Below are 67,690 nucleotides of genomic sequence, written 5' to 3' on the forward strand. Positions count from 1 at the left end.
ACAGAGAGAGAGGGACAGAGAGAGGGGGGACACAGAGAGTGAGGGACACAGAGAGAGGCAGGGAGAGTGAGGGACACAGAGAGAGAGAGAGAGGGACAGGGAGAGAGGGACATAGAGAGAGTGAGGAAAACCGAGAGAGAGGGAGAGGGACACAGAGAGAGTGAGTGACAGAGAGAGAGAGGTTGACACAGAGAGAGGGACAGAGAGACAGAGGGACAGAGAGACAGATGGATTGAAAGAGAGCGAGAGTGAGAGAGAGAGACAGAGAGACAGAGGGAGAGGGACAGCGAGAGAGGGACGGAGAGAGACAGAGAGGGACACAGAGAGAGGGACACAGAGCGAGAGAGGGACAGAGAGAGAATGACAGAGAGACAGAGAGAGAGCGAGGGACAGAGACAGAGAGAAGGACACACAGAGAGAGAAAGACAGAGAGAGAGGGGCAGACAGACTGAGGGACAGAGAGAGAGCGAGGGAGGGACAGGGGGAGCGAGAGCGAGGGAGGGACAAAGAGAGTGAGGGACAGAGAGAGAGAGACCGAGAGAGAGAGAGGGACAGAGAGACTGCGGGACAGAGAGAGAGTGCGCGAGGGAGAGACGGAGAGAGAGGGATAAAGAGAGAGGGACAAAGAGGGAGAGAGAGATTGAGAGAGAGACACACACACACACAGGCAGACAGAGAGAGGGACAGAAAGTCAGGGAGAGAGAGGGACACAGAGAGAGACAGAGAGACTGAGGGACAGAGAGAGAGAGGACAGAAAGACCGAGACAGGGACAGAGAGAGAGAGAGGGACACAGAGAGGGAGAGAGTGACAGAGAGAGAGAACGGGACAGCGATAGAGAGAGGGACAGAGAGAGAGAGAGAGGGACAGTGAGAGAGAGGGACAGGGACAGAGACAGATTGAGAGAGAGACACACACACAGAGTGACACAGACAGAGAGGGACACAGAGAGAGTGACGGACAGAGAGAGAGGGACACAGAGAGAGTGACAGGGAGAGTGAGGTAGGGACAGAGAGAGAGAGGTAGAGAGAGAGGGACAATGAGAGAGAGAGAGGGACACAGAGAGAGGGGGACACAGAGAGAGTGACGGACAGAGAGAGAGTGAGGGACAGAGAGAGAGATATGGACACCGAGAGAGTGAGGGACACAGAGAGAGTGAGGGACACAGAGAGAGGGGGACACAGAGAGAGGCACACAGAGAGAGAGGTACACAGTGAAAGTGAGGGACACAGAGAGAGAGAAAGGAACACAGAGAGAGAGGGACACCAGAGGGGCAGAGAGAGATTGAGGCACAGAGAGGGAGAGGGACGCAGAGAGAGTGAGGGACACAGAGAGAGGGACAGATAGAGAGGGACAGAGAGAGAGGGGGACACAGAGAGAGAGAGGGACTCAGAGAGAGTGAGGGACACACAGAGAGGGACAGGGAGAGTGAGGGACACAGAGAGAGTGACGGACAGAGAAAGAGTGAGGGACAGAGAGAGAGATATGGACACAGAGAGAGTGAGGGACACAGAGAGAGAGGGACAGAGTCAGAGGCACACAGAGAGAGAACGACACAGAGAGAGTGAGGAACACAGAGAGAGAGAGAGAGAGGGACACCGAGACAGAGGGACACAGAGGGACAGAGTAGGGGACACAGAGAGAGTGAGGGACAGAGAGCGAGAGGGACACAGAGTGAGTGAGGGACAGAGAGAGAGAGGGACAGAGAGACAGAGGGGCAGAGAGAGAGTGAGGGACACAGCGAGAGAGAGTTAGCGACACAGAGAGGGAGAGGGACCCAGAGAGAGTGAGGGACACAGAGAGAGAGGGACACAGGGAGAGAGGGACAGAGAGAGAGGGACAGAGAGAGGGGGGGACACAGAGAGAGAGAGAGGGACACAGAGAGAGTGAGGGACACCGAGAGAGAGAGGGACATAGAGGGAATGTGGGACACAGAGAGAGGGACAGGGAGAGTGAGGGACACAGTGAGAAAGAGGGACAGAGAGAGAGAGAGAGGGACAGAGAGAGAGTGAGGGACACACAGAGAGACGAACACAGAGAGAGATACAGAGAGAGAGTGACGGACACAGCAAGGGAGGGACAGAGAGAGAGAGTGACAGACAGAGAGCGAGAGGGAGGGACACAGAGGGAGAGAGGCACAGTGAGAGAGAGGGACAGGGACAGAGAGAGATTGAGAGAGAGACACATACACACAGAGTGACACAGACAGAGAGGGACACAGAGAGAGTGACGGACAGAGAGAGAGGGACACAGAGAGAGTGACAGAGAGAGTGAGCTAGGGACAGAGACAGAGAGTCGGAATGAGAGAGAGAGAGAGAGAGAGAGAGAGGGACACAGCGAGAGAGAGAATGCGACACAGAGAGGGAGAGGGACGCAGAGAGAGTGAGGGACACAGAGAGAGAGGGACAGCGAGAGAGGGACAGACTGAGAGGGGGACACAGAGAGAGAGAGAGGGACACAGATAGAGTGAGGGACACAGAGAGAGAGAGGGACACAGAGAGAGTGAGGGACACAGAGAGAGGGACAGGGAGAGTGAGGGACACAGTGAGAAAGAGGGACAGAGAGAGAGAGGGACAGAGAGAGAGTGAGGGACACACAGAGAGACAAACACAGAGTGAGGGACAGAGAGAGAGAGTGACGGACACAGAGAGAGGAAGGAAGGGACACAGACAGATAGGGACACAGAGAGAGTGAGGGACACGGCAAGGGAGGGACAGATAGAGTGCGACGGACAGAGAGCGAGAGTGAGGGACAAAGAGAGTTAGGGACACACAGGAGAGAGGAAGGGACACAGAGAGATAGGGACATAGAGAGAGAGGGACAGAGAGAGAGGGACAGAAAGAGAGTGGGGGACACACAGAGAGAGGAACACAGAGAGCGGGATGCAGAGAGAGTGACGGACACAGAGAGAGTGATGGAGGGACACAGAGAGATAGGGACACAGAGAGAGAGGGGGCACAGCAAGAGAGGGATAGAGAGAGAGTGACGGACAGAGAGAGAGGGAGGGACACAGAGAGATAGCGACACAGAGAGACTGAGGGACACAGAGAGAGAGAGGGATAGAGAGTGTGACGAACACCAAGAGTGAGAGGGAGGGACACAAAGAGATAGGGACAGAGAGAGAGAGGGACACAGAGAGAGGGACACAGAGAGAGTGAGTGACAGAGAGAGAGAGGGACACATAGAGAGTGACGGACAGAGAGAGAGTGAGGGACAGAGAGAGAGATATGGACACAGAGAGAGTGAGGGACACAGAGAGAGTGAGTGCCACAGAGAGAGGGGGACAGAGAGAGAGAGGCACACAGACAGAGAGGGACACAGAGAGAGTGAGGGACACACAGAGAGAGAAAGGGACGCAGAGAGAGAGGGACACAAAGAGGGGCAGAGAGAGAGTGGGGCACAGAGAGGGAGAGGAACGTAGAGAGAGTGAGGGACACAGAGAGAGGGACAGATAGAGAGGGAAAGAGAGAGAGAGGGACTCAGAGAGAGTGAGGGACAGAGAGAGAGGGACTGGGAGAGTGAGGGACACAGTGAGAGAGAGGGACAGAAAGAGAGAGGGACAGAGAGAGAGAGTGAGGGACAGAGAGATAGAGGGACAGAGACAGAGGCACACAGAGAGAGAGGGACACAGAGAGAGTGAGGAACACAGGGAGAGAGAGAGGGACACCGAGACAGAGGGATACAGAGAGGGACACAGAGAGGGACACAGAGAGAGTGAGGGACAGAGAGAGAGAGGGATACAGAAAGAGTGAGGGACAGAGAGAGAGAGGGACACAGAGAGAGAGGGGCAGAAAGAGAGTGAGGGACACAGCGAGAGACAGATAGCGACACAAAGAGGGAGAGGGTCGCAGAGAGAGTGAGGGACACAGAGAGAGGGGGACAGAGAGAGAGGGACAGAGAGAGAGGGGACAGAGAGAGAGAGGGGGACACAGAGAGAGTGAGGGACACAGCAAGAGAGGGACAGGGAGAGTGAGGGACACAGTGATATAGAGGGACAGAGAGAGAGGGAATGAGAGAGAGTGAGGGACACACAGAGAGACGAACACAGAGAGAGGGACAGAGAGAGAGTGACGGACACAGAGAGAGGAAAGAAGGGACACAGACAGATAGGGACACAGAGAGAGTGAGGGACACAGCAAGGGAGGGACAGAGAGAGAGTGACGGACAGAGAGCGAGAGGGGGGACACAGAGAGATATGAACACAGGGAGAGTGAGGGACAGAGAGGGAGGGACACGGAGAGAGCGGGACAGAGAGAGAGTGAGGGACACTCAGAGAGAGAAACACAGAGAGCGGGACACAGAGAGAGTGACGGACGCAGAGAGAGTGAAGGAGGGAGACAGCGAGATAGGGACACAGAGAGAGTGAGGGACACAGAAAGAGAGGGACAGAGAGAGAGTGATGGACAGAGAGAGACTGAGGGACACAGAGAGATAGGGACACAGAGAGACTGAGGGACACAGAGAGAGAGGGATAGAGAGAGTATGACGAACACACAGAGAGACAGGGACACAAAGAGATAGGGACACAGAGAGAGAGGGACAGAGAGAGAAGGACACAGAGAGAGAGTGAGTGATTCTGAGAGAGAGGGACACATAGAGAGTGAGGGACACAGAGAGAGTGAGGGACACAGAAAGAGTGAGGTACACAGAGAGAGGACACAGAGAGAGTGACAGACACAGAGGGAGAGAGGGAGGGACAGAAAGAGGGGGACACAGAGAGAGTGACGAAAACAGAGAGAGAGAGGGAGGGACACAGAGAGATAGGGACACATGGAGAGAGCGGGACCGAGATAGAGAGACACACATAGAGAGTGAATGACACAGAGAGTGAGAGGGACACATCGAGAGTGAGGGACACAGAAAGAGGGACACAGAGAGAGAGTGACAGACACAGAGAGAGTGAGGGAGGGACAGAGAGAGATAGGGACACAGAGAGAGTGAGGGACACAGAGAGAGAGGCACAGAGAGAGAGGGAAAGAGAGACAGAGAGAAGGATAGAGACACAGAGAGACAGAGGGATAGAGAGCGAAAGAGAGAGGGACAGAGAGAAAGAGAGAGTGAGGGACAGTGAGAGAGAGAGACAGACAGAGAAACAGACAGACAGACAGAGAGAGAGACAGCGAGAGAGTCAGACAGACAGAGACAGAGAGAAAGAGATAGAGAGAGAGCACGTGAGATACAGGGACAGAGAGAGAGAGACAGAAAGAGTGTTTGCGAACGTGAGAGTGTGCGTGTGTGAACGCGAGAGAGAGCGTGTGAAGGGAAGAGAGAGAGGGCGATTTTGCGAAGGCTTGTGTGTGTGCAAGAAAGAGTGCGTGTGGTGTAAGACAAAGAGAGTGTGAGAGTGAGAGAGCAGAAGTGTCTGTGTGTATGTGAAAGGGTGATTGCAAGCGAGTGTGTGTGTGCATGTGCGAGAGTGTGTGTGTACAAGGGAACGAAAGTGAGTGCGTACGTGAGAGAGAGGGCATGTTTGAGAGAAAGAGTGCCTGCGTGTGGAAGAGTGTGTTCGAGAGAATGTGTTTGTGTGTGCAAGAGGAAGCGTGTGCACATGTGAGAAAGAATGTGAGAGCATGAGAGTGTGTGTGTCCGAGAGAGAAAGAGAGCACATGCATGTGAGAGAGTGTGTGTGCATGCGAGTGTCTGCATGTGAGAGTAAGGTTTTGTGATCACACTTTCTGTGCGAGTTTTTGCCTGACAGACGGGAGAGAGAGAGATTGTGTGTATGTGAGAGAGACAGTGTGTGGGAGAGTGGGGGAAAGACAGCATGAGTCTGCACGAGAGAAATACCGATTGTGAGTGTGAGAAAAAGTGTCAGTGTGTGAAAGGAGAGTGTGTTAGAGTGTGTGTGAGAGACTTTGCGAGTGTGTTTGTGAGAGAGAGCGTTTTGGAGAGAGAGAGTGAGCGTGAGAGAGTGAGAATATATGAGATGGGGAATGGGAGTGTGTGGGGGTGCGTGTGTCAAAAAGTGTGTATGAGAGTGTGTGTGTAAGAGTGTGTGTAACTGAGAGAATATGTAGAAGCGAGTGTGTTAGAGAGAGTGTAGAGAGAGAGAATGAGTGAGTGAAAGTGTGTATGTGTCTTGTCTGTGTCTGTGTGTGCGTGCCTGTGTGTGTGTCTATGTGTGTGTCTGTGTGTGTGTTTGTTTGTGCGTCTGTGTCTCTGTGTGTGTCTTTGTGTATGTCTGTGTGCGTGTGTCTGTGTGTGTGTGTCTTTGTCTGTGTCTGTGAGTCTCTGTGTGTGTGTCTGTGTGTGTGTCTTTGTTCGTGTCTGTGTGTGTGTGTGTGTGTCCGTCTGTGTGTGTGGAGGGGTCTGAAGGCAGGGGAGCAGAGAAGGTGAAATGTGGGTGTTGAGGGGCATGCACGTGATCCATGATTTAAATTCCCAAACTCTGCCAATATTTTTGAGAAAGTGAAAGAAAATAAAAAATTGAAAATCAAGTTAGAAATGACTGGATGGAGAGCAGGGCAGGGAGAGACAGACAGACAGAGAGAGAGAGAGAGAGGCAGAGCGAGAGAGATAAACACACACTGGGACAGAAAAAGAAAGACAGAGACACAGAGAAGAGAGAGACACAGGGACAGAGAGAGAAAGAGACACAGAGAGAGAGAGACAGAGAGTGGGACACACAGGGACAGAGAGAAAGCGTGAGAGACAGAGAGAGAGAGCGACTGGAACAGAGAGAAAGAGACAGAGAGAAAGAGAATCACAGACAGCGACACACACAGAGACGGACAGACAGGGACAGAGACAGAGATTAATTCTGGCAATCACACATACAGCAGGAAAATTCCAAGAAATCTCAGCAAATATCCCCCTCTCCATTCCCAGCCCTGTGTGTGTGTCTCAAAAAGCCTACCTACAGTCAGGCTCTGAGACGCTAGTGTGGGAGTAATCTTTAATATTTTCAAACTGCACTGACACAACTAACAAGGCTTCAAAAAAAGAGAGTTAAAGCAACTGGGAAAGACTACGCTTTGTTGCCCCAGAATTAACACCTCAGTGGGCAGCACGATCCCACAAGGCTCCTGTCCTGGGAATTAACATGTCAATCAGACAGAGCCCTCCCCAGGGAGCAGACTGACAGACGATGCAACGTGTCAGAGAGGGCAGGGGTGGGCTTCCCTAAACCCTCACCCAGAATAAATGTGCGCAAGGAATTGGTCAGATTCATTCTCAAACCCTGTTCTCTCTCTGTATGGAGAGTGAGCAGCCCTCCCCGTCTGGTTGAGACAGAGAGTGTGTGTGTGTGTTTAATAATGTTTCCAGCATCTAGTTAATTGCTTTCTAATGATTTGTTTTTATTTTGATGTTGCTGTGAGGTTATGAAATGCATTGGGGATGGGGGAAAGGGGTGGTAGGATGGTTTTTAAACTGGGATCTTGCTGTGTAATTTTGCATCACACTGCTCTCGCTCCCCCGGCCCCCTACCAACTCATCTCTTCTCTCTTTTATCCCGAGGAACGTTTGTTGGGAAAGCAGGAAAGTTAAGATCAGAAATGGCTGGGGGCAAGGAAAGCCTTGGACAAGAACAACCTTTAGAGGGGGAAACACAGGCCTGAGGCCTGTTGGCCAGGCTGCACCCGTGGGGCCCAGATGAGTGGGGTCTGTTTCATCCCCCGAGGTTTCATCTCCTCTGGGGGTGGGGGGGTGGGGTGGGGGTGGGTGCCTGGTTTGTCGGGACCTCTGGATAACTGGGACATGTCAGATCACGGCCGTGTCGGTTTTAAAACGGGTTTGAAGCCTGGGGTTAAAGTAATTGGGGCATTGGTGACACAAACAGGTGAAACCCCCAGGATCTGGGAGACGGACTCCCTCAGGGAGGGAATTGTAACCCAAAATATCTGACACTCCAGAAAGAATTGTCACACTATCAGAGGAAAGTGGGTCATAGAGAGGGCAGGATGATCGAATTGGACACGGAGAGAAAGAGAGTGAGAGAAAGAAATGGAAAATGGTGAGAGCAAGAGAAGCAGGAGAGAGAGGTGGAGGGGCAGTGTGACATTGTGAAAAGCTGCAATAATTGATACTGGGGTGACAGAAAATAATTTAACTGGAAGTAAAAAATATCAGATTTTTGAGCTTCTGCACCACTGTCACTTATGGGATCTTGCTGTGCGTCAATTGCCCTAATGCCATCGTTGCAGGCAGTGAGTGGTTTTAATCAGCTAATCCGTCATTTCAAAAACTTTTCAACATGAAAATTTAACTCATCACCCGACGTGTTTGTGTTTGGATGTTGCTGAGAAATTGTCTGTCTTACTGAGAGGGTAAAACCTGGGATCTTGCTGTGCTATCTCCCTGTGAAAGATTTTCCTCCTCAACCTTCCACTAATGCCGTTTCTTTCCTCCCAAAGGGATCTTCCGGGCCACTTGAGGATTTGAAAAGAGTGTGTTTGGGAGCAGGAAACCTTCAAACAAGTGCTTCCTCCAGAGGAGGAACGCAGTCCTGTGGCCTGTTTGACAGGCTGCAGCCTGTTGGGCCGAGGTGAGTTTTGTCTATGTTTCACCCCGAGGTTTAATCTCCTCTCTCTGGGGAGGGGGGCTGGCTTTTACCGGGACCTCTGGTTTACCGGGTCCGGTCGGATTGTGGCCTTGTCATTTTTGAACAGGTTTGAAGCCTGAGGAAGAGATTTCAGAGATAGAGGGAGAGAGAGGAGGAACAGAGACATCTCGGAGATGGAGAGAGTAAGTGGGGGAACAGAGAGAGGGAGGGAAGAGAGATCAGAGATGGAGACAGCGAGAGAGAGAGATCTCAGATGGAGAGAGCACAAGACGGGGAAGCATCTGGTTAAAAGCTCGATGGTGATCTTTATATTTCGATGATGGAGATGTCGGTGTTGGACTGGGACAACACCAGGTTATAGTGTAACAGGATTCTCCGAAAGCTAGTGATGTGTGATGTTTAACGTTATATATCGATATATATAGACACAGAGGGAGGGAGGGGAGGATGGGCTTGTGTGTTTTTGGGGGGTTTATGTGAGGGCCCTGTTGTATTTCGAGAAAGAATGCTGCATTAAAAGAGATCCTCTTTTTTAATCTGTCATTCAATCCATGGGAAAGTCGAGGGGGGAAAGTCGAGGGGGAAGTCGGGGGGAAGTCGAGGGGGTAAAGTCGAGGGAGGAAGTCGGGGGGGAAAGTCGAAGTGGGAAAGTCGAGGGAGGAATGTCGAATGGGAAAGTCGAAGTGGGAAAGTCGAGGGGGGAATGTCGGGGGGAAGGTCGAGTGGAGAAGTCGAGGGGAGAATGTCGAGGGGGAAGTCGAGGGGGAAGTCGAGGGTGGAAGCTCAATCTCTCCCACTCTCTCTCTACTGCCTCTCTCTCTTCCCCCTCTCTCCACGACTCTCTCTCTCTCTACAACCCCTCCATCGCCCACTCTTCCTACCCCTCTCTCTCCCCTCTTCCCTCACGCCAACCTCTCTCTCCCCCTCTGTCCCCAAACTCTCTCTCCCCTTTCTCTCCCCCTCTCTCTCCCCGTCTCTCACCCCCTCCCCCTCCCCCTCTCTCCCCCTCCCTCTCTCTCCGCTCCCTTGCCCCTCTCTCTCTCACCTCTCTCTCTCTCCCCCTCAGTCTCCCGGTCTCCCTTGCATCTTCTCCCTTGTCTCCTCTCCCTCCCCTCTTTCACCCTCCTCTCTGCCCTCTCTCACCCTTCATGCTGTCACCTCCCTCTCCCTCCCTCTCTCACTCCTTCCCTCTCTCACCCCCCTCCCTCTTTCCCTCCCTGCCTATCTCACCCTATCACTCACTATCCTCTCTCTCCCCAAACTCTCTCTCCCCTTTCTCTCCCACTTTCTCACTCCCTTTATCTATCCTTTCTCTCCCCCTCTCTCTAAACCCCTCTCTCCTCTCTCTCACCTCCCTCGCTCCTCCCACTCTCTCCCCTTTCTCTCCCCTTTCTCTCCACCCTCTCTCTCCCGTCTCTCTCCCCATACTCTCTCTCTCCATTTCTCTCCCCCTTTCTCACACCCTTCTCACCCCGTTTTCTCCTCCTCTCTCCTAATCTCTCTACCCCCCCCTCCCCCTCTCTCTCGCCTCTCTCTCACACACACCCTCTCTCTCCTCCCACTCTCTCACCCTCTCTCCCCTCTCTCTGCCCCCTCTCTCTGACCTCCTATCTAGTACTCCCCCTCTCTCCCCTCTCTCTACCCTCTCTCACCTCCTATCTAGTACTCCTTCTCTCGCCCCCTCTCTTTTGCCCCCTCTGTCCTCCGTCTCCCCTCTCTCTTGCCCCACTCTTTCTCCCCTTTCCCTGCCCCATCGCTCACCCCCACTCTCTACCCCTCTCTCTCTCCCCATCTCTCTCTTCACTAGGTCTCTCCCCTTACTTTGTCACCTCACACTTCCACCCTCTCTCTCACCCTCTCTCTCTCACTCCCTCCCTCACTCACTCCCTCTCACTCTTCCCCTTTCTCCCCCTACTCACTCCCCTCTCTCTCCCCCCCCCCCCCACTCTCTCCCCTCGCTCGCTCTCACCCCCTCCCCGGATCACTACCCGTCTCTCTCTTCCCGTCTCTCTCTCCCCGTCTTTCTCTCCCCGCCTCTCTTCCCGTCTTTCTCCCCCTCTCTCCCCCTCTCTCCCTGTCTCTCTCCGTCTCTCTCCCTGTCTCTCCCCTGTCTCACTACCCCCCTCTCTCCCACCCGCTCTCTCCCCCTCTCTCTCTCCAACCCACCTTCTCCCCAATCTTTCCCCCACTCTCTCAACCCCACTCACTCTCCCCCTCACTCTCCCCCTCACTCTTCACCCTCTCTCTTCCCCCTCTTTATCCCTCCAATCTTTGCCCCCTCTCTCTACACCCTCTCTCTCTACTGACTTTCTCTCTTCCCCTTCTCTCTCTATCTCCCCCTCGCTCCCCCTCCCCTCTCTCCCCCTCCCTTGCCCCCCCTCTCTCTCGCCTCTCTCTCGCCTCTCTCTCCCTCTCTCCCCTTGCCCCTTCTCCGTTGCCTCCTCTCCCTCCCCTCTTTCGCCCACCTTCTCTTCACCCTGTCTCTCTGCCCTCTCTCTCCCTTCACGCTGTCACCTCACTCTCCCTCCCTCTCTCAATCCCTCCCTCTCTCATCCCTGCCTCTCTCCCTCCCTTCCTCTCTCACATATCACCCACTATCCTCTCTCTCCCCCACTCACTCCCCTCTCTCTCCCCTTCTCTCACCCCACACTCCCCACTCCACTTCTACCCTCCACACCTCTCTCTCTCTCGTCCCTTATCTCTCCCCTCTCTCTCGTTCTCTTTCTTTCCCTCTCTCCCTCTATCTCTCCCCTCTCTCTCCCCTCACCTATCTTTCTCCCCCTCCCCGTCTCTCTTCACCCTCTCTATCTCTCTCTACCGCCTTCTCTCTTCCCCTTCTCTCCACCCCTCCTTTCACCCTTCTCTCCCTCTCTCCCCTCTCTCTCCCCTCCTCTCTCCCCACCTCTCTACCCCTTTCTCTACTGTCTCTCTCTCACCCCTTCTCTCTACACCTCTCTCTCTACCCCTCTCTACACCCCTCACTCTCTCTCTACCCTCTCTCTTCACTAACCCTCTCCCCCACTCTGTCACCTAACTCTCTCCCCTCTCTCACTCTCTCCCTCCATAACCCTCTCCCTCCCCACTCTCTCCTCTCACTCTCCCCCACTCTCCCCCTCTCTCACCCCCACTCTCTTTCCCTCCACCCTCTGCCCCCTCCCTCTGTCCCCCTCCCTTGTCCCCCTCCTCTGTCACCCTCTCCCTCTTCTCTCCCCTCCCTCTCCACCCTCTCTCTACACCTCTCTCTACCCCGCTCACCCCCTCCCTCTACCCCTCAATCTCTCTCCCCCTCTCTCTTCAGTAACTCTCTCCCCCACTCTGTCACCTTAATCTCTCCCCTCTCTCTCTCTCCCTCACTCCCTCCCTCTCTCTCCCTCTCACTCTCTCCTCTCTACCTCATTGTCTTTCCCCACTCTCTCCCCCACTCACTTCCTGCACTGTGACCCCCATCTCTCTCCCCTCTCTCTGTCTCCCCGTTTCTGCCACCCTCCCCCTCTCTCTCCGCCCTCTCTCACAACCTCCATCTCTCACCCTCACTCTACCACTGTCTCTCCCCACTCTCTCCCCCAATCTCACTCCCCCTTTCTCTCCCCTTTCTCTGTCCCCTCTCCCCCCCACCCCTACTCTTCACCTCCCTCACCCCCTCTCACCACCTCTCTCTCACAGCCTCTCTCCCCTCACTCTCCCCCTCTCTCCCCCTCTCTCACCCCCTCCCTCACACCCCCCTCTCTCACACCCCCTCTCTCACACCCCCTCTATCTCACACCGCCTGTCTCCCCCTCTCTCTCCCGCCTCTCTCCCCCTCACGCCAACCTCTCTCGTCCCTCTCTCTCCCCAAACTCCTTCTCCCCTTTCTCTCTCCCCGTCTCTCATCCCCTCTCTCACCCCCTCTCTCTCGCCTCTCTCATCCACTCTCTCTCCCCCTCCCTCTCCCCTCTCTCACACCCTCTCTCTCACACCCTCTTTCTTCCCCTCCCTCCCCCTCTTTCCTGCCTCTCACCAACCTCTCTCTCCCCCTCTGTCCCCAAACTCTCTCTACCCCTTTCTCTACACGCTCTCTCCGCGTCTCTCACCCCCGCTCTCTCGCTCTCTCTCTCACTCTCTCACGCCCCCTCTCGCTCGCTTCTCTCTCTCTCTCACCCCCTCTCTCTTCACTAACTCTCCCCCACTCTGTCACCTAAATCTCTCCCTCTCTCTCGCTCCCTCACTCCGTCCCTCTCTCTCCCTCTCACTCTCTCCTCTCTCTCCCCCACTCTTCCCCACTCTCACCCCATCTCTCTCCCGTCTCTCTCTCCTCCTCTCTCACCCCATCTCTCTCTCCCCCTCTCTCTCCGCCCTCTTTCTCCCGTCTCACTCCGCCCTTTCTCTCTCCACTCACCCTCTCACCCTCCCCCCTCTCTCTCCCACTCTTCCCCACTCTCTCCCCCAATTTCACTCCCCCTCTTTCTCTCCCCTTTCGATCCCCCTTTCTCTCCCTATCTCTCTCCCCGTCTCTAACCCGCTCTCTCTCCCTCTGTACGCCCCTCTCTCGCCCCTTCTCTCTCACCTCTCCCTCTCACCACCCTCTCTCTCCTCCCTCTCTCGATCCCCTCTCTCTCGCCCTCTCTCTCGTCCCCCCGTCCCCTTTCTTTCGCCCCCTCTCTCTCGCCCCTCTCTCGATTCCTCTGACCCCCGTCTCCCCCTCTCTCTCACCCGCCTCCCTCCCACTCCCTCTCACCCTCTCACTCTCCCCTTTCTCTCCCCCCACTCTCTCCCCACTCTCTCCCGAATCTCACTCCCGCTCTTTCTCTCCCCTTTCGTTCCCTCTTTCTCTCCCCATTTTCTCTCCCCCTTTGTCTGCCCCCTCTCCCCCACACCCCACTCTTCCCCCTCACCCCCTCTCTCTCTCACCCCTCTTTCTCAGCCCCTTCTCACAACCTCTCCCTCACTCCCTCTCTCAAAACCTCTCTCACACACCCTCTCTCTCCCGCACTTTCCCCTCTCTCCCACCTCTCTCTCACCCCCTCTCTACCCCTTTCTCCCCCTCTCTCACACCCTCTCCCACACACCCTCTGTCTTCCCCCTCTCTCCCCCTCTCTCACCCCCACGACCCTCTCTCTTCCCCTCTCTCCCCAAACTCTCTCTCCCCTTTCTCTCCCCCCTCTCCCCCCGTCTCTCTCCCCCCTCTCTCTCACCCTCTCTCTCCCATCTCTCTCCCCCCTCTCTCGTCCCCTCTGCCTCGCCTCTCTCTCACCCCGTCTCTCTCCCCCGGTCTCTCAATCCACTCTGTCTCGTCCCCTCTGTCTCGCCCCCTCTGTCCCGCCCCCCTCTCTTTCACCCCTCTCTCTCTCTCCCCTCTCTCTCGCCTCCTATGTCACCATCTCCCCTCTCTCTCACCCCCCTCTCTACCCCTCTCTCTCCTCATCTCTCTCTCTTCACTAGCTCCCTCCCCTTACTCTGTCACCTCACTCTCCCTCCCTCTTTCACATCCTCCCTCTCTCACTCCCTCCCACTCTCCCTCCCTCCCTCTCATTCTCCCCTCTATCAACCCCACTCACTCCCCTGTCTCTCCCCCACTCACTCCCCTCTCTCTACCCCTTTCTATCCCTCTCTCACCCGCTCTCTCGCCTCTCCTCTCTCCCCGTCTCTCTCCCCCTCTCACCCTCTCTCACCCCCTCTCACCCCCCCTTTCTCCCCCTCTCTCTCCCCGCTCTATCCCCACTCTCTCCACTCTCTCAACCCCTCTATCTCCCCCTCTCTCACCCTCTCTCTCCCCTTTCTCTCCCATTTCTCCCCACTCTACCACAACCCTACTCTCCCCTCCCCTCTCCCCCTCCCCTCCCCTCTCCCCCTCTCATCCCCTCTCTCACACCCTCTCCCACACAATCTCTTACACCCTCTCTCAGACTCTCTCTCACACCCTCTCTCCCCTCTCTCTCCCCCTCTGCCCCCTGCCCAAACTCGGTCTCCCCTCTCTCTCCCTCTCTCTCCCCTCTGTCTCCCACATCTTTCTCTCCCCATTCTCTCCCCTCTCTCTCTTCCCCCCTCTCTACTCCGCATTATCTCTCTCCCCTCTCTCTAACCCCGTTTCTCTACCCTCTCTCCCCCCTCTCTTCCCACCCCTCTCTCTCCCCTCCTAATCTCCGAACTCTCCATCTCCCTCTCTCCATCTCTCCTCCCTCCATCTCCCTTCTCTCCCCTCTCTCTCTCTTTCGACTCTATCTCTCATCCCCTCTCTATCTCCTCTCTCTCCCTCCACTCTCTTTCTCCCTCCCCTCACTCGATTCCCTCTCTCCTCCCCACTCTCCCTCCCTCTCCCCACCCACTCTCCACCCCCACTCTCTCCCACCACTCTCCCTCACCAATATCTCCCCCACTCTCCCCCTCACTCTCTCCCCCCACACTCTCCACAACTCTCCCCCTCACTCTCTCCCCCTCTCTCTCCTCTCTCTCCCTTCACTCCACCTCTCTCTCCCTCTCTCACCCCTCTACCCCTGTTTTTCTCTCCTCTCCCCATTTTCCCCCATCTCTCTCGCCCTCTCCCACCCCTCTCTCCCACAACTCTCTCCCCCACTCTCTCCACCTCAGTCTCTCCCCCTTCCCCTCTTGCCCTCTCTCCCTCTCTTTCCCCCCTCCCTTGCTCCCCTCTCGACCCTCTCTCGCCCCCTTCTCGCCCCCCTTCTCGCCCATCTTTCGACACACAGTCTCGTTCCTCTCTCCCGCTCCTCTCTCTCGCCCCCTATCACCCCCCACTCTCAACCCCTCTCTCTCCCCCTCTCTCACCCCTCTCTCCACCCCTTCTCTCTCCCCTCTCTCCACACCTCACTCTCCGCTTCTCTGTCCGTCTCTCTTCACCTCTCTCTCCACCCTCTCTCGACTCCCCTCTCTTCCCCTCTCTCTTTACCTCCCTCTCTCTCTCCCCCCTCTACCTCTCTTCCGACCCCTCTCTCCCCTCCCTCTCTCTCCCTTCTCCAACTCCCCTCTCCATAACCCCTCTCTCCATCTCCCCGCTCTCCATCTCTACCTCTCTCCCCCTCTCTCCCTCCTCTCTCCCCCACACTCTCTCTCCCCTTTCTCTCCCTTCTCCAACTCCTATTTCCAACTCCCCTGTCCATTTCCCCTCTCTCCATCTCCCCCCTCTCCCCCGCTCTCTCCCCTCTCTCGCCCCCTCTCTCACCCCTTCCTCGACCCCTCGCTCTCCCCCTCCCTCTGCGCCCCTCTCCCTCGACACCTCTCTCTCCCCCTCTCTCTCCGCCTCACTCAGTCCAGCTCAGTCTCTCCCCCTCTCTATACTGCCTCTCTCTCTTCCCCCTCTCTCTCCACGACTCTCTCTCTACAACCCCTCTATCTCCCACTCTCTCTCTCCCCCTCTATCTCCCCTCTCCTCGTCTCTCTCCCCTTCCCCTCCTTCTTCCTCTCTCCCACTCTCTCTACCCCCTCTCTCTCCACACCGCTGTCTCTATCCCCGCTCTCCTCCTCCCCCTCCCCCTGCCCTTACTCCCTCTCTCTCTCTACCCCCTCGCTATCTTCCCCCTTTCTCACTACCCTCTCTCTCCTTTTCTCTACCTCCTCTCTCTCCCCGCCTCTCCCTACCTCTGCTCTATCTCCCCTCTCTCTCTTCACTAAATGTCTCCCCCAATTCTGTCACCGAACTCTCCCCCTCTCTCTCTCCCTCTCTCACCCGGTCCCTCTTTCAATCCCTCACTCGCCCTCTCACTCTCCCCTCTCTCTCCGCCTTTCTCCCCACTCACTCAAGCTCTCTCTCTTTCCCCCTCACTCTCCCCCTCCCGTCTCCACCTCCCGTCTCCCGCTCTCTCTCTCTCCCCATCTCTCTAACGCTATCTGTCCCCCTCTGTCTACCCCACTCTCGCCCGCCCTCTTCCTCCACCTATCTCTGTCCCCCCTCTCTCTGTCCCCCTCTCTCTGTCCCCCTCTCTCTGTCCTCCTACGCTCTATCCCTCGCGCTCTCCGTCCCCCTCTCTGTACCCCCTTCTCTGTCTCCCTCTCTCTATCCCCCCTCTCTGTCCCCCTCTCTCTGACACCACTCTCTGACACCACTCTCTGTCCCCCTCTCTGTCCCCCTCTCTTTGTCTCCCCTCTCTCTGTCCCACTCTCTCTGCCCTCCTCTCTGTCCCCCTCTCTGTCCCCCTCTCTCTGTCCCCCCACTCTCTGTCCCCCTCTCTCTGTCCCCCTCTCTGTCTCCCTCTCTCTGACCCTCACTCTCTGTCATCCATCTCTGACCCCTCTCTCTGTCCCCGTCTCTTTGTACACCTCACTCTCTGAGATCCTCTCTCTTTCCACCCCTGTTCGCCTCTCTCTGTAACCCCTTTCTCTCTCTCCCACACTCTCTGCCCCCTCTCTCTGTTCCCTCTTGCCCTCTCTCCCTCTCTCTCTGTCCTCTCCCTCTATCCTCTCTCTCGATTTCTCTGACCACTATCACCCCTCTCTAACCCCCCTCAGCCCCCTCTATCTCTGCACCCCTCTCTCTGTACCCCCTCTCTGTCTGACTCCCTCTCTGAACCCCCTCTCTCTGTCCCCCACTGTCTGCCCCCCTCTCTCTCTGTACCCCCTCTCTGTCTGACTCCCTCTCTGAACCCCCTCTCTCTGTCCCCCACTGTCTGCCCCCCTCTCTCTCTGTACCCCTCTCTCTCTCTGAAACCCCTCTTTCTGTCCCCCACTTTCTGCCCCCTCTGTCCCCCTCTCCCTGTCCCCCACTCTGTCCCCAAAATCTGTACCCCCACTCTCTGTCCCCAAATCTTTGCCCCCAACCTCTGACCCCTTCTATCTCCCCCCCTCTCTGTCCCCACGCTTTGAACCCCCTCTCTGTCCCCCTCTCTCTGTCCCGCCCATCTGTCCCTCCTCTCTATACCCCTTCTCTCTGTCCCCCTCTCTCTGTCCTTCCCTTTGCGCCGCCCTTCCCTCTGTTCCCCCCTCTGTCCTGTCCCCTCTCTCTGTCCCCTATTCTGTCCCCACACTCTATACCCTCATTCTCTCTCTCCCACTCTCTGCCTCCCCCTCCGTCCCCCCTCTCTCTGCCCCCTCTCACTGCCCCCTCTCTCTCTGTGTCCCCCCTCTCTGAACCCCCTCTCGCTGTCCCCCACTCTCTGTCCCCACTCTGCTCCACGCCTCTCTCTGTCCCCCCTTTCTCTGTCCCCCACTCTCTGTCTCCCATTCTGTCTGCACACTCTATACCCCCATTCTCTGTCCCCCTCTCTCTGCCCCCCACTCTCTGACACCTTCTATCTCCTCCCTCTCTCTGCCCCCCTCCCTTCTCTCTGTCCTCCCCGTCTCTGTCCCCCTCTCTCTGTCCTCCCTCTATCTGTCCCGTTCCTCCCTCTGTTTCCCTTTATCTGTCCCCCTCTCTATGCCCCGTCTCTCTGTTCTCCTCTCTCTGTACCCCCTCTCTGTCCCCATCTCTCTGTCCTCCCTCTCTCTGTCCCCATCTCTCTGTCCCCCTCTCACTCTCTGCACCCTCTCTCTGTCCACATCTCTTTGCTCCCTCTCTCTGTCCCCACTGTCTCTGTCCCCCTCTCTCTGTCCTCCCTCTCTCTGTCCCCACTCTGTCCCCCTCTCTTTGTCTCTCCTCTCTCTGTCTCCGTCTCTCTGTGCCCCCCTCTGTCCCCCCTCTCTCTGTCCCCTTCTCCCTGTGCCCCCACTCTCTGTCCGGTCTCTCTGTCCCACTATTTGTACCCCCTTCTGTCCCCTTCTCTCTGTCCCCTTCTCTCTGTGCCCCCTCTCTCTGTCACCGCTCTTTGTCCACCCTCTCTCTGTCCCCCTCTCTCTGTCCTCCTCACTGCCCACTCTGTCAGTCCAGCCGTCTCTCTGTCACCCCTCCTCTGTCCCGCCTCTCTCTCTGTCCCGCTCTCTCTGTCCCCCACTCTCTGCCCCCCTCCCGCTGTCCACCATTCTCTCTGTCCCCCTCTCACTCTCTGCACCCTCTCTCTGTCCACATCTCTTTGCTCCCTCTCTCTGTCCCCACTGTCTCTGCCCCTCTCTCTCTGTCCCGCTCTCTCTATCCCACTCTCTCTGTGCCCCTCTCTATATTCCCTCCTTCTCTGTCCCCCCTCTCTGTCCCCCTCTCTGTCCCCCTCTCTCTGTCCCCTCTCTCTTTCCCCCCTCTCTGTCCCCGTCTCTCTGCCCCCCCTCTCTCTGTCCCCATCATTCTGTCCCACCTCTCTCTGCCCGCCTGACCACCTCTTTCTGTCCCGCCTCTCTCTGTACTCCCTCACTCTCTGTCCCCCTCTCTCTGTCCCTCTCTCTCTGTCGCCCCCTCTCTCTGCCCCCCTCTCTCTCTGTCCCCCTTCTATGTCCCCTTCTCTGTCCACTTTCTCGCTCCTCTCTCTCTCTCCCTCTCCACCTCTCTCTGTCCACCCTCTCTCTGTTCCCCCTCTCCTGTCCCCTCTCTGTCCCCCTCTCTATCTGTTCCCACACTCTCTCTGTCCCCTCTCTCTGACCTCTCTCTGTTTCCCCCTCTCTCTGTCGCCCATCTCTCTCCATCCCACTTTTTCCGTCCCCCCTCTCTGTATCCTCTCTCTCTCTGTCCCCCCTCCGTCCCACTCTCTGTGACCCCTCTCTCTGCCCCCCTCTCTCTGTGTGTTCCCCCTCTCTGAACCCCCTCTCTCTCTGTCCCCCACTCTCTGTCCCCACTCTGCTCCGCGCCTCTCTCTGTCCCCCTTTCTCTGTCGCCCTCTCTCTGTCCCCTATTCTGTCCCCACACTCTATACCCCCATTCTCTGCCCCCTACTTTCTGACCCCTTCTATCTCCTCCCTCTCTGTGTCCCACTTTCACTGCCCCCGCTCTCTGTACCCCCTCTTTGTACCCCTTTCTTTATCACACCCTCTCTCTGTCCACCCCCTTCTGTCCCCCTCGCTCTGTCCTCCCTCTCTGTTTCCCAATCTCTCTGTCCCCACTTTCTCTGTCCCCCTCTCTCTGCCCCCTCTCTGTCCTCCCTCTCTCTGTCCCGCCCGTCTCTCTGTTTCCCTTTCTCTGTGCTCCCTCTCTCTGTCCCCATCACTCTGCCCCCCTCTCTCTGTCCCTCTCTCTCTGTCCCCCACTCTGTCTCCACACTCTGTACCCACACACTCTTTCCCCCAACTCTCTGCCCCCCACTCTCTTACCCCTTCTATCTCCCCCTCTCTCTGTCCCCGCTCTTTGTACCCCCTCTCTGTCCCCCCTCTTTGTCACCCCCTCTCCCTGTCCTCCCTCTCTCTGTCCCGCCCTTGGTCCCTCCTCTCTGCACCCTCTCTCTCTGTCCCCCACTCTCTGTCCCCCCACTATGTACACCACACTCTGCCCCCACTCTCTGACCCCATTCTATCACCCCACTCTCTCTGTCCCCCTCTCTCTGTACCCCTCTCCCTGTCCCCCTCTCTGCCCCCCTCTCTTTGCCCAGCCATCTCTCTGTCATCCCCTCTCTGTCACCCCCTCTCTCCCGCTCTCTCTGTCTCCACACTCTCTGCCCCCTCCCGCTGTCCACTCTTCTCTCGTTCTCCCCTCTCTCTCTCTGCCCCCTCTCTGTCCCCATCTCTCTGTCCCCTCTCTATGTCCCTTCTGTTTCTGCCCCGTGTCTCTGTCCACCTCTCTATATCCCCTCTCTCTCTGTCCCCCTCTCTGTCCCCCTCTCTCTGTCCTCCTCTCTCTGCCCCTCTCTCTCTTTCCTCCCTCTCTCTGTCCCCCTCTCTCTGTCCCCCTCTCTCTGTCCCCATCTCTGTCCCCATCACTCTATAACCCTCTCTCCACCCCCTGACCACCTCATTCTGTCCCGCCTCTCGCTGTACTCCCTCTCTCTCTGTCCCCCTCTCTCTGTCCCCCTCTCTCTGTCGCCCCCTCTCTCTGTCCCCCTCTCTCTCCGTCCCCCCTCTCTCTCCCCTTCTCTGTCCACCCTCTCGGCCTCTCTCCCCCCCCCCTCTCTCTCTCTCTCTCTCTCTCTCTCTCTCTCCCCCCACTTCTCTCTGTCCCCACACTCTCTCTGACCCCTCCCTCTTTCCCCCTCTCTCTGTCGCCCTTCGATCTCCGTCCCCCTCTCTCTGTCGTCCCTTTCTCTGTCCCCCTCTCTCTCTGACCCCCTCTCTCTGCCCCACCCCACTCTCTTTCCCCTCTCTCTCTGTCCCCTCTCTCTCTCTGTTCCCTCTCTCTCTCTGAACACCCTCTCTCTGTCCCCAAACTCTGTCCCCAATCTGCTCCACGCCTCTCTCTGTCCCCCTTTCTCTGTCCACTCTCTATGTCCCCATTCTGTCCATATTCTGTCCCCACACTCTATACCCCCATTCTCTGCCCCCACTCTCTGCCCCGCACTGTCTGACCCCTACTATCTCCTCCCTCTCTCTGTCCCACATTCTCTGTCCCCGCTCTCTGTACCCCCTCTCTGTTCCCCTCTCTTTGTCACCCCCTCTCTCTGTCCTCCCCCTCTCTGTCCACCTCACTCTGTTCTCCCTCTTTCTGTCCTCCTTCTCTCTGTCCCCCTCTCACTGTCCCCCTCTCTCTGTCCTCCCTCTCTCTGTCTCCACACTCTACACCCCCACACTCTGTCCCCCACTCTCTGCCCGACTCTCTGACCCTTCTATCTCCTCCCTCTCTCTGTCCCACTTTCTCTGACCCCCTCTCTCTGCCACCTCTGTCTGTACACCCTCTCTCTGCCCCCCCCTCTCCCGTCCCCTCTCTGTCACCATTTCTCTCTGTCCCCACACTCTCTCTGACCCCTCCCTATTTCCCCCTCTCTCTGTCGCCCTTCGATCTCCGTCCCCCTCTCTCTCTGTCGTCCCTCTCTCTGTCCCCCTCTCTCTCTGACCCCCTCTCTCTGCCCCCCCGACTCTCTTTCCCCTCTCTCTCTGTCCCCTCTCTGTCTCTGTTCCCTCTCTCTCTCTGAACACCCTCTCTCTGTCCCCAAACTCTGTCCCCAATCTGCTCCACGCCTCTCTCTGTCCCCCCTTTCTCTGTCCACTCTCTATGTCCCCATTCTGTCCCCACACTCTATACCCCCATTCTCTGTCCCCCACTCTCTGCCCCCCCCACTGTCTGACACCTTCTATCTCCTCCCTCTCTCTGTCCCACATTCTCTGTCCCCGCTCTCTGTACCCCCTCTCTGTTCCCCTCTCTTTGTCACCCCTCTCTCTGTCCTCCCCCTCTCTGTCCACCTCACTCTGTTCTCCCTCTCTCTGACCTCCCTCTCTCTGTCCCCTTTTAACTGTCCCCCTCTCTCTGTCCTCCCTCTCTCTGTCCCCACACTATTCTCCCCCACTCTCTCCGTCCCCCACTCTCTGCCCCACTCTCTGACCCTTCTATCTCCTCCCTCTCTCTGTCCCACTTTCTCTGACCCCCTCTCTCTGCCACCTCTCTCTGTCGCCCTCTCTCTGTCCCCTTTTTCTGCCCCCTCTCTCTGTCCCCTCTCTCTGTCCTCCCTCTCTCTGACCCCATCTCTCTGGGTCCCTCTCTCTGTCCCCCTCTCTCTGTCCCCACTCTGTCCCCACACTCTGTACCCCCACTCTCTCCCCCAATTCTCTGCCACCCACTCTCTGACCCCTTCTATCTCCTCCCTCTCTCTGTCCCACTTTCTCTGACCCCCTCTCTCTGCCACCTCTCTCTGTCGCCCTCTCTCTGTCCCCTTTTTCTGCCCCCTCTCTCTGTCCCCTCTCTCTGTCCTCCCTCTCTCTGACCCCATCTCTCTTTCACCCTCTCTCTGTCCCCCTCTCTCTGTTCCCCCTCTCACTGTCCCCTCTCTGTGTCCCTCTCTCTATCTCCCCCTCTCTCTGTCTCCCTCTCTGTGACCCCTCTCTCTGTCCCCCTCTCTCTGTCCCCACTCTGTCCCCACACTCTGTACCCCCACTCTCTCTCCCCCAATTCTCTGCCACCCACTCTCTGACACCTTCTATTTACCCCTCTCAGTCCCTGTTATTTGCACCCCCTCTCTGTCCTACATCTTTGTCACCCCCTCTCTCTGTCCTCCCTCTCTCTGTCCCGCCCCTCTGACCCTCTTCTCTGTACCCACTCTCTCTGCCCCCCTCACTCTGTCCCTCCTTCTGCACCGCCCTTCCCTCTGTTCCCCCCTCTGACCACCCTCTGATCCCCTCTTTCTGTACCCCCACTATGTCCCCCACACTCTGTCCCGCCACTCTCTGACTCCTTCGATATCCCCACGTTCTCTCTCACCCTCTCTCTGTCCACCTTTCTCTGTCCCCCTCTCTGTCCCCACTCTTTCATACCCGTCTCTCTGTCCCCCTCTCTCTTTCCTCCCTCTACCTGTCCTCCTCTTTCTGTCCCCCTCTCTCTCTTTCCCCCCCACTCTGTCCCCCTCTCTCTGTCCGCCTCTCTCTGTCCCCCATCTCTGTCCCCATCTCTCTATATCCCTCTCTCCGCCCCCCTGACTTCTCTTTCTGTCCCGCCTCTCTCTGTCCCCCTCTTTCTCTGTCCCCCCTCTCTGTCCCCTTCTCTGTCCACCCTCTCTCCGCCCCCCTGACTACCTCTTTCTGTCCCGCCTCTCTCTGTCCCCCTCTATCTCTGTCCCCCCTCTCTGTCCCCTTCTCTGTCCCCTCTCCCTCTCTCTCTCTCTCCACCTCTCTCTGTCCACACTCTCTCTTTCCCCCTCTCCCGTCCCCTCTCTGTCACCCTCACTCTCTGTCCCACACTCTCTCTGATCCCTCCCTCTTCCCCCTCTCTCTGTCGCCCTTCTATCTCTGTCCCCCTCTCTCTCTGACCCCCTCCCTCTGTCCCCCCACTCTCTTTCCCCTCTCTCTCTGTCCCCTCTCTCTCTGTTCCCTCTCTCTCTCTCTGTACCCACCTCTCTCTGTCCCCCCTCCGACCCACTCTCTCTCTGTCGCCTCTCTCTGCCCCCTCTCTCTGTCCCCCACTCTGTCCCCACACTCTGTACCCCCACTTTCTGTCCCTCAAATCTCCGCAATCCACTCTCTGACCCCTTCCAGCTCCCTCTCTCTGTCCCTGTTCTTTGTACCCCCTCTCTATCCTACTTCTTTGTCACACTCTCTCTTTGCCTTCCCTCTCTCTGTCCCGCCCCTCTGTCCCTCCCTCTGCACCGCCATTCCCTCTGTTCCCCCCTCTGCCCCCCCTCTGATCCCCTCTCTCTGTATCCCACTATGTCCCCCACACTCTGTCCCCCCACTCTCTGACTCCTTCGATATCCCCACGTTCTCTCTCCCCTCTCTCTGTCCACCTCTCTCTGCCCCCTCTCTCTATCCTCCTATCTGTCTCCCGTCTCTCTGTCCCCCACTCTCTGTCTCCCCCTCTCTGTCTCCGTCTCTGTTCCCCCTCTCTCTGTCTCCCTTCTCTCTGTGCCCCCTCTCTCTGTCCCCTTTCTCTGTTCCTCCTCTCTCTGTCACCCCTCTCTCTGTCCCCTTCACTCTGTCCCTCCCTCTGCACCGCTCGTCCCTCTGTTCCCCCCTCTGTCCCACCTCTATGAACCCCTCTCTCGGTCCCCCCACTAGGTACCCCACACTCTGTCCCCCATCTCTGTCTCCCTCTCTCTCTGACCCCCCCTCTCTGTCCCCTTCTCTGTCCACCCTCTCGGTTCCCTCTCCCTCTCTCTCTCTCTCCCCACCTCTCTCTGTCCACCCTCTCTCTGTCCCCCCTCTCCCCTCCCCTCTCTGTCACCATCTCTCTCTGTCCCCACACTCTCTCTGACCCCTCCCTCTTTCCCCCTCTCTCTGCACCCCCCACTCTCTTTGCCCTCTCTCTCTCTCCCCTCTCTCTCTCTGTTCCCTCTCTCTCTCTGAACACCCTCTCTCTGTCCCCAATCTCTGTCCCCACTCTGCTCCACGCCTCTCTCTGTCCCCCCTTTCTCTGTCCCCTTTCTGTCCCCACACTCTATACCCCCATTCTCTGTCCCCCACTCTCTGCCCCCCACTGTCTGACCCCTTCTAACTCCTCCCTCTCTGTCCCACATTCTCTGTCCCCGCTCTCTGTACCCCCTCTCTGTTTTCCTCACTCTGTTCTCCCTCTCTCTGTCCATCCCTCTCTCTGTCCCCCTCTCACTGTCCCCCTCTCTCTGTCCTCCCTCTTTCTGTCTCCCTTCTCTCTGTGCCCCCTCTCTCTGTCCCCTTTCTCTGTTCCTCCTTTCTCTGTCACCCCTCTCTCTGTCCCCTTCACTCTGTCCCTCACTCTGCACCGCTCTTCCCTCTGTTCCCCCCTCTGTCCCCCCTCTCTGAACCCCTCTCTCGTTCCCCCCACTAGGTACCCCACACTCTGTCCCCCCCTCTCTGTCCCCCTCTCTCTCTGCCCCCCCTCTCTGTCCCCTTCTCTGTCCACCCTCTCGGTTCCCTCTCCCTCTCTCTCTCTCCCCACCTCTCTCTGTCCACCCTCTCTCTGTCCCCCCTCTCCCCTCCCCTCTCTGTCACCATCTCTCTCTGTCCCCACACTCTCTCTGACCCCTCCCTCTTTCCCCCTCTCTCTGTCGCCCTTCGATCTCCGTCCCCCTCTCTCAGTCGTCCCTCTCTCTGTCCCCCTCTCTCTCTGACCCCCTCTCTCTGCCCCCCCACTCTCTTTGCCCTCTCTCTCTGTCCCCCCTCTCTCTCTCTGTTCCCTCTCTCTCTCTGAACACCCTCTCTCTGTCCCCAATCTCTGTCCCCACTCTGCTCCACGCCTCTCTCTGTCCCCCCTTTCTCTGTCCCCTTTCAGTCCCCACACTCTATACCCCCATTCACTGCCCCCACTCTCTGCCCCCCACTGTCTGACCCCTTCTATCTCCTCCCTCTCTCTGGCCCACATTCTCTGTCCCCGCTCTCTGTACACCCTCTCTGTTTTCCTCACTCTGTTCTCCCTCTCTCTGTCCTCCCTCTCTCTGTCCCCCTCTCACTGTCCCCCTCTCTCTGTCCTCCCTCTCTCTGTCCCCACACTCTACATCCCCTCTCTCTGTCCACACTCTCTCTGTGCCCCCTCTCCCGTCCCCTCTCTGTCACCCTCACTCTCTGTCCCACACTCTCTCTGATCCCTCCCTCTTTCCCCTCTCTCTGTCGCCCTTCTATCTCTGTCCCCCTCTCTCTGTCGCCCCTCTCTCTGTCCCCTTCTCTCTCTGACCCCCTCCCTCTGTCCCCCCCACTCTCGTTCCCCTGTCTCTCCTGTCCCCTCTCTCTCTGTTCCCTCTCTCTCTCTCTGTACCCACCTCTCTCTGTCCCCCCTCCGTCCCACTCTCTCTCTGTCGCCTTTCTCTGCCCCCTCTCTCTGTCCCCCACTCTGTCCCCACACTCTGTACCCCCACTCTCTGTCCCTCAAATCTCCGCCACCCACTCTCTGACCCCTTCTAGCTCCCTCTCTCTGTCCCTGTTCTTTGTACCCCCTCTCTATCCTACTTCTTTGTCACCCTCTCTCTTTGCCTTCCCTCTCTCTGTCCCGCCCCTCTGTCCCTCCCTCTGCACCGCCATTCCCACTGTTCCCCCCTCTGTCCCCCCTCTGATCCCCTCTCTCTGTATCCCACTATGTCCCGCACACTCTGTCCCCCCACTCTCTGACTCTTTCGATATCCCCACGTTCTCTCTCCCCCTCTCTCTGTCCACCTCTCTCTGCCCCCTCTCTCTATCCTCCTATCTGTCTCCCGTCTCTCTGTCCCCCACTCTCTGTCTCCCCCTCTCTGTCTCCGTCTCTGTTACCCCTCTCTCTGTCTCCCTTCTCTCTGTGCCCCCTCTCCTGTCCCCTCTCTGTCACCCTCACTCTCTGTCCCACACTCTCTCTGATCCCTCCCTCTTTCCCCTCTCTCTGTTGCCCTTCTATCTCTGTCCCCCTATCTGTCTCCCGTCTCTCTGTTCCCCACTCTCTGTCTCCCCTCTCTCTGTCCCACTCTCTCTCTGTCCCCTGCTCTCTGTCGCCCTCTCTCTGTCGCCCTCTCTCTGTCCCCTCTCTCTCTCTCTCTGACTCCCTCTCTCTCTGACCCCCTCTCTCTCCCCCGCTCTCTGTCCCCCCTCTCTCTGTTGCCCTCTCTCGCTGTCGCCCTCTCTCTGTCGCCCTCTCTCTGACCCCCTCTCTCACACCAGCCTCTCCCTGTACCACCTCACTGTCCTCCTCTCTCGCTGTCGCCCCTCTCTCTGTCCCACTCTCTCTGCCCCCCCGACCCCTCTCTCTGTCCCTTCTCTCTCTCTGTTCCCCTCTCTCTATCCCCTTCTCTGTCCCCTCTCTCTCTCCCCCGCTCTTTGACCCCCTCTCTGTCACCCTCTCTCCCTGCCCCCCCTCTCTCTGTCCCCCTCTCTCTGTCCCCATCTCACTGCCCCCTCTCTCTCTCCCCTCTCTCTCTGCCCCCTCTCTCTGCCCCCCTCTGTCTGGACCCCGTCCCCGTCTCTGTCCCCCTCTCTCTCTGTCCCCCTTTCTCTTTTCCCCTCACTCTGTTCCCCTCTCTCTGTCCCCCTCACTCTGTCCCCCCTCACTCTGTCGCCCTCTCTCTGTCCCCTTCTCTCTGTCTCACTCTCTCTATCCCCCTCTCTCTGTCCCCTCTCTTTCTCCCCCGCTCTTTGACCCCCTCTCTGTCGCCCTCTCTCTCTGCCCCCTCTCTCACTGCCCCCTCTCTCTGTCCCCCTCTCACAGTCCCCTCTCTCTCCCGCTCTCTGACCACCTCTCTGTCACCCCCTCTTTCTGCCCCCTATCTCTCTGCCCTCTCTCTCTGCCCCCTCTCTCTGTCCCCCTCTCTCTGTCCCCACTCTCTCTCCCCCGCTCTCTGACGCCCTCTCTGTTGCCCTCTTTCTGCCCCCTATCTCTCTGCCCCCTTCTCTGTCCCCCTCTCTCTCTGTCCCCCTCTCTCTCTGTCCCCCTCTCTCTATCCCCTTCTCACTGTCCCCCTCTTTCTCTCCCGCTCTCTGTCCCCCTCTCTCTGTCCTCCTCTCTCTGAACCCCCTCTCTCTGTACCCCCTCTCTCTGTTCCCCCCATCTCTCTGTTCCTCCTCTCTTTGTCCGCCCTCTCTCTGCCCCCCCTCTCTCTGTTCCCCCTCTCTCTGTCCCCCCTCTCTCTGCCCCCCTCTCTCTTTTCCCCCTCTCTCTGTCCCCCTCTCTCTGTGTACTCTCTCTCTCCCCGCTCTCTGACCCCTCTCTGTCGCCCGCTCTCTCTGTCGCCCCTCTCTCTGTTGCCGTCTCTCTGTCCCCTCTCTCTCTGTCCCTCTCTCTCTCTGTCCCTCTCTCTCTGTCCCCCTCTCTGTCCTCCTCTCTCTGCCCCCCTTCTCTGACACCCTCTCTTTCCCCCACTCTGTAACCCTTTCTCTGTCCCCACTCCCTGTGACCCCCTCTATCTTCCCCACTCTCTGTGCCCCACTCTCTGTCCCGCGCTCTCTGTCCCTCGCTCTCTGTCCCCCACTCTCTGTCCCCCTCTCTCTGTCCCCCAGCTCTCTGTCTCCCCCTCTCTCTGTCCCCTCTCTCTCCCTCTCTTTCCCGCCCTTTCTCTGTCCCCCTCTCTTTCCCCCTCTCTCTCCGACCCGCTCTCTCTCTGTCCCCCTCTCTCTGTTCCCCTCTCTCTGTCCCCCTCTCTCTGTCCCCCCTCACTCTGTCCCCCTCTCTCTGTCCTCCTCTCTCTGTACCCCCTCTCTCTGCCCCCCCCTCGCTCTGTTCCACCTCTCTCTGTCCCCCCTCTCTCTGCCCCCCCTCTCTCTGTTCCCCATCTCTCTGTCCCCCTCTCTCTGTGTACTCTCTCTCTCCCCGCTCTCTGTCCCCTCTCTGTCGCCCGCTCTCTCTGTCGCCCCTCTCTCTGTTGCCGTCTCTCTGTCCCCTCTCTCTCTGTCCCTCTCTCTCTCTGTCCCTCTCTCTCTGTCCCCCTCTCTGTCCTCCTCTCTCTGCCCCCCTTTCTCTGACACCCTCTCTTTCCCCCACTCCGTAACCCTTTCTCTGTCCCCACTCCCTCTGTACCCCTCTATCTTCCCCACTCTCTGTGCCCCACTCTCTGTCCCGCGCTCTCTGTCACTCGCTCTCTGTCCCCCACTCTCTGTCCCCCTCTCTCTGTCCCGCGCTCTCTGTACCTCGCTCTCTGTCCCCCAGCTCTCTGTCTCCCCCTCTCTCTGTCCCCTCTCTCTCTCTCTCTTTCCCGCCCTTTCTCTGTCCCCCTCTCTCTTTCCCCCTCTCTCCGACCCGCTCTCTCTCTGGCCCCTCTCTCTGTCCCTCTCGCTCTCTGTCCCCGCTCTCTGTCCCCCTCTCTCTCTGTCCCCCTCTCTCTCTCTGTCCCCCTCTCTCTGCCCCCTCTCTCTGTCCCGGTCTCTGTCCCCCTCTCTCTGTTGCCCTCTCTCTGCCCACTCTCTGTCCCCCTCTCTCTGCCCCCTCACTCTCTCCCACTCAGTAACCCTCTCTCTGTCCCCCACTCTCTTCCCCCCTCTCTCTGCCCCCCTCTCTCTCTGTCCCCCTCTCTCTGTCCCCCCCTCTCTGCGCCCCCTCTCTCTGCCCCCCTCTCTCTGTCCCCCTCTCTCTCTGTCCCTCTCTCTGTCCCTCCTCTCTCTATCCCTCTCTCTCTGTCCCCCTCTCTCTGTCCCCCCTCTCTCTCTGTCCCCCTCTCTCTGTCCCCCGCTCTCTCTGTCCCCCCTCTCTCTGTCCCCCTCTCTCTGTGGACTCTCTCTCTCCCCGCTCTCTGACTCCCTCTCTCTGTCGCCCTCTCTCTGTCCCCATCTCTCTGTCCCCCTCTCTCTGTCGCCCTCTCTCTATGCCCATCTCTCTGTGCCCCTCTCTCTGCCCCCTCTCTCTCTCTGCCCCCTCTCTCTCTGTCCCCTCTCTCTGCCCCCCATCTCTCCGCCCCCTCTCTCTCTGTCGCCCTCTCTCTGTCCCCATCTCTCTGACCCACCCTCTCTCCCCCACACTGTACCCCCCTCTCTCTCTCCCTCTGCCCCCTCTCTCTGTCACCGTCTCTCTAACCCCCTTCTCTCTGTCCCACCTTTCTCTGTTCCCCCTCTCTTTGCCCCCCCCTCTCTCTGTCCCCCTCGCTCTGTCCCCCCCTCTCTCTGACCCCTTCTCTCTCTGTCCTCCTCGCTCTCTGTCCCCCTCTCTCTGTCTCCGCTTTCTACCCCCTTCTCTCTCTGTCCCCCTCTCTCTTACTGACCCCCTCTCTCTCTGACCCCCTCTATCTCCCCCACTCTCTGTCCCCATCTCTCTGTCGCCGTCTCTCTGTCCCCCTCTCTCTCTGTCCCCTCTTTCTCTGTCCCCCTCTATCTGTCCCCTCTCTCTCCCACCCTCTCTGACCCCCTCTCCCCCGCTCTCTGACCCCCTCTCTGTTGCCCTCTCTCTGCCCCCGCTCTCTCTGCCCCCCCGACCCCTCTCTCTGTCCCCCTCTCTGTTTCCCTCTCTCTGTTCCCCTCTCTCTGTTCCCCTCTCTCTGTCCCCCCTCTCTTTTCCCCTCACTCCTGTCCCCCTCACTCTGTCCCCTCTCTCTCCCCCACTCTCTAACCCCCTCTGTGTCGCGCTCTCTCTGCCCCCTCTCTCTCTGCCCCCCTCTCTGTCCCCCTCTCTCTCTGTCCCCCTCTCTCTCTCTATCCCCAACTCTCTCCATCCGCCCACTCTCTGTCCCCCTCTCTCTGACCCCCCCTCTCTCCCCCACACTGTACCCCTCTATCTCTCCCCCTGCCCCCTCTCTCTGTCACCGTCTCTCTATCCCCCTTCTCTCTGTCCCACCTTTCTCGATTCCCCCTCTCTTTGCCCCCCCTCTCTGTCCCCCCTCTCTCTGTACCCCTCCCTGTCACCCCTCTCTGTCTCCCTCTCTCTGCCCCCTCTCTCTGTCACCGTCTCTCTATCCCCCTTCTCTCTGTCCCACCTTTCTCTGTTCCCCCTCTCTTTGTCCCTCCCTCTCTCTGTCCCCCTCTCTCTCTGTCCCCCCTCTGTCCCCCTCTCTCTCTGTCCCCCCTCTCTGTCTCCCTCTCTCTGCCCCCTCTCTCTGTCACCGTCTCTCTATCCCTCCTTCTCTCTGTCCCAACTTACTCTGTTCCCCCTCTCTTTGTCCATCACTCTCTCTGTCCCCTCTCTCTCTCTCTGTCCCCCTCTCTCTGTTGCCTCTTTCTGCCCCCTCTCTCTGTACCCCCTCTCTCTCTGACCCCTCTATCTCCCCCGCTCTCTGTCCCACTCTCTCTGTTGCCCTCTCTCGCTGTCGCCCCTCTCTCTGTCCCACTCTCTCTGCCCCCCGACCCCTCTCTCTGTCCCCTCTCTCTCTGTTCCCCTCTCTCTGTCCCCCTCTCTCTGTTCCCTCTCTCTCTCCCCTGCTCTTTGACCCCACTCTGTCTCCCTCTCTCTCTCTGTCCCCTCTCTCTGTCCCCCTCTCTCTATCCCCATCTCACTGTCCCCTCTCTCTCTCTCCCGCTCTCTGACCCCCTCTCTGTCATCCTCTCTTTCTGCCCCTCTCTCTGCCCCCTCTCTCTCTGCCCCCCTCTCTCTGACCACCGTCCCCCTCTCTCTTTCCCCTCTCTCTCTGCCCCCCTCTTTCTGTCCCCCTCTCTCTGTCCCTCTCTCCCTGCCCCTCTCACTCTGTCCCCCTGTGTCTGCCCCTATCCCTCTCTGCCTCTCTCTCTGTCCCCCTCTCTCTGTCCACCTCTCTCTCTGTCCCCCTCTCTCTCTGTCCCCCTCTCTCTGTCTCCCCCTCTCTCTATCCCCCCTCTCTCTGTCCCCCTCTCTCTGTCCATCCTCTCTCTGTCCCCCTCTCTCTGTCCCCCTCTCTCTGTCCCCCACTCTCTCCATCCGCCCACTCTCTGTCCCCCTCTCTGTCGCCCTCTCTCTGCCCCCTCTCTCTCTGCCCCCCTCTCTGTACCCCTCTCTCTCTGTCCCCCTCTCTCTCTATCCCCCACTCTCTCCATCCGCCCACTTTCTGTCCCCCTCTCTCTGACCCACCCTCTCTCCCCCACACTGTACCCCCCTCTCTCTCTCCCTCTGCCCCCTCTCTCTGTCACCGTCTCTCTAACCCCCTTCTCTCTGTCCCACCTTTCTCTGTTCCCCCTCTCTTTGCCCCCCCTCTCTCTGTCCCCCTCGCTCTGTCCCCCCCTCTCTCTGACCCCTTCTCTCTCTGTCCTCCTCGCTCTCTGTCCCCCTCTCTCTGTCTCTGCTTTCTACCCCCTTCTCTCTCTGTCCCCCTCTCTCTCTCACTGACCCCCTCTCTCTCTGACCCCCTCTATCTCCCCCACTCTCTGTCCCCATCTCTCTGTCGCCGTCTCTCTGTCCCCCTCTCTCTCTGTCCCCTCTCTCTGTCCCCCTCTCTCTATCCCCATCTCACTGTCCCCTCTCTCTCTCTCCCGCTCTCTGACCCCCTCTCTGTCATCCTCTCTTTCTGCCCCTCTCTCTGCCCCCTCTCTCTCTGCCCCCCTCTCTCTGACCACCGTCCCCCTCTCTCTTTCCCCTCTCTCTCTGCCCCCCTCTTTCTGTCCCCCTCTCTCTGTCCCTCTCTCCCTGCCCCTCTCACTCTGTCCCCCTGTGTCTGCCCCTATCCCTCTCTGCCTCTCTCTCTGTCCCCCTCTCTCTGTCCACCTCTCTCTCTGTCCCCCTCTCTCTCTGTCCCCCTCTCTCTGTCTCCCCCTCTCTCTATCCCCCCTCTCTCTGTCCCCCTCTCTCTGTCCATCCTCTCTCTGTCCCCCTCTCTCTGTCCCCCTCTCTCTGTCCCCCACTCTCTCCATCCGCCCACTCTCTGTCCCCCTCTCTGTCGCCCTCTCTCTGCCCCCTCTCTCTCTGCCCCCCTCTCTGTACCCCTCTCTCTCTGTCCCCCTCTCTCTCTATCCCCCACTCTCTCCATCCGCCCACTTTCTGTCCCCCTCTCTCTGACCCACCCTCTCTCCCCCACACTGTACCCCCCTCTCTCTCTCCCTCTGCCCCCTCTCTCTGTCACCGTCTCTCTAACCCCCTTCTCTCTGTCCCACCTTTCTCTGTTCCCCCTCTCTTTGCCCCCCCTCTCTCTGTCCCCCTCGCTCTGTCCCCCCCTCTCTCTGACCCCTTCTCTCTCTGTCCTCCTCGCTCTCTGTCCCCCTCTCTCTGTCTCTGCTTTCTACCCCCTTCTCTCTCTGTCCCCCTCTCTCTCTCACTGACCCCCTCTCTCTCTGACCCCCTCTATCTCCCCCACTCTCTGTCCCCATCTCTCTGTCGCCGTCTCTCTGTCCCCCTCTCTCTCTGTCCCCTCTCTCTCTGTCCCCCTCTATCTGTCCCCTCTCTCTCCCACCCTCTCTGACCCCCTCTCCCCCGCTCTCTGACCCCCTCTCTGTTGCCCTCTCTCTGCCCCCGCTCTCTCTGCCCCCCCCGACCCCTCTCTCTGTCACCCTCTCTGTGTCCCTCTCTCTGTTCCCCTCTCTCTGTTCCCCTCTCTCTGTCCCCCCTCTCTTTTCCCCTCACTCCTGTCCCCCTCACTCTGTCCCCTCTCACTCCCCCGCTCTTTGACCCCCTCTCTGCCGCCCTCTCTCTCTGCCCCCTCTCTCTATCCCCCTCTCACTGCCCCCTCTCCCTCTCTCCCGCTCTCTGACACCCTCTCTCTCACCCTTTCTCTCTGCCCCCTCTCTCTCTGCCCCCACTCTCTCTGCCACCCTCTCTCTCCCCCCCACTCTCTGTCCGCCTCTCTCTGACCCCCGCTCTCTCCCCCACTCTGTACCCCTCTCTCTGTCTCCCTCTCTCTGCACCCCCTCTCTGTCACCGTTTTTCTATCCCCCCTTCTCTCTGTTCCCCGTATCTCTGTTCCCCCTGTCACCCTTTCTCTCTGCCCCCTCTCTCTCTGCCCCCACTCTCTCTGTCCCCCTCTCTCTGTCCCCCCTCTCTCTGTCCCCCTCTCTCTGTCCCCCCTCTCTCTCTGACCCCCTCTATCTCCCCCGCTCCCTGTCCCCCCTCTCTCTGTTGCCCTCTCTCGCTGTCGCCCTCTCTCTGTCGCCCTCTCTCTCTGACCCCCTCTCTCACACCCGCCTCTCCCTGTAACACCTCACTGTCCCCCACTCTCTCTGTCACCCTCTCTTTCTGCCCCCTCTCTCTGCCCCCTCTCTCTCTGCCCCCTCTCTCTCTGCCCCCCTCTGTCTGAACCCCGTCCCCGTCTCTGTCCGCCTCTCTTTCTGTCCCCCTCTCTCTGTTCCCCTCTCTCTGATCCCCTCTCTCTGTCCACCTCACTCTGTCCCCCCTCACTCTGTCGCCCTCTCTCTGTCCCCTTCTCTCTGTCTCCCTCTCTCTATCCCCCTCTCTCTGTCCCCTCTCTTTCTCCCCCGCTCTTTGACCCCCTTTCTGCCCCCTGTCTCTCTGCCGCCCTCTGTCTGAACCCTGTCCCCGTCTCTGTCCCCCTCTCTCTCTGTCCCCCTCTCTCTGCTCCCCACTCTCTGTTCCCCTCTCTCTGCCCCCTCTCTCACTGCCCCCTCTCTCTGTCCCCCTCTCACAGTCCCCTCTCTCTCCCGCTCTCTGACCACCTCTCTGTCACCTCCTCTCTCTGCCCCCTCTCTCTATCCCCCTCTCACTGCCCCCTCTCTCTCTCTCCCGCTCTCTGACCCCCTCTCTCTCACCCTTTCTCTCTGCCCCCCCTCTCTCTGCCCCCACTCTCTCTGCCGCCCTCTCTGTCCCCCCACTCTCTGTCCCCCTCTCTCTGACCCCCTCCCTCTCCCCCATCTCAGTGCCCCCTCTCTCTATCTCCCGCTCTCTAACCCCTTCTCTGTCATCCTCTCTTTCTGCCCACTCTCTCTGCCCCCTCTCTCTCTGCCCCCCTCTGAACCCCGTCCCCGTCTCTGTCCACCTCTCTCTCTGTCCCCCTCTCTCTGTTCCCCTCTCTCTGTTCCCCTCTCTCTATCCTCATCTCAGTGCCCCCTCTCTCTATCTCCCGCTCTCTAACCCCTTCTCTGTCATCCTCTCTTTCTGCCCCCTCTCTCTGCCCCCTCTCTCTCTGCCCCCCCTCTCTCTGCCACCCTCTGTCTGAACCCCGTCCCCGTCTCTGTCCGCCTCTCTCTCTGTCCCCCTCTCTCTGTTCCCCTCTCTCTGTCCCCCTCACTCTGTCCCCCCTCACTCTGTCGCCCTCTCTCTGTCCCCTTCTCTCTGTCTCCCTCTCTCTATCCCCCTCTCTCTGTCCCCTCTCTTTCTCCCCCGCTCTTTGACCCCCTTTCTGCCCCCTGTCTCTCTGCCGCCCTCTGTCTGAACCCTGTCCCCGTCTCTGTCCCCCTCTCTCTCTGTCCCCCTCTCTCTGTTCCCCTCTCTCTGTTCACCTCTCTCTGTCCCCCTCACTCTGTCCCCCCTCACTCTGTCGCACACTCTCTGTCCCCCTCTCTCACTGCCCCCTCTCTCTGTCCCCCTCTCACAGTCCCCTCTCTCTCCCGCTCTCTGACCACCTCTCTGTCACCTCCTCTCTCTGCCCCCTCTCTCTCTGCCCCCCTCTCTCTGTCCCCCTCTCTCTATCCCCCTCTCACTGCCCCCTCTCTCTTTCTCCCGCTCTCTGACCCCCTCTCTCTCACCCTTTCTCTCTGCCCCCTCTCTCTCTGCCCCCACTCTCTCTGCCGCCCTCTCACAGTCCCCTCTCTCTCCCGCTCTCTGACCACCTCTCTGTCACCTTCTCTCTCTGCCCCCTCTCTCTCTGCCCCCCTCTCTCTGTCCCCCTCTCTCTATCCCCCTCTCACTGCCCCCTCTCTCTCTCTCCCGCTCTCTGACCCCCAATCTCTCACCCTTTCTCTCTGCCCCCTCTCTCTCTGCCCCCACTCTCTCTGCCGCCCTCTCTGTCCCCCCACTCTCTGTCCCCCTCTCTCTGACCCCCTCTCTCTCCCCCACTCTGTGCCCCTCTCTCTGCACCCCCTCTCTCTGCACCCCCTCTCTGTCACCGTCTTTCTATCCCCCATTCTCTCTGTTCCCCCTTTCTCTGTCCCCCACTCTCTCTGTCCCCCCTCTCTCTGTCCCCCTCTCTCTGTTCCCCCTCTCTCTCTGACCCCCTCTATCTCCCCCACTCTCTGTCCCCTGCTCTCTGTCGCCCTCTCTCTGACCCCCACTCTCTCTGTCCCCCTCTCTCTCTCTGACTCCCTCTCTCTCTGACCCCCTCTATCTCCCCCGCTCCCTGTCCCCCTCTCTCTGTTGCCCTCTCTCGCTGTCGCCCTCTCTCTGTCGCCCTCTCTCTGACCCCCTCTCTCACACCCGCCTCTCCCTGTACCACCTCACTGTCCCCCTCTCTCGCTGTCGCCCCTCTCTCTGTCCCATTCTCTCTGTCCCACTCTATCTGCCCCCCCCGACCCCTCTCTCTGTCCCTTCTCTCTCTCTGTTCCCCTCTCTCTATCCACCTCTCTCTGTCCCCTCTCTCTCCCCCGCTATTTGACCCCCCCTCTCTCACCCTCTCTCCCTGGCCCCTCTCTCTCTGTCCCCCTCTCTCTATCCCCATCTCAGTGCCCCCTCTCTCTATCTCCCGCTCTCTAACCCCTTCTCTGTCATCCTCTCTTTCTGCCCACTCTCTCTGCCCCCTCTCTCTCTGCCCCCCTCTGAACCCCGTCCCCGTCTCTGTCCACCTCTCTCTCTGTCCCCCTCTCTCTGTTCCCCTCTCTCTGTTCCCCTCTCTCTATCCCCATCTCAGTGCCCCCTCTCTCTATCTCCCGCTCTCTAACCCCTTCTCTGTCATCCTCTCTTTCTGCCCACTCTCTCTGCCCCCTCTCTCTCTGCCCCCCTCTGAACCCCGTCCCCGTCTCTGTCCACCTCTCTCTCTGTCCCCCTCTCTCTGTTCCCCTCTCTCTCTGTTCCCCTCTCTCTATCCCCATCTCAGTGCCCCCTCTCTCTATCTCCCGCTCTCTAACCCCTTCTCTGTCATCCTCTCTTTCTGCCCCCTCTCTCTGCCCCCTCTCTCTGCCCCCTCTCTCTCTGCCCCCCTCTGTCTGAACCCCGTCCCCGTCTCTGTCCGCCTCTCTCTCTGTCCCCCTCTCTCTGTTCCCCTCTCTCTGTTCCCCTCTCTCTGTCCTCCTCACTCTGTCCCCCCTCACTCTGTCGCCCTCTCTCTGTCCCCTTCTCTCTGTCTCCCTCTCTCTATCCCCCTCTCTCTGTCCCCTCTCTTTCTCCCCCGCTCTTTGACCCCCTTTCTGCCCCCTGTCTCTCTGCCGCCCTCTGTCTGAACCCTGTCCCCGTCTCTGTCCCCCTCTCTCTCTGTCCCCCTCTCTCTGTTCCCCTCTCTCTGTTCACCTCTCTCTGTCCCCCTCACTCTGTCCCCCCTCACTCTGTCGCACACTCTCTGTCCCCCTCTCTCACTGCCCCCTCTCTCTGTCCCCCTCTCACAGTCCCCTCTCTCTCCCGCTCTCTGACCACCTCTCTGTCACCTCCTCTCTCTGCCCCCTCTCTCTCTGCCCCCCTCTCTCTGTCCCCCTCTCTCTATCCCCCTCTCACTGCCCCCTCTCTCTTTCTCCCGCTCTCTGACCCCCTCTCTCTCACCCTTTCTCTCTGCCCCCTCTCTCTCTGCCCCCACTCTCTCTGCCGCCCTCTCTGTCCCCCCACTCTCTGTCCCCCTCTCTCTGACCCCCTCTCTCTCCCCCACTCTGTGCCCCTCTCTCTGTCTCCCTCTCTCTGCACCCCCTCTCTGTCACCGTCTTTCTATCCCCCATTCTCTCTCTGTCCCCCTCTCTCTGTCACCCACTCTCTCTGTCCCCCTCTCTCTGTCCCCCTCTCTCTGTCCCCCTCTCTCTCTGACCCCCTCTATCTCCCCCACTCTCTGTCCCCTGCTCTCTGTCGCCCTCTCATGACCCCCACTCTCTCTGTCCCCCTCTCTCTCTCTGACTCCCTCTCTCTCTGACCCCCTCTATCTCCCCCGATCCCTGTCCCCCTCTCTCTGTTGCCCTCTCTCGCTGTCGCCCTCTCTCTGTCGCCCTCTCTCTGACCCCCTCTCTCACACCCGCCTCTCCCTGTACCACCTCACTGTCCCCTTCTCTCGCTGTCGCCCCTCTCTCTGTCCCATTCTCTCTGTCCCACTCTATCTGCCCCCCCGACCCCTCTACGTGTCCCTTCTCTCTCTCTGTTCCCCTCTCTCTATCCCCCTCTCTCTGTCCCCTCTCTATCCCCCGCTCTTTGACCCCCCCACTCTCACCCTCTCTCCCTGGCCCCTCTCTCTCTGTCCCCCTCTCTCTATCCCCATCTCAGTGCCCCCTCTCTCTATCTCCCGCTCTCTAACCCCTTCTCTGTCATCCTCTCTTTCTGCCCACTCTCTCTGCCCCCTCTCTCTCTGCCCCCCTCTGAACCCCGTCCCCGTCGCTGTCCACCTCTCTCTCTGTCCCCCTCTCTCTGTTCCCCTCGCTCTGTTCCCCTCTCTCTGTCCCCCTCACTCTGACCCCCTCACTCTGTCGCCCTCTCTCTGTCCCCTTCTCTCTGTCTCCCTCTCTCTATCCCCCTCTCTCTGTCCCCTCTCTTTCTCCGCCGCTCTTTGACCTCCTCTCTGTCGCCCTCTCTCTCTGCCCCCTCTCTCACTGCCCCCTCTCTCTGTCCCCCTCTCACAGTCCCCTCTCTCTCCCGCTCTCTGACCACCTCTCTGTCACCTCCTCTCTCTGCCCCCTCTCTCTCTGCCCCCTCTCTCTGTCCCCTCTCTCTCTCCCCCGCTCTCTGACCCCCTCTCTGTTGCCCTCTTTCTGCCCCCTATCTCTGTCCCCCCCTCTCTGTCACCCTCTCTCTCTCTGTCCCCCTCTCTCTATCCCCTTCTCACTGTCGCCTCTCTCTCTTCCGCTCACTGTCTCCCACTCTCTGTCCTCCTCTCTCTGTACCCCCTCTCTCTGTCCCCCCTCTTTCGGTTCCCCCCTCTCTCTGTTCCCCCTTTCTTTGTCCCCCTCTCTCTCTGTCCCCCTCTCTTTCTGTCCCCCTCTCTCTCTGTCCCCCTCTCTCTCTCTATCCCCAACTCTCCATCCGCCCACTCTCTGTCCCCCTCTCTCTGACACCCCCCTCTCCCCCACACTGTACCCCTCTATCTCTCCCTCTGCCCCCTCTCTCTGTCACCGTCTCTCTATCCCCCCTTCTCTCTCTCCCACCCTTCTCTGTTCACCCTCTCTTTGCCCCCCCCCTCTCTCTGTCCCCTCCTCTCTCTGTCCCCCCCCCTCTGACCCCTTCTCTCTCTGTCCTCCTCTCTCTCTGTCCCTCTCTCTCTCACTGACCCCCTCTCTCTCTGACCCCTTCTATCTCCCCCACTCTCTGTCCCCCTCTCTCTGTCGCCGGCTCTCTGAGCCCCTCTCTTTCTGTCCCCTCTATCTGTCCCCTCTCTCTCCCTCGCTCTCTGACCTCCTCTCTCCCCTGCTCTCTGACCCCCTCTCAGTTGCCCTCTCTCTGCCCCCCCTCTCTCTGCCCCCCGACCCCCCTCTCTGTCCCCCTCTCTCTGTTTCCCTCTCTCTGTTCTCCTCTCTCTATCCCCCTCTCTCTGACCCCTCTCACTCCTGTCCCCCTCACTCTGTCCCCTCTCTCTCCCCCACTCTTTGACCCCCTCTCTGTCCCCCTCTCTCTATCCTCCTCTCTCTGCCCCCTCTCTCTCTCTCCCGCTCTCTGACCCCCTCTCTGTCACCCTTTCTCTCTGCCCCCTCTCTCTCTGCCCCCACTCTCTCTGCCCCCCTCTCTACCCCCCCACTCTCTGTACCCCTCTCTCTGTCTCCCTCTCTCTGCCCCCCTCTCTGTCACCGTCTCTGTATCCCCCTTCCCTCTGTTCCTCCTTTCTGTGTTCCCCCTCTCTCTGTCCCCCTCTCATTGTCCCCCCCTCTCTCTGTCCCCCTCTCTCTATTGCCTCTTTCTGCCCCATCTCTCTCTCTGACCCCTATCTCTCTGTCCCCCTCTCTCTCTGCCCCTCTCTCTCTGACCCCCTCTGTCTCTGACCACCTCTCTCTCTGCCCCTCTCTCTCGGTACCCTCTCTTTCTGTCCCCCTCTCTCTCTGTACCCTCTCTCTGTCCCCCTCTCTCTTTGTCCCGCTCTCTCTGTTCCACCCCTCTCTGTCGCCCTCTCTCTGACCCCCCTCTCTCTGTCCCACTCTCTCTGTCCCACTCTCTCTCTCTGTCCCCCTCTCTCTCACTGTCCCTCTCTCTCTACACCTCTCTCTCTCTGTCACCTCTCTCTCTGTCCCCTCTCTCTCTGTCCCCTCTCTCTCTGTCTCCCTCGCTCTCTGTCTCCCCCACTCTGTCCCCCTCTGTCTGTCGCCCTCTCTCTGATCCCCTCTCTCTCCCAACCGCCTCTCCCTCTCCCGCTCTCTGCCCCACTCTCTCTGCCCCACTCTCTCTGTTCCCCTCTCTCTGTTCCCCCTCTCTATGTTCCCCCTCTCTCTGTCGCCCTCTCTCTGACCCCCACTCTCTCTGTCCCCCTCTCTCTCTCTGACCCCCTCTATCTCCCCCGCTCTCTGTGCCCCCTCTCTCTGTTGCCCTCTCTCGCTGGCGCCCTCTCTCTGTCGCCCTCTCTCTGACCCCCTCTCTCACACCCGCCTCTCCCTGTCCCCCTCTCACAGTCCCCTCTCTCTCCCGCTCTCTGACCACCTCTCTGTCACCTCCTCTCTCTGCCCCCTCTCTCTCTGCCCCCCTCTCTCTGTCCCGCTCTCTCTATCCCCCTCTCACTGCCCCCTCTCTCTCTCTCCCGCTCTCTGACCCCCTCTCTCTCACCCTTTCTCTCTGCCCACCCTCTCTCTGCCCCCACTCTCTCTGCCGCCCTCTCTGTCCCCCCACTCTCTGTCCCCCTCTCTCTGACCCCCTCTCTCTCCCCCACTCTGTGCCCCTCTCTCTGTCTCCCTCTCTCTGCACCCCCTCTCTGTCACCGTCTTTCTATCCCCCATTCTCTCTCTGTCCCCCTCTCTCTGTCCCCCACTCTCTCTGTCCCCCCTCTCCCTGTCCCCCTCTCTCTGTCCCCCCTCTCTCTCTGACCCCCTCTATCTCCCCCACTCTCTGTCCCCTGCTCTCTGTCGCCCTCTCTCTGACCCCCACTCTCTCTGTCCCCCTCTCTCTCTCTGACTCCCTCTCTCTCTGACCCCCTCCATCTCCCCTGCTCCCTGTCCCCCCTCTCTCTGTTGCCCTCTGTCGCTGTCGCCCTCTCTCTGTCGCCCTCTCTCTGACCCCCTCTCTCACACCCGCCTCTCCCTGTACCACCTCACTGTCCCCCTCTCTCGCTGTCGCTCCTCTCTCTGTCCCATTCGCTCTGTCCCACTCTATCTGCCCCCCCGACCCCTCTCTCTGTCCGTTCTCTCTCTCTGTTCCCCTCTCTCTATCCCCCTCTCTCTGTCCCCTCTCTCTCCCCCGCTCTTTGACCCCCCCACTCTCACCCTCTCTCCCTGGCCCCTCTCTCTCTGTCCCCCTCTCTCTATCCCCATCTCAGTGCCCCCTCTCTCTATCTCCCGCTCTCTAACCCCTTCTCTGTCATCCTCTCTTTCTGCCCACTCTCTCTGCCCCCTCTCTCTCTGACCCCCTCTGAACCCCGTCCCCGTCTCTGTCCACCTCTCTCTCTGTCCCCCTCTCTCTGTTCCCCTCGCTCTGTTCCCCTCTCTCTGTCCCCCTCACTCTGTCCCCCCTCACTCTGTCGCCCTCTCTCTGTCCCCTTCTCTCTGTCTCCCTCTCTCTATCCCCCTCTCTCTGTCCCCTCTCTTTCTCCACCGCTCTTTGACCTCCTCTCTGTCGCCCTCTCTCTCTGCCCCCTCTCTCACTGCCCCCTCTCTCTGTCCCCCTCTCACAGTCCCCTCTCTCTCACGCTCTCTGACCACCTCTCTGTCACCTCCTCTCTCTGCCCCCTCTCTCTCTGCCCCCTCTCTCTGTCCCCTCTCTCTCTCCCCCGCTCTCTGACCCCCTCTCTGTTGCCCTCTTTCTGCCCCCTATCTCTGTCCCCCCTCTCTGTCACCCTCTCTCTCTCTGTCCCCCTCTCTCTATCCCCTTCTCACTGTCCCCTCTCTCTCTCCCGCTCACTGTCCCCCACTCTCTGTCCTCCTCTCTCTGTACCCCCTCTCTCTGTCCCCCCTTTTCGGTTCCCCCCTCTCTCTGTTCCCCCTTTCTTTGTCCCCCTCTCTCTCTGTCCCCCTCTCTTTCCGTCCCCCTCTCTCTCTGTCCCTCTCTCTCTCTCTATCCCCAACTCTCTCCATCCGCCCACTCTCTGTCCCCCTCTCTCTGACCCCCCCTCTCTCCCCCACACTGTACACCTCTATCTCTCCCTCTGCCCCCTCTCTCTGTCACCGTCTCTCTATCCCCCCTTCTCTCTCTCCCACCCTTCTTTGTTCACCCTCTCTTTGCCCCCCCTCTCTCTGTCCCCTCCTCTCTCTGCCCCCCCCTCTGACCCCTTCTCTCTCTGTCCTCCTCTCTCTCTGTCCCCCTCTCTCTCACTGACCCCCTCTCTCTCTGACCACTTCTATCTCCCCCACTCTCTGTCCCCCTCTCTTTCTCGCCGGCTCTCTGAGCCCCTCTCTTTCTGTCCCCTCTATCTGTCCCCTCTCTCTCCCTCGCTCTCTGACCTCCTCTCTCCCCTGCTCACTGACCCCCTCTCAGTTGCCCTCTCTCTGCCCCCCCTCTCTCTGCCCCCCCGACCCCCCTCTCTGTCCCCCTCTCTCTGTTTCCCTCTCTCTGTTCTCCTCTCTCTATCCCCCTCTCTCTGTCCCTCTCACTCCTGTCCCCCTCACTCTGTCCCCTATCTCTACCCCACTCTTTGACCCCCTCTCTGTCCCCCTCTCTCTATCTTCCTCTCTCTGCCCCCTCTCTCTCTCTCCCGCTCTCTGACCCCCTCTCTGTCACCCTTTCTCTCTGCCCCCTCTCTCTCTGCCCCCACTCTCTCTGCCCCCCTCTCTGCCCTCCCCACTCTCTGTACCCCTCTCTCTGTCTCCCTCTCTCTGCCCCCCTCTCTGCCCCCCCCTCTCTCTGTCCCCTCTCTCTCTCCCCCGCTCTCTGACCCCCTCTCTGTTGCCCTCTTTCTGCCCCCTATCTCTGTCCCCCCCTCTCTGTCACCCTCTCTCTCTCTGTCCCCCTCTCTCTATCCCCTTCTCACTGTCCCCTCTCTCTCTTCCGCTCACTGTCCCCCACTCTCTGTCCTCCTCTCTCTGTACCCCCTCTCTCTGTCCCCCCTCTTTCGGTTCCCCCCTCTCTCTGTTCCCCCTTTCTTTGTCGCCCTATCTCTCTGTCCCCCTCTCTTTCTGTCCCCCTCTCTCTCTGTCCCCCTCTCTCTCTCTATCCCCAACTCTCTCCATCCGCCCACTCTCTGTCCCCCTCTCTCTGACCCCCCCTCTCTCCCCCACACTGTACCCCTCTCTCTCTCCCTCTGCCCCCTCTCTCTGTCACCGTCTCTCTATCCCCCCTTCTCTCTCTCCCACCCTTCTCTGTTCACCCTCTCTTTGCCCCCCCCTCTCTCTGTCCCCTCCTCTCTCTGTCCCCCCCCCTGACCCCTTCTCTCTCTGTCCTCCTCTCTCTCTGTCCCTCTCTCTCTCACTGACCCCCTCTCTCTCTGACCCCTTCTATCTCCCCCACTCTCTGTCACCCTCTCTCTGTCGCCGGCTCTCTGAGCCCCTCTCTTTCTGTCCCCTCTATCTGTCCCCTCTCTCTCCCTCGCTCTCTGACCTCCTCTCTCCCCTGCTCTCTGACCCCCTCTCAGTTGCCCTCTCTCTGCCCCCCCCTCTCTCTGCCCCCCGACCCCCCTCTCTGTCCCCCTCTCTCTGTTTCCCTCTCTCTGTTCTCCTCTCTCTATCCCCCTCTCTCTGACCCCTCTCACTCCTGTCCCCCTCACTCTGTCCCCTCTCTCTCCCCCACTCTTTGACCCCCTCTCTGTCCCCCTCTCTCTATCCTCCTCTCTCTGCCCCCTCTCTCTCTCTCCCGCTCTCTGACCCCCTCTCTGTCACCCTTTCTCTCTACCCCCTCTCTCTCTGCCCCCACTCTCTCTGCCCCCCTCTCTGCCCCCCCACTCTCTGTACCCCTCTCTCTGTCTCCCTCTCTCTGCCCCCCTCTCTGTCACCGTCTCTGTATCCCCCTTCTCTCTGTTCCTCCTTTCTGTGTTCCCCCTCTCTCTGTCCCCCTCTCATTGCCCCCCTCTCTCTGTCCCCCTCTCTCTATTGCCTCTTTCTACCCCATCTCTCTCTCTGACCCCTATCTCTCTGTCCCCCTCTCTCTCTCTGCCCCTCTCTCTCTGACCCCCTCTGTCTCTGACCACCTCTCTCTCTGCCCCTCTCTCTCGGTACCCTCTCTTTCTGTCCCCCTCTCTCTCTGTACCCTCTCTCTGTCCCCCTCTCTCTTTGTCCCGCTCTCTCTGTTCCACCCCTCTCTGTCGCCCTCTCTCTGACCCCCCTCTCTCTGTCCCACTCTCTCTGACCCACTCTCTCTCTCTGTCCCCCTCTCTCGCACTGTCCCTCTCTCTCTACACCTCTCTCTCTCTGTCACCTCTCTCTCTGTCCCCTCTCTCTCTGTCCCCTCTCTCTCTGTCCCCTCTCTCTCTGTCTCCCTCGCTCTCTGTCTCCCCCACTCTGTCCCCCTCTGTCTGTCGCCCTCTCTCTGACCCCTCTCTCTCCCAACCGCCTCTCTCTCTCCCGCTCTCTGCCCCACTCTCTCTGCCCCACTCTCTCTGTTCCCCTCTCTCTGTTCCCCCTCTCTATGTTCCCCCTCTCTCTGTCGCCCTCTCTCTGACCCCCACTCTCTCTGTCCCCCTCTCTCTCTCTCTGACCCCCTCTATCTCCCCCGCTCTCTGTGCCCCCTCTCTCTGTTGCCCTCTCTCGCTGTCGCCCTCTCTCTGTCGCCCTATCTCTGACCCCCTCTCTCACACCCGCCTCTCCCTGTACCACCTCACTGTCCCCCTCTCTCGCTGTCGCCCCTCTCTCTGTCCCACTCTCGCTGTCCCACTCTCTCTACCCCCTCTCTTTGTCCCCTCTCTCTCTCCCCCGCTCTTTGACCCCCTCTTTGTCACCCTCTCTCCCTGCCCCCTCTCTCTCTGTCCCCCTCTCTCTCTCCCCTCTCACTCTGCCCCCTCTCTCTCTGCCCCCTCTGTCTGAACCCCTTCCCCGTCTCTGTACCCCTCTCTCTCTCTGTCGCCCTCTCTCTGTTCCCCTCTCTCTGTCGCCCTCTCTCTGTCCCCCTCACTCTGTCCCCCCTCACTCTGTCGCCCTCTCTCTGTCCCCTTCTCTCTGTCTCCCCTCTCTCTGTTCCCCCTCTCTCTGTGCCCCCTCTCTCTGTCCCCACCTCTCTGCCCCCCTCTCTCTGTTCCCCCCTCTCTCTGTGCCCCCTCTCTCTATCCCCCTCTCTCTGTCCCCCCTCTCTCTGTTCCACCCTCTCTCTGTGCCCCCTCTCTCTGTCCCCCTCTCTCTGCCCCTCCTCTCTGTCCCCCCTATCTCTGTTCCCCCTCTCTCTGTCCCCGCTCTCTCTGCCCCCCTCTCTCTGTTCTCCCCCTCTCTGTCCCCCCTCTCTCTGCCCCTCCTCTCTGTCCCCCCCTCTCTCTGTCCCCCTCTCTCTGTGTACTCTCTCTGTCCCCGCTCTCTGACCCGCTCTCTGTCGCTCGCTCTCTCTGTCGCCCCTCTCTCTATTGCCGTCTCTCTGTCCCCCTCTCTCTGCCCCCTCTCTCTCTGCCCCCTCTCTCTCTTCCCCCTCTCTCTCTGCCCCCATCTCTCTGCCCCCTCTCTCTCTGTCGCCCTCTCTCTGTCCCCCCTCTCTCTGTCCCCTCTCTCTCCCCCGCTCTCTAACCCACTCTCTGTCGCCCTCTCTCTGCCCCCTCTCTCTCTGCCCCCCTCTCTGTCCCCCTCTCTCTCTGTCCCCCCTCTCTCTGTTCCCCCTCTCTCTGCCCCCCCTCTCTCTGCCCCTCCTCTCTGTCCCCTCCTCTCTCTGTCCCCCTCTCTCTGTGTACTCTCTCTCTCTCCCCGCTCTCTGACCCCCTCTCTGTCGCCCGCTCTCTCTGTCGCCCCTCTCTCTGTTGCCGTCTCTCTGTCCCCCTCTCTCTGCCCCCTCTCCATCTCTGCCCCCTCTCTCTCTGCCCCCTCTCTCTCTGCCCCCATCTCTCTGCCCCCTCTCTCTCTGTCGCCCTCTCTCTGTCCCCATCTCTCTGTCCCCTCTCTCCCCCCCACTCTCTAACCCCCTCTGTGTCGCCCTCTCTCTGCCCCCTCTCTCTCTGCACCCCTCTGAACCCCGTCCCCGTCTCTGTCCACCTCTCTCTCTGTCCCCCTCTCTCTGTTCCCCTCTCTCTGTTCCCCTCTCTCTATCCCCATCTCAGTGCCCCCTCTCTCTATCTCCCGCTCTCTAACCCCTTCTCTGTCATCCTCTCTTTCTGCCCACTCTCTCTGCCCCCTCTCTCTCTGCCCCCCTCTGAACCCCGTCCCCGTCTCTGTCCACCTCTATCTCCCCCACTCTCTGTCCCCTGCTCTCTGTCGCCCTCTCTCTGACCCCCACTCTCTCTGTCCCCCTCTCTCTCTCTGACTCCCTCTCTCTCTGACCCCCTCCATCTCCCCTGCTCCCTGTCCCCCCTCTCTCTGTTGCCCTCTGTCGCTGTCGCCCTCTCTCTGTCGCCCTCTCTCTGACCCCCTCTCTCACACCCGCCTCTCCCTGTACCACCTCACTGTCCCCCTCTCTCGCTGTCGCCCCTCTCTCTGTCCCATTCGCTCTGTCCCACTCTATCTGCCCCCCCCGACCCCTCTCTCTGTCCGTTCTCTCTCTCTGTTCCCCTCTCTCTATCCCCCTCTCTCTGTCCCCTCTCTCTCCCCCGCTATTTGACCCCCCCACTCTCACCCTCTCTCCCTGGCCCCTCTCTCTCTGTTCCCCTCTCTCTATCCCCATCTCAGTGCCCCCTCTCTCTATCTCCCGCTCTCTAACCCCTTCTCTGTCATCCTCTCTTTCTGCCCCCTCTCTCTGCCCCCTCTCTCTGCCCCCTCTCTCTCTGCCCCCCTCTGTCTGAACCCCGTCCCCGTCTCTGTCCGCCTCTCTCTCTGTCCCCCTCTCTCTGTTCCCCTCTCTCTGTTCCCCTCTCTCTGTCCCCCTCACTCTGTCCCCCCTCACTCTGTCGCCCTCTCTCTGTCCCCTTCTCTCTGTCTCCCTCTCTCTATCCCCCTCTCTCTGTCCCCTCTCTTTCTCCCCCGCTGTTTGACCCCCTTTCTGCCCCCTGTCTCTCTGCCGCCCTCTGTCTGAACCCTGTCCCCGTCTCTGTCCCCCTCTCTCTCTGTCCCCCTCTCTCTGTTCCCCTCTCTCTGTTCACCTCTCTCTGTCCCCCTCACTCTGTCCCCCCTCACTCTGTCGCACACTCTCTGTCCCCCTCTCTCACTGCCCCCTCTCTCTGTCCCCCTCTCACAGTCCCCTCTCTCTCCCGCTCTCTGACCACCTCTCTGTCACCTCCTCTCTCTGCCCCCTCTCTCTCTGCCCCCCTCTCTCTGTCCCCCTCTCTCTATCCCCCTCTCACTGCCCCCTCTCTCTTTCTCCCGCTCTCTGACCCCCTCTCTCTCACCCTTTCTCTCTGCCCCCTCTCTCTCTGCCCCCACTCTCTCTGCCGCCCTCTCTGTCCCCCCACTCTCTGTCCCCCTCTCTCTGACCCCCTCTCTCTCCCCCACTCTGTGCCCCTCTCTCTGTCTCCCTCTCTCTGCACCCCCTCTCTGTCACCGTCTTTCTATCCCCCATTCTCTCTCTGTCCCCCTCTCTCTGTCACCCACTCTCTCTGACCCCCTCTCTCTGTCCCGCTCTCTCTGTCCCCCTTTCTCTCTGACCCCCTCTATCTCCCCCACTCTCTGTCCCCTGCTCTCTGTCGCCCTCTCTCTGACCCCCACTCTCTCTGTCCCCTCTCTCTCTCTGACTCCCTCTCTCTCTGACCCCCTCTATCTCCCCCGATCCCTGTCCCCCCTCTCTCTGTTGCCCTCTCTCGCTGTCGCCCTCTCTCTGTCGCCCTCTCTCTGACCCCCTCTCTCACACCCGCCTCTCCCTGTACCACCTCACTGTCCCCTTCTCTCGCTGTCGCCCCTCTCTCTGTCCCATTCTCTCTGTCCCACTCTATCTGCCCCCCGACCCCTCTCTCTGTCCCTTCTCTCTCTCTGTTCCCCTCTCTCTATCCCCCTCTCTCTGTCCCCTCTCTATCCCCCGCTCTTTGACCCCCCCACTCTCACCCTCTCTCCCTGGCCCCTCTCTCTCTGTCCCCCTCTCTCTGTGCCCATCTCAGTGCCCCCTCTCTCTATCTCCCGCTCTCTAACCCCTTCTCTGTCATCCTCTCTTCCTGCCCACTCTCTCTGCCCCCTCTCTCTCTGCCCCCCTCTGAACACCGTCCCCGTCGCTGTCCACCTCTCTCTCTGTCCCCCTCTCTCTGTTCCCCTCGCTCTGTTCCCCTCTCTCTGTCCCCCTCACTCTGACCCCCTCACTCTGTCGCCCTCTCTCTGTCCCCTTCTCTCTGTCTCCCTCTCTCTATCCCCCTCTCTCTGTCCCCTCTCTTTCTCCGCCGCTCTTTGACCTCCTCTCTGTCGCCCTCTCTCTCTGCCCCCTCTCTCACTGCCCCCTCTCTCTGTCCCCCTCTCACAGTCCCCTCTCTCTCCCGCTCTCTGACCACCTCTCTGTCACCTCCTCTCTCTGCCCCCTCTCTCTCTGCCCCCTCTCTCTGTCCCCTCTCTCTCTCCCCCGCTCTCTGACCCCCTCTCTGTTGCCCTCTTTCTGCCCCCTATCTCTGTCCCCCCCTCTCTGTCACCCTCTCTCTCTCTGTCCCCCTCTCTCTATCCCCTTCTCACTGTCGCCTCTCTCTCTTCCGCTCACTGTCTCCCACTCTCTGTCCTCCTCTCTCTGTACCCCCTCTCTCTGTCCCCCCTCTTTCGGTTCCCCCCTCTCTCTGTTCCCCCTTTCTTTGTCCCCCTCTCTCTCTGTCCCCCTCTCTTTCTGTCCCTCTCTCTCTCTGTCCCCCTCTCTCTCTCTATCCCCAACTCTCTCCATCCGCCCACTTTCTGTCCCCCTCTCTCTGACCCCCCCTCTCTCCCCCACACTGTACCCCTCTATCTCTCCCTCTGCCCCCTCTCTCTGTCACCGTCTCTCTATCCCCACTTCTCTCTCTCCCACCCTTCTCTGTTCACCCTCTCTTTGCCCCCCCCTCTCTCTGTCCCCTCCTCTCTCTGTCCCCCCCCCCCTCGGACCCCTTCTCTCTCTGTCCTCCTCTCTCTCTGTCCCTCTCTCTCTCACTGACCCCCTCTCTCTCTGACCCCTTCTATCTCCCCCACTCTCTGTCCCCCTCTCTCTGTCGCCGGCTCTCTGAGCCCCTCTCTTTCTGTCCCCTCTATCTGTCCCCTCTCTCTCCCTCGCTCTCTGACCTCCTCTCTCCCCTGCTCTCTGACCCCCTCTCAGTTGCCCTCTCTCTGCCCCCCCCTCTCTCTGCCCCCCGACCCCCCTCTCTGTCCCCCTCTCTCTGTTTCCCTCTCTCTGTTCTCCTCTCTCTATCCCCCTCTCTCTGACCCCTCTCACTCCTGTCCCCCTCACTCTGTCCCCTCTCTCTCCCCCACTCTTTGACCCCCTCTCTGTCCCCCTCTCTCTATCCTCCTCTCTCTGCCCCCTCTCTCTCTCTCCCGCTCTCTGACCCCCTCTCTGTCACCCTTTCTCTCTGCCCCCTCTCTCTCTGCCCCCACTCTCTCTGCCCCCCTCTCTGCCCCCCCACTCTCTGTACCCCTCTCTCTGTCTCCCTCTCTCTGCCCCCCTCTCTGTCACCGTCTCTGTATCCCCCTTCCCTCTGTTCCTCCTTTCTGTGTTCCCCCTCTCTCTGTCCCCCTCTCATTGTCCCCCCCTCTCTCTGTCCCCCTCTCTCTATTGCCTCTTTCTGCCCCATCTCTCTCTCTGACCCCTATCTCTCTGTCCCCCTCTCTCTCTGCCCCTCTCTCTCTGACCCCCTCTGTCTCTGACCACCTCTCTCTCTGCCCCTCTCTCTCGGTACCCTCTCTTTCTGTCCCCCTCTCTCTCTGTACCCTCTCTCTGTCCCCCTCTCTCTTTGTCCCGCTCTCTCTGTTCCACCCCTCTCTGTCGCCCTCTCTCTGACCCCCCTCTCTCTGTCCCACTCTCTCTGTCCCACTCTCTCTCTCTGTCCCCCTCTCTCTCACTGTCCCTCTCTCTCTACACCTCTCTCTCTCTGTCACCTCTCTCTCTGTCCCCTCTCTCTCTGTCCCCTCTCTCTCTGTCTCCCTCGCTCTCTGTCTCCCCCACTCTGTCCCCCTCTGTCTGTCGCCCTCTCTCTGATCCCCTCTCTCTCCCAACCGCCTCTCCCTCTCCCGCTCTCTGCCCCACTCTCTCTGCCCCACTCTCTCTGTTCCCCTCTCTCTGTTCCCCCTCTCTATGTTCCCCCTCTCTCTGTCGACCTCTCTCTGACCCCCACTCTCTCTGTCCCCCTCTCTCTCTCTGACCCCCTCTATCTCCCCCGCTCTCTGTGCCCCCTCTCTCTGTTGCCCTCTCTCGCTGGCGCCCTCTCTCTGTCGCCCTCTCTCTGACCCCTTCTCTCACACCCGCCTCTCCCTGTCCCCCTCTCACAGTCCCCTCTCTCTCCCGCTCTCTGACCACCTCTCTGTCACCTCCTCTCTCTGCCCCCTCTCTCTCTGCCCCCCTCTCTCTGTCCCCCTCTCTCTATCCCCCTCTCACTGCCCCCTCTCTCTCTCTCCCGCTCTCTGACCCCCTCTCTCACCCTTTCTCTCTGCCCACCCTCTCTCTGCCCCCACTCTCTCTGCCGCCCTCTCTGTCCCCCCACTCTCTGTCCCCCTCTCTCTGACCCCCTCTCTCTCCCCCACTCTGTGCCCCTCTCTCTGTCTCCCTCTCTCTGCACCCCCTCTCTGTCACCGTCTTTCTATCCCCCATTCTCTCTCTGTCCCCCTCTCTCTGTCCCCCACTCTCTCTGTCCCCCCTCTCTCTGTCCCCCTCTCTCTGTCCCCCCTCTCTCTCTGACCCCCTCTATCTCCCCCACTCTCTGTCCCCTGCTCTCTGTCGCCCTCTCTCTGACCCCCACTCTCTCTGTCCCCCTCTCTCTCTCTGACTCCCTCTCTCTCTGACCCCCTCTATCTCCCCCGCTCCCTGTACCCCCTCTCTCTGTTGCCCTCTGTCGCTGTCGCCCTCTCTCTGTCGCCCTCTCTCTGACCCCCTCTCTCACACCCGCCTCTCCCTGTACCACCTCACTGTCCCCCTCTCTCGCTGTCGCCCCTCTCTCTGTCCCATTCGCTCTGTCCCACTCTATCTGCCCCCCCCCGACCCCTCTCTCTGTCCGTTCTCTCTCTCTGTTCCCCTCTCTCTATCCCCCTCTCTCTGTCCCCTCTCTCTCCCCCGCTCTTTGACCCCCCCACTCTCACCCTCTCTCCCTGGCCCCTCTCTCTCTGTCCCCCTCTCTCTATCCCCATCTCAGTGCCCCCTCTCTCTATCTCCCGCTCTCTAACCCCTTCTCTGTCATCCTCTCTTTCTGCCCACTCTCTCTGCCCCCTCTCTCTCTGACCCCCTCTGAACCCCGTCCCCGTCTCTGTCCACCTCTCTCTCTCTGTCCCCCTCTCTCTGTTCCCCTCGCTCTGTTCCCCTCTCTCTGTCCCCCTCACTCTGACCCCCTCACTCTGTCGCCCTCTCTCTGTCCCCTTCTCTCTGTCTCCCTCTCTCTATCCCCCTCTCTCTGTCCCCTCTCTTTCTCCACCGCTCTTTGACCTCCTCTCTGTCGCCCTCTCTCTCTGCCCCCTCTCTCACTGCCCCCTCTCTCTGTCCCCCTCTCACAGTCCCCTCTCTCTCACGCTCTCTGACCACCTCTCTGTCACCTCCTCTCTCTGCCCCCTCTCTCTCTGCCCCCTCTCTCTGTCCCCTCTCTCTCTCCCCCGCTCTCTGACCCCCTCTCTGTTGCCCTCTTTCTGCCCCCTATCTCTGTCCCCCCCTCTCTGTCACCCTCTCTCACTCTGTCCCCCTCTCTCTATCCCCTTCTCACTGTCCCCTCTCTCTCTTCCGCTCACTGTCCCCCACTCTCTGTCCTCCTCTCTCTGTACCCCCTCTCTCTGTCCCCCCTCTTTCGGTTCCCCCCTCTCTCTGTTCCCCCTTTCTTTGTCCCCCTCTCTCTCTCTGTCCCCCTCTCTTTCTGTCCCCCTCTCTCTCTGTCCCCCTCTCTCTCTCTATCCCCAACTCTCTCCATCCGCCCACTCTCTGTCCCCCTCTCTCTGACCCCCCCTCTCTCCCCCACACTGTACCCCTCTATCTCTCCCTCTGCCCCCTCTCTCTGTCACCGTCTCTCTATCCCCCCTTCTCTCTCTCCCACCCTTCTCTGTTCACCCACTCTTTGCCCCCCCCCTCTCTGTCCCCTCCTCTCTCTGTCCCCCCCCTCTGACCCCTTCTCTCTCTGTCCTCCTCTCTCTCTGTCCCTCTCTCTCTCACTGACCCCCTCTCTCTCTGACCCCTTCTATCTCCCCCACTCTCTGTCCCCCTCTCTCTGTCGCCGGCTCTCTGAGCCCCTCTCTATCTGTCCCCTCTATCTGTCCCCTCTCTCTCCTTCGCTCTCTGACCTCCTCTCTCCCCTGCTCTCTGACCCCCTCTCAGTTGCCCTCTCTCTGCCCCCCCTCTCTCTGCCCCCCGACCCCCCTCTCTGTCCCCCTCTCTCTGTTTCCCTCTCTCTGTTCTCCTCTCTCTATCCCCTCTCTCTGACCCCTCTCACTCCTGTCCCCCTCACTCTGTCCCCTCTCTCTCCCCCACTCTTTGACCCCCTCTCTGTCCCCCTCTCTCTATCCTCCTCTCTCTGCCCCCTCTCTCTCTCTCCCGCTCTCTGACCCCCTCTCTGTCACCCTTTCTCTCTACCCCCTCTCTCTCTGCCCCCACTCTCTCTGCCCCCCTCTCTGCCCCCCCACTCTCTGTACCCCTCTCTCTGTCTCCCTCTCTCTGCCCCCCTCTCTGTCACCGTCTCTGTATCCCCCTTCTCTCTGTTCCTCCTTTCTGTGTTCCCCCTCTCTCTGTCCCCCTCTCATTGCCCCCCTCTCTCTGTCCCCCTCTCTCTATTGCCTCTTTCTACCCCATCTCTCTCTCTGACCCCTATCTCTCTGTCCCCCTCTCTCTCTGCCCCTCTCTCTCTGACCCCCTCTGTCTCTGACCACCTCTCTCTCTGCCCCTCTCTCTCGGTACCCTCTCTTTCTGTCCCCCTCTCTCTCTGTACCCTCTCTCTGTCCCCCTCTCTCTTTGTCCCGCTCTCTCTGTTCCACCCCTCTCTGTCGCCCTCTCTCTGACCCCCCTCTCTCTGTCCCACTCTCTCTGACCCATTCTCTCTCTCTGTCCCCCTCTCTCGCACTGTCCCTCTCTCTCTACACCTCTCTCTCTCTGTCACCTCTCTCTCTGTCCCCTCTCTCTCTGTCCCCTCTCTCTCTGTCCCCTCTCTCTCTGTCTCCCTCGCTCTCTGTCTCCCCCACTCTGTCCCCCTCTGTCTGTCGCCCTCTCTCTGACCCCCTCTCTCTCCCAACCGCCTCTCTCTCTCCCGCTCTCTGCCCCACTCTCTCTGCCCCACTCTCTCTGTTCCCTTCTCTCTGTTCCCCCTCTCTATGTTCCCCCTCTCTCTGTCGCCCTCTCTCTGACCCCCACTCTCTCTGTCCCCCTCTCTCTCTCTGACCCCCTCTATCTCCCCCGCTCTCTGTGCCCCCTCTCTCTGTTGCCCTCTCTCGCTGTCACCCTCTCTCTGTCGCCCTCTCTCTGACCCCCTCTCTCACACCCGCCTCTCCCTGTACCACCTCACTGTCCCCATCTCTCGCTGTCGCCCCTCTCTCTGTCCCACTCTCTCTGTCCCACTCTCTCTACCCCCTCTCTTTGTCCCCTCTCTCTCTCCCCCGCTCTTTGACCCCCTCTTTGTCACCCTCTCTCCCTGCCCCCTCTCTCTCAGTCCCCCTCTCTCTCTCCCCTCTCACTCTGCCCCCTCTCTCTCTGCCCCCTCTGTCTGAACCCCTTCCCCGTCTCTGTACCCCTCTCTCTCTCTGTCGCCCTCTCTCTGTTCCCCTCTCTCTGTCGCCCTCTCTCTGTCCCCCTCACTCTGTACCCCCTCACTCTGTCGCCGTCTCTCTGTCCCCTTCTCTCTGTCTCCCCTCTCTCTGTTCCCCCTCTCTCTGTGCCCCCTCTCTCTGTCCACCCCTCTCTGCCCCCCTCTCTCTGTTCCCCCCTCTCTCTGTGCCCCCTCTCTCTATCCCCCTCTCTCTGTCCCCCCTCTCTCTGTTCCACCCTCTCTCTGTGCCCCCTTTCTCTGTCCCCCTCTCTCTGCCCCTCCTCTCTGTCCCCCCTCTCTCTGTTCCCCCTCTCTCTGTCCCCGCTCTCTCTGCACCCCTCTCTCTGTTCTCCCCCTCTCTGTCCCCCCTCTCTCTGCCCCTCCTCTCTGTCCCCCCCTCTCTCTGTCCCCCTCTCTCTGTGTACTCTCTCTGTCCCCGCTCTCTGACCCGCTCTCTGTCGCTCGCTCTCTCTGTCGCCCCTCTCTCTATTGCCGTCTCTCTGTCCCCCTCTCTCTGCCCCCTCTCTCTCTGCCCCCTCTCTCTCTTCCCCCTCTCTCTCTGCCCCCATCTCTCTGCCCCCTCTCTCTCTGTCGCCCTCTCTCTGTCCCCCCTCTCTCTGTCCCCTCTCTCTCCCCCGCTCTCTAACCCCCTCTCTGTCGCCCTCTCTCTGCCCCCTCTCTCTCTGCCCCCCTCTCTGTCCCCCTCTCTCTCTGTCCCCCCTCTCTCTGTTCCCCCTCTCTCTGCCCCCCCTCTCTCTGCCCCTCCTCTCTGTCCCCTCCTCTCTCTGTCCCCCTCTCTCTGTGTACTCTCTCTCTCTCCCCGCTCTCTGACCCCCTCTCTGTCGCCCGCTCTCTCTGTCGCCCCTCTCTCTGTTGCCGTCTCTCTGTCCCCCTCTCTCTGCCCCCTCTCCATCTCTGCCCCCTCTCTCTCTGCCCCCTCTCTCTCTGCCCCCATCTCTCTGCCCCCTCTCTCTCTGTCGCCCTCTCTCTGTCCCCATCTCTCTGTCCCCTCTCTCCCCCCACTCTCTAACCCCCTCTGTGTCGCCCTCTCTCTGCCCCCTCTCTCTCTGCCCCCCTCTCTGTCCCCCTCTCTCTCTCTCTATCCCCCACTCTCTCCATCCGCCCACTCTCTGTCCCTCTCTCTCTGACCCCGCCTCTTTCTCCAACACTGTACCCCTCTCTCTCTCTCCCTCTGCCCCCTCTCTCTGTCACCGTCTCTCTATCCCCCATTCTCTCTGTCCCACCTTTCTCTGTTCCCCCTCTCTTTGCCCCCCCTCTCTCTGTCCCCTCCTCTCTCTGTTCCCCCTCTCTCTGACCCCGTTTCTCTCTGTCCTCCTCTCTCTCTGTCCCCCTCTCTCTGTCTCCTCTTTCTGCCCCCTTCTCTCTCTGTCCCCCTCTCTCTCACTGACCCCCTCTCTGTCTGACCCCCTCTATCTCCCCCTCTCTCTGTCCCCCTCTCTCTGTCGCCGTCTCTCTGCCCCCCTCTCTCTCTGTCCCCTCTCTCTCTCTCCCCCTCTATCTGTCCCCTCTCTCTCCCACGCTCTCTGATCCTCACTCTCCCCCGCGCTCTGACCCTCTCTCTGTTGCCCTCTCTCTGCCCTCTCTCTCTGTCCCCCTCTCTCTGTCCCCCTTTTCTCTCTGTCCCCCCTCTCTCTGCCCCCCCCTCTCTGTCCCCCTCTCCCTCTGTCCCCCTCTCTCTGTCCCCCTCTCTCTGTTCACCTCTCTCTCTGTCCCCCTCTCTCTGTAACTCTCTCTGTCCCCCTCTCTCTCTGTCCCCCTCTCTCTGTACCCCCTCTCTCTGTCCCCCTCTCTCTGTCCCTCCTCTCTCTGTCCGCCTCTCTCTCTGTCCCCCTCTCTTTCTGTCCCCCTCTCTCGCTGTTCTCCCTCTCTCTGTCCCTCCTCTCACTGCCCCCACTCTGTCACCATCTCTCTGTCCCCTCTCCCTCTGTTCCCTCTCGCTCTGTCGCCCTCTCTCTGACCCCCACTCTCTCTGCCCCCCCTCTCTCTCTGACCCCCTCTATCTCCCCCGCTCTCTGTGCCCCCTCTCTCTGTTGCCCTCTCTCGCTGTCGCCCTCTCTCTGTCGTCATCTCTCTGACCCCCTCTCTCACACCCGCCTCTCCCTGTACTACCTCACTGTCCCCCTCTCTCGCTGTCGCCCCTCTCTCTGTCCCACTCTCTCTGTCCCACTCTCTCTATCCCCTCTCTCTGTCCCCTCTCTCTCTCCCCCGCTCTTTGACCCCCTCTTTGTCACCCTCTCTCCCTGCCCCCTCTCTCTCTGTCCCCTTCTCTCTCTCCCCTCTCACTCTGCCCCCTCTCTCTCTGCCCCCCTCTGTCTGAACCCCTTCCCCGTCTCTGTCCCCCTCTCTCTCTGTCGCCCTCTCTCTGTTCCCCTCTCTCTCTGTCGCCCTCTCTCTGTCCCCCTCACTCTGCCCCCCCTCACTCTGTCGCCCTCTCTCTGTCCCCTTCTCTCTGTCTCCCCTCTCTCTGTTCCCCCCTCTCTCTGTGCCCCCTCTCTCTGTCCCCCCCTCTCTGCCCCCCCTCTCTGTTCCCCCCTCTCTCTGTGCCCCCTCTCTCTATCCCCCTCTCTCTGACCCCCTCTCTCTGTTCCCCCCTCTCTCTGAGCCCCCTCTCTCTGTCCCCCCTCTCTCTGCCCCTCCTCTCTGTCCCCCCTCTCTCTGTTCCCCCTCTCTCTGTCCCCGCTCTCTCTGCCCCCCTCTCTCTGTTCTCCCCCTCTCTGTCCACCCTCTCTCTTCCCCTCCTCTCTGTCCCCCCCTCTCTCTGTCCCCCTCTCTCTATGTACTCTCTCTGTCCCCGCTCTCTGACCCGCTCTTTGTCGCCCGCTCTCTCTGTCGCCCCTCTCTCTGTTGCCGTCTCTTGTCCCCCTCTCTCTGCCCCCTCTCTCTCTGCCCCCTCTCTCTCTTCCCCCTCTCTCTCTGCCCCCATCTCTCTGCCCCCCCTCTCTCTGTCGCCCTCTCTCTGTCCCCCCTCTCTCTGTCCCCTCTCTCTCCCCCGCTCTCTAACCCCCTCTCTGTCGTCCTCTCTCTGCCCCCTCTCTCTCTGCCCCCCTCTCTGTCCCCCTCTCTCTCTGCCCCCCCCTCTCTCAGTTCCCCCTCTCTCTGTTCCCCCCTCTCTCTGCCCCTCCTCTCTGTCCCCTCCTCTCTCTGTCCCCCTCTCTCTGTGTACTCTCTCTCTCTCCCCGCTCTCTGACCCCCTCTCTGTCGCCCGCTCTCTCTGTCGCCCCTCTCTCTGTTGCCGTCTCTCTGTCCCCCTCTCTCTGCCCCCTCTCCATCTCTGCCCCCTCTCTCTCTGCCCCCTCTCTCTCTGCCCCCATCTCTCTGCCCCCTCTCTCTCTGTCGCCCTCTCTCTGTCCCCATCTCTCTGTCCCCTCTCTCTGTCCCCCTCTCTCTCTGTCCCCCTCTCTCTATCCCCCACTCTCTCCATCCGCCCACTCTCTGTCCCTCTCTCTCTGACCCCGCCTCTCTCTCCAAAACTGTACCCCTCTCTCTCTCTCCCTCTGCCCCCTCTCTCTGTCACCGTCTCTCTATCCCCCATTCTCTCTGTCCCACCTTTCTCTGTTCCCCCTCTCTTTGCCCCCCCTCTCTCTGTCCCCTCCTCTCTCTGTCCCCTCTCTCTCTGACCCCGTTTCTCTCTGTCCTCCTCTCTCTCTGACCCCCTCTCTCTGTTCCCCCCTCTCTCTGAGCCCCCTCTCTCTGTCCCCCCTCTCTCTGCCCCTCCTCTCTGTCCCCCCTCTCTCTGTTCCCCCTCTCTCTGTCCCCGCTCTCTCTGCCCCCCTCTCTCTGTTCTCCCCCTCTCTGTCCCCCCTCTCTCTTCCCCTCCTCTCTGTCCCCCCCTCTCTCTGTCCCCCTCTCTCTATGTACTCTCTCTGTCCCCGCTCTCTGACCCGCTCTTTGTCGCCCGCTCTCTCTGTCGCCCCTCTCTCTGTTGCCGTCTCTTGTCCCCCTCTCTCTGCCCCCTCTCTCTCTGCCCCCTCTCTCTCTTCCCCCTCTCTCTCTGCCCCCATCTCTCTGCCCCCCCTCTCTCTGTCGCCCTCTCTCTGTCCCCCCTCTCTCTGTCCCCTCTCTCTCCCCCGCTCTCTAACCCCCTCTCTGTCGTCCTCTCTCTGCCCCCTCTCTCTCTGCCCCCCTCTCTGTCCCCCTCTCTCTCTGCCCCCCCCTCTCTCAGTTCCCCCTCTCTCTGTTCCCCCCTCTCTCTGCCCCTCCTCTCTGTCCCCTCCTCTCTCTGTCCCCCTCTCTCTGTGTACTCTCTCTCTCTCCCCGCTCTCTGACCCCCTCTCTGTCGCCCGCTCTCTCTGTCGCCCCTCTCTCTGTTGCCGTCTCTCTGTCCCCCTCTCTCTGCCCCCTCTCCATCTCTGCCCCCTCTCTCTCTGCCCCCTCTCTCTCTGCCCCCATCTCTCTGCCCCCTCTCTCTCTGTCGCCCTCTCTCTGTCCCCATCTCTCTGTCCCCTCTCTCTGTCCCCCTCTCTCTCTGTCCCCCTCTCTCTATCCCCCACTCTCTCCATCCGCCCACTCTCTGTCCCTCTCTCTCTGACCCCGCCTCTCTCTCCAAAACTGTACCCCTCTCTCTCTCTCCCTCTGCCCCCTCTCTCTGTCACCGTCTCTCTATCCCCCATTCTCTCTGTCCCACCTTTCTCTGTTCCCCCTCTCTTTGCCCCCCCTCTCTCTGTCCCCTCCTCTCTCTGTCCCCTCTCTCTCTGACCCCGTTTCTCTCTGTCCTCCTCTCTCTCTGTCCCCCTCTCTCTGTCTCCTCTTTCTGCCCCCTTCTCTCTCTGTCCCCCTCTCTCTCACTGACCCCCTCTCTGTCTGACCCCCTCTATCTCCCCCTCTCTCTGTCCCCCTCTCTCTGTCGCCGTCTCTCTGCCCCCCTCTCTCTCTGTCCCCTCTCTCTCTGTCCCCCTCTATCTGTCCCCTCTCTCTCCCACGCTCTCTGATTCTCACTCTCCCCCGCGCTCTGACCCCCTCTCTGTTGCCCTCTCTCTGCCCCCTCTCTCTCTGTCCCCCCCTTTCTCTCTGTCCCCCCTCTCTCTGCCCCCCCCTCTCTCTGTCCCCCTCTCCCTCTGTCCCCCTCTCTCTGTCCCCCTCTCTCTGTTCACCTCTCTCTCTGTCCCCCTCTCTCTGTCCCTCTCTCTGTCCCCCTCTCTCTCTGTCCCCCTCTCTCTGTACCCCCTCTCTCTGTCCCCCTCTCTCTGTCCCTCCTCTCTCTGTCCGCCTCTCTCTCTGTCGCCCTCTCTCTGTCCCTCCTCTCCCTGTACACTCTCTATGTCCCCCTCTCTCTGTCCCCCCTCTCTCTGTCCCCCCTCTCTCTGTCCCTCTCTCTCTCTCTGTCCCCCTCTCTCTGTCCCCCTCTCTCTCTGTCCCCCTCTCTTTCTGTCCCCCTCTCTCTCTGTTCTCCCTGTCTCTGTCCCTCCTCTCTCTGCCCCCACTCTGTCACCATCTCTCTGTCCCCTCTCCCTCTGTTCCCTCACGCTCTGTCCCCGTCTCTCTGCACCCCCACTCTGGTCCCCCCCCTCCTCTGTCCCCTCTCTCTCTGTCCCCCTCTCTTTCTGTCCCCCTCTCTCTCTGTTCTCCCTCTCTCTGTCCCTCCTCTCTCTGCCCCCACTCTGTCACCATCTCTCTGTCCCCTCTCTCTCTATCCCTCTCTCTCTCTGACCCCTTCTCTCTGCCCCCTCGCTCTGTTCCCCGCTCTATGTTCCCCAATCTCTATCGCCCTCTCTCTGCCCCCCCCCCTCTGTCACCGTCTCTCTGCCCCCTCTCTGTCACAGTTTCTCTGTACCCCCTCTCTCTGACCCCATCTCTCTCTGTACCCCCTCTGTTCCCCCCCCCGCCCCCCCTCTCTGTCCCCCCTCTCTGTCTCCCTCTCTCTGTCCCCTCTCTCTGTCACCGTCTCTCTATCCCCCCTTCTCTCTGTCCCACCTTTCTCTGTTCCCCTCTCTTTGTCCCTTCCTCTCTCTGTCCCCCCCTCTCTCTGTCCCCCTCTCTCTGTCCCCTCTCTCTCACCCGCTCTCTAACCCCCTCTCTGGCGCCCTCTCTCTGCCCCCTCTCTCTGCCCCCCTCTCTGTCCCCCTCTCTCTCTGTCCCCCCCTCTCTCTGTCCCCCTCTCTCTGTCCCCTCTCTCTCCCCCGCTCTCTAACCCCCTCTCTGGCGCCCTCTCTCTGCCCCCTCTCTCTGCCCCCCTCTCTGTCCCCCTCTCTCTCTGTCCCCCTCTCTCTCTCTATCCCCAACTCTCTCCATCCGCCCACTCTCTGTCCCCCTCTCTCTGACCCCCCCTCTCTCCCCCACACTGTACCCCTCTCTCTCTCCCTCTGCCCCCTCTCTCTGTCATCGTTTCTCTAACCCCCTTCTCTCTCTCCCACCTTTCTCTGTTCACCCTCTCTTTGCCCCCCCTCTCTCTGTCCCCTCCTCTGTCTGTCCCCCCCCCCCCCCCTCTCTCTGACCCTTTCTCTCTCTGTCCTCCTCTCTCTCTGTCCTCCTCTCTCTGTCTCCTCTTTCGGCCCCCTTCTCTCTCTGTCCCGCTCTCTCTCACTGACCCCCTCTCTCTCTGACCCCCCCTATCTCCCCCACTCTCTGTCCCCCTCTCTCTGTCGCCGGCTCTCTGAGCCCCTCTCTTTCTGTCCCCACTATCTCTGTCCCCTCTATCTGTCCCCTCTCTCTCCCACGCTCTCTGACCTCCTCTCTCCCCTGCTCTCTGACCCCCTCTCTGTTGCCCTCTCTCTGCCCCCAGACCCCCCTCTCTGTTTCCCTCTCTCTGTTCTCCTCTCTCTGTTCTCCTCTCTCTATCCCCCTCTCTCTGTCCCTCTCACTCCTGTCCCCCTCACTCTGTCCCCTCTCTCTCCCCCACTCTTTGACCCCTCTCTCTGGCCCCTCTCTCTCTCTCCCGCTCTCTGACCCCCTCTCTGTCACCCTTTCTCTCTACCCCCTCTCTCTGCCCCCACTCTCTCTGCCCCCCTCTCTGCCACCCCACTCTCTGTACCCCTCTCTCTGTCTCCCTCTCTCTGTCTCCCTCTCTCTGCCCCCCTCTCTGTCACCGTCTCTGTATCCCCCCTTCTCTCTGTTCCTCCTTTCTGTGTTCCCCCTCTCTCTGTCCCCCCTCTCTCTGTCCCCCTCTCTCCTTCTGTCCCCCTCTCTCTGTCCCCCTCTCTCTCTCTGTCCCCCTCTCTTTCTGTCCCCCTCTCTCTCTGTTCTCCCTCTCTCTGTCCCTCCTCTCTCTGCCCCCACTCTGTCACCATCTCTCTGTCCCCTCTCCCTCTGTTCCCTCTCGCTCTGTCCCCGTCTCTCTGCACCCCCACTCTGGTTCCCCCCCCTCCCTCCTCTGTCCCCTCTCTCTCTGTCCCCCTCTCTCGTTTCCCTCTCTCTGTTCTCCTCTCTCTATCCCCCTCTCTCTGTCCCTCTCACACCTGTCCCCCTCACTCTGTCCCCTCTCTCTGTCCCACTCTTTGACCCCCTCTCTGTCCCCCTCTCTCTATCCCCCTCTCTCTGCCCCCTCTCTCCCTCTCCTGCTCTCTGAACCCCTCTCTGTCACCCTTTCTATCTGCCCCTCTCTCTGCCCCAATTCTCTCTGCCCCCTTCTCTGCCCCCCCACTCTCTGTACCCCTCTCTCTGTCTCCCTCTCTCTGCCCCCCTCTCTGTCATCGTCTCTGTATCCCCCCCCCTTCTTTCTGTTCCTCCTTTCTGTGTTCCCCCTCTCTCTGTCCCCCTCGCTCTGTCCCCCTCTCTCTCTGTCCCCCTCTCTCTCTGTTGCCTCTTTCTGCCCCCTCTCTCTCTCTGACCCCTCTCTCTCTGTCCCCCTCTCTCTCTGCCCCTCTCTCTCTGACCCCCTCTGTCTCTGACCACCTCTGTCTCTGCCCCTCTCTCTCGGTACCCTCTCTTTCTGTCCCCCTCTCTCTCTGTACCCTCTCTCTGTTCCCCACTCTCTTTGTCCACTCTCTCTGTGTCTCCCTCGCTCTCTGTCTCCCCCACTCTGTCCCCCTCTGTCTGTCGCCCTCTCTCTGACCCCCTCTCTCTCCCAACCGCCTTGCTCTCTCTCTCCCGCTCTCTGTCCCCCTCTCTCTGTCCCCCTCTCTCTCTGTTCCCCTTTCTCTGTTCCCCCTCTCTCTGTTCCCCCTCTCTCTGTCGCCCTCTCTCTGACCCCCACTCTCTCTCTGACCCCCTCTCTCTCTGACCCCCTCTCTCTCACCCGCTCTCTGTCCCCCCTCTCTCTGTTGCCCTCTCTCGCTGTCGCCCTATCTCTGTCGCCCTCTCTCTGACCCCCTCTCTCACACCCGCCTCTCCCTGTACCACCTCACTGTCCCCCTCTCTCGCTGTCGCCCCTCTCTCTGTCCCACTATTTCTATCCCCCTCTCTCTGTCCCCTCTCTCTCTCCCCCGCTCTTTGACCCCCTCTCTGTCCCCCCTCTCCCTGCCCCCACTCTCTCTGTCCCCCTCTCTCTCTCCCCTCTCACTCTGCCCCCTCTCTCTCTGTCCCCTCTGTCTGAACCCCGTCCCCGTCTCTGTCCCCCTCTCTCTCTGTCCCCCTCTCTCTGTCCTCCTCTCTCTCTCTATCCCCAAGTCTCTCCATCCGCCCACTCTTTGTCCTCCTCTCTCTGACCCCCCCCCTCTCCTCCACACTGTACACCCCTCTCTCTCCCTCTGCCCCCTCTCTCTGTCACCGTCCCTCTATCCCCCTTCTCTCTGTCCCACCTTTCTCTGTTCACCCTCTCTTTGCCCCCCCTCTCTCTGTCCCCTCCTCTGTCTGTCCCCCCCCCGTCTGACCCCTTCTCTCTCTGTCCTCCTCTCTCTCTGTCCTCCTCTCTCTGTCTCCTCTTTCGGCCCCCTTCTCTCTCTGTCCCCCTCTCTCTCACTGACCCCCTCTCTCTCTATCCCCCTCTATCTCCCCCACTCTCTGTCCCCCTCTCTCTGTCGCCGGCTCTCTGAGCCCCTCTCTTTCTGTCCCCTCTCTCTCTGTCCCCTCTATCTGTCCCCTCTCTCTCCCACGCTCTCTGACCTCCTCTCTCCCCCGCTCTCTGACCCCCTCTCTGTTGCCCTCTCTCTGCCCCCCCCTCTCTCTGCCCCCCGGCCTCCCTCTCTGTCCCCCTCTCTCTGTTTCCCTCTCTCTGTTCTCCTCTCTCTATCCCCCTCTCTCTGTCCCTCTCACTCCTGTCCCCCTCACTCTGTCCCCTCTCTCTCCCCCACTCTTTGACCCCCTCTCTGTCCCCCTCTCTCTATCCCCCTCTCTCTGCCCCCTCTCTCCCTCTCCTGCTCTCTGACCCCCTCTCTGTCACCCTTTCTCTCTGCCGCCTCTCTCTCTGCCCCGATTCTCACTGCCCCCACTCTGCCCCCCCACTCTCTGTACCCCTCTCTCTGTTGCCTCTTTCTGCCCCCCTCTCTCTCTGACCCCTCTCTCTCTGTCCCCCTCTCTTTTTGCCCCTCTCTCTCTGACCCCCTCTGTCTCTGACCACCTCTCTCGCTGCCCCTCTCTCTCGGTACCCTCTCTTTCTGTCCCCCTCTCTCTCTGTACCCTCTCTCTGTCCCCCTCTCTCTTTGTCCCGCTCTCTCTGTTCCACCCCTCTCTGTCGCCCTCTCTCTGACCCCCCTCTCTCTGTCCCACTCTCTCTGTCCCACTCTCTCTCTCTGTCCCCCTCTCTCTCTCTGTCCCTCTCTCTCTGTCCCCTCTCTCTCTGTCCCCTCTCTCTCTGTCTCCCTCGCTCTCTGTCTCCCCCACTCTGTCCCCCTCTGTCTGTCGCCCTCTCTCTGACCCCCTCTCTCTCCCAACCGCCTTGCTCTCTCTCTCCCGCTCTCTGTCCCCCTCTCTCTGCCCCTCTCTCTCTGTTCCCCTTTCTCTGTTCCCCCTCTCTCTGTTCCCCCTCTCTCTGTCGCCCTCTCTCTGACCCCCACTCTCTCTCTGACCCCCTCTCTCTCCCCCGCTCTCTGTCCCCCCTTTCTCTGTTGCCCTCTCTCGCTGTCGTCCTCTCTCTGTCGCCCTCTCTCTGACCCCCTCTCTCACACCCGCCTCTCCCTGTACCACCTCACTGTCCCCCTCTCTCGCTGTCGCCCCTCTCTCTGTCCCACTCTCTCTATCCCCCTCTCTCAGTCCCCTCTCTCTCTCCCCCGCTCTTTGACCCCCTCTTTGTCACCCTCTCTCCCTGCCCCCTCTCTCTCTGTCCCCCTCTGTCTGAACCCCGTCCCCGTCTCTGTCCCCCTCTCTCTCTGTCCCCCTCTCTCTGGTCCCCTATCTCTGTTCCCCTCTCTCTGTCCCCCTCACTCTGTCCCCCCTCACTCTGTCGCCCTCTCTCTGTCCTCTTCTCTCTGTCTCCCTCTCTCTATCTCCCTCTCTCTGTCCCCTCTCTTTCTCCCCCGCTCGTTGACCCCCTCTCTGTCGCCCTCTCTCTCTGCCCCCTCTCTCTGTCCCCCTCTCACAGGCCCCTCTCTCTCCCGCCATCTGACCACCTCTCTGTTGCCCTCTTTCTGCCCCCTATCTCTCTGCCCCTCTCTGTCCCCACTCTCTCTGTCCCCCTCTCTCTCTCTGTCCCCCTCTCTCTATCCCCTTCTCACTGTGTACTCTCTCTCCCGCTCTCTGTCCCCCTCTCTCTGTCCCCCTCTCTCTGTCCCCCTCTCTCTGTATCCCCTCCTCTCTGTCCCCTCCTCTCTCTGTCCCCCTCTCTCTGTGTACTCTCTCTCTCTCCCCGTTCTCTGACCCCCTCTCTGTCGCCCGCTCTCTCTGTCGCCCCTCTCTCTGTTGCCGTCTCTCTGTCCCCCTGTCTCTGCTCCCTCTCCATCTCTGCCCCTCTCTCTCTGACCCCTCTCTCTCTGCCCCCATCTCTCTGCCCCATCTCTCTCTGTCGCCCTCTCTCTGTCCCCATCTCTCTGTCCCCTCTCTCTCCCCCGCTCTCTAACCCCCTCTGTGTCTCCCTCTCTCTGCCCCCTCTCTCTCTGCCCCCCTCTCTGTCCCCCTCTCTCTCTGTCCCCCTCTCTCTCTCGATCCCCCACTCTCTCCATCCGCCCACTCTCTGTCCCCCTCTCTCTGACCCCGCTTCTCTCTCCCACACTGTACCCCTGTCTCTCTCTCTCTCCCTCTGCCCCCTCTCTCTGTCACCGTCTCTCTATCCCCCCTTTTCTCTGTCCCACGTTTCTCTGTTCCTCCTCTCTTTGCCCCCCTCTCTCTGTCCCCTCCTCTCTCTGTCCCCCTCTCTCTGACCCCGTTTCTCTCTGTCCTCCTCTCTCTCTGTCCCCCTCTCTCTGTCTCCTCTTTCTGCCCCCTTCTCTCTCTGTCCCCCTCTCTCTCACTGACCCCCTCTCTCTCTGACCCCCTCTATCTCACCCTCTCTCTCTGTCCCCCTCTCTCTGTCGCCGTCTCTCTGTCCCCCTCTCTCTCTGTCCCCTCTCTCTCTGTCCCCCTCTATCTGTCTCCTCTCTCTCCCACGCTCTCTGATCCTCTCTCTCCCCCTATTCTCTAACCCCCTCTCTATTGCCCTCTCTCTGCCCCCTCTCTCTCTGTCCCCCCTTCTCTCTGTCCCCCCTCTCTCTGCCCCCCTCTCTCTGTCCCCCTCTCCCTCTGTCCCCCTCTCTCTGTCCCCCTCTCTCTGTTCACCTCTCTCTCTGTCCCCCTCTCACTGTCCCTCTCTCTGTCCCTCTCTCTCTCTTCCCCCTCTCTCTGTCCCCCTCTCACTGTCCCTCTCTCTGTCCCCCTCTCTCTCTGTCCCCCTCTCTCTGTCCCCCCTCTCTCTGTCCCCCTCACTCTGTCCCCCCTCACTCTGTCGCCCTCTCTCTGTCCCCTTCACTCTGTCCCCCTCACTCTGTCGCCCTGTCTCTGTCCTCTTCTCTCTGTCTCCCTCTCTCTGTCCCCCTCTCTCTGTCCCCTCTCTTTCTCCCCCGCTCTTTGACCCCCTCTCTGTCGCCCTCTCTCTCTGCCCCCTCTCTCTATCCCCCTCTCACAGGCCCCTCTCTCTCCCGCTCTCTGACCACCTCTCTTGTCACCCCCTCTCTCTGCCCCCTCTCTCTCTGCCCCCCTCTCTCTGTCCCCTCTCTCTCTCCCGCTCTCTGACCCCCCTCTCTGTTGCCCTCTTTCTGCCCCCTATCTCTCTGCCGCCCTCTCTGTCCCCCCTCTCTCTGTCCCCCCCTCTCTCTCTGTCCCCCTCTCTCTATCCCCTTCTCACTGTTCCCTCTCTCTCTCCCGCTCTCTGTACCCCTCTCTCTGTCCTCCTCTCTCTGTATCCCCTCTCTCACTCTCCCCTCTCTCTGTTCCCCCCTCTCTTTGTGCCCCCTCTCTCTGTCCCCCTCTCTCTGCTCCCCTCTCTCTGTTCCCCCTCTCTCTGTCCCCCTCTCTCTGTCCCCCTCTCTCTGTCCCTGTCTCTGTGCCCCCTCTCTCTGTCCCCCCCTCTCTCTGTCCCCCTCTCTGTCGCCCTCTCTCTGCCCCCTCTCTCTCTTCCCCCCTCTCTGTCCCCCTCTCTCTCTGTCCCCCCCCCTCTCTGTTCCCCCTCTCTCTGTCCCCCCTCTCTCTGCCCCCCCTCTCTGTGTACTCTCTCACTCTCCCCGCTCTCTGACCCCCTCTCTGTCGCCCGCTCTCTCTGTCGCCCCTCTCTCTGTTGCCGTCTCTCTGTCCCCCTCTCTCTGCCCCCTCTCCATCTCTGCCCCGTCTCTCTCTGACCCCTCTCTCTCTGCCCCCATCTCTCTGCCCCCCCTTCTCTCTGTCCCCCCTCTCTCTGCCCCCCTCTCTCTGTCCCCCTCTCCCTCTGTCCCCCTCTCTCTGTCCCCCTCTCTCTGTTCACCTCTCTCTCTGTCCCCCTCTCACTGTCCCTCTCTCTGTCCCTCTCTCTCTCTTCCCCCTCTCTCTGTCCCCCTCTCACTGTCCCTCTCTCTGTCCCCCTCTCTCTCTGTCCCCCTCTCTCTGTCCCCCCTCTCTCTGTCCCCCTCACTCTGTCCCCCCTCACTCTGTCGCCCTCTCTCTGTCCCCTTCACTCTGTCCCCCTCACTCTGTCGCCCTGTCTCTGTCCTCTTCTCTCTGTCTCCCTCTCTCTATCCCCCTCTCTCTGTCCCCTCTCTTTCTCCCCCGCTCTTTGACCCCCTCTCTGTCGCCCTCTCTCTCTGCCCCCTCTCTCTGTCCCCCTCTCACAGGCCCCTCTCTCTCCCGCTCTCTGACCACCTCTCTTGTCACCCCCTCTCTCTGTCCCCTCCTCTCTCTGTCCCCCCTCTCTCTGACCCCGTTTCTCTCTGTCCTCCTCTCTCTCTGTCCCCCTCTCTCTGTCTCCTCTTTCTGCCCCCTTCTCTCTCTGTCCCCATCTCTCTCACAGACCCCCTCTCTCTCTGACCCCCTCTATCTCCCCCTCTCTCTGTCCCCCTCTCTCTGTCGCCGTCTCTCTGTCCCCCTCTCTCTCTGTCCCCTCTCTCTCTGTCCCCCTCTATCTGTCCCCTCTCTCTCCCACGCTCTCTGATCCTCTCTCTCCCCCGCGCTCGGACCCCCTCTCTGTTGCCCTCTCTCTGCCCCCTCTCTCTCTGTCCCCCTCTCTCTGTCCCCCCCTTCTCTCTGTCCCCTCTCTCTCTTCCCCCCCCTCTCTGTCCCCCTCTCCCTCTGTCCCCCTCTCTCTGTCCCCCTCTCTCTGTTCACCTTTCTCTCTGTCCCCCTCTCTCTGTCCCTCTCTCTGTCCCCCTCTCTCTCTGTCCCCCTCTCTCTGCCCCCCCTCTCTCTGTCCCCCTCTCTCTGTCCCTCCTCTCTCTGTCCCTCCTCTCTCTGTCCCTCCTCTCTCTGTCCCCCCCTCTCTCTGTCCCCCTCTCTCTGTCCCGCTCTCTCTCTGTCCCCCTCTCTCTCTGTCCCCCTCTCTCTGTCCCCTCTCTCTGTCCCCTCTCTCTCTGTACCCCCTCTCTCTGTCCCCCTCTCTCTGTCGCCCTCTCTCTGTCCCTCCTCTCCCTGTACCCTCTCTATGTCCCCCTCTCTCTGTCCCCCCTCTCTCTGTCCCCCTCTCTCTCTGTCCCCCTCTCTCTGTCCCCCTCTCTCTCTCTGTCCCCCTCTCTTTCTCTCCCCCCTCTCTCTGTTCTCCCTCTCTCTGTCCCTCCTCTCTCAGCCCTCACTCAGTCACCATCTCTCTGTCCCCTCTCCCTCTGTTCCCTCTCGCTCTGTCCCCCTCTCTCTGCACCCCCACTCTGGACCCCCCTCCCCCCTCTGCCCTCTCTCTCTCTGTCCCCTCTCTCTCTGTCCCCCTCTCTCTCTATCCCTCTCTCTCTCTGCCCCGTCTCTCTGCCCCTTCTTTCTCTGCCCCCCCTCTTTCTGCCCCCTCTCTCTGTCCCCCTCTCTCTGTTCCCTCTCTGGTCCCCCCCCTGCCCCCCTCTCTGTTCGCCTCTCTCTCTGTATCCCCTCTCTCTCTGACCCCTCTCTCTCTGACCCCCTCTCTCTCTGACCCCATCTCTCTCTGTCCCCCCCCGTCCCCCCTCTCTGTCCCCCCTCTCTGTCTCCCTCTCTCTGTCCCCTCTCTCTGTCACCGTCTCTCTATCCCCCCTTCTCTCTGTCCCACTTTCTCTGTTCCCCTCTCTTTGTCCCTCCCTCTCTCTGTCCCCCTCT

This window comes from Chiloscyllium plagiosum, unplaced genomic scaffold, assembly GCF_037043375.1.
Source record: "Chiloscyllium plagiosum isolate Xiang-an unplaced genomic scaffold, Cpla_swu_hap1 HiC_scaffold_45, whole genome shotgun sequence".
Taxonomy (NCBI): Eukaryota; Metazoa; Chordata; class Chondrichthyes; order Orectolobiformes; family Hemiscylliidae; genus Chiloscyllium; species Chiloscyllium plagiosum.